Source organism: Asterias rubens, chromosome 3 (genome assembly GCF_902459465.1).
Source record: "Asterias rubens chromosome 3, eAstRub1.3, whole genome shotgun sequence".
NCBI classification, from domain to species: domain Eukaryota; kingdom Metazoa; phylum Echinodermata; class Asteroidea; order Forcipulatida; family Asteriidae; genus Asterias; species Asterias rubens.
In genome coordinates this window covers 14462852-14534940 of record NC_047064.1, presented here as the reverse complement: position 1 = coordinate 14534940, position 72089 = coordinate 14462852, and the positions used below count along the sequence as shown (strand labels likewise).

General features: G+C 39.3%; 3 protein-coding genes across 5 annotated transcripts; 2 read left to right on the top strand and 1 right to left on the bottom strand.

Annotated features, from left to right (window-relative positions):
- Positions 1-10715: 10715 nt before the first annotated feature.
- Positions 10716-11398, bottom strand: LOC117288095 (echinoidin-like). The gene has a single exon (XM_033768795.1). The coding sequence runs from the start codon at positions 11220-11222 to the stop codon at positions 10716-10718; it is 507 nt and encodes a 168-aa protein (XP_033624686.1). The 5' UTR covers positions 11223-11398.
- A 463-nt stretch (positions 11399-11861) lies between these two features.
- LOC117288533 (echinoidin-like) lies at positions 11862-13164 on the top strand. Its single transcript, XM_033769429.1, has one exon. The coding sequence runs from the start codon at positions 11991-11993 to the stop codon at positions 12459-12461; it is 471 nt and encodes a 156-aa protein (XP_033625320.1). The 5' UTR covers positions 11862-11990; the 3' UTR covers positions 12462-13164.
- A 7283-nt stretch (positions 13165-20447) lies between these two features.
- On the top strand, positions 20448-56211 carry LOC117288292 (aspartyl aminopeptidase-like). 3 transcript variants are annotated; one of them, XM_033769086.1, is made up of 16 exons: positions 20448-20540; positions 29627-30298; positions 32475-32559; positions 33554-33642; positions 34711-34824; positions 35799-35924; positions 37205-37329; positions 38371-38440; positions 40556-40666; positions 41691-41768; positions 45281-45364; positions 46940-47097; positions 49283-49322; positions 52526-52627; positions 53315-53482; positions 55845-56211. In XM_033769086.1, exons 1-16 carry the CDS (start codon positions 20529-20531, stop codon positions 55893-55895), a joined length of 2085 nt encoding a protein of 694 aa, XP_033624977.1. In that variant the 5' UTR covers positions 20448-20528; the 3' UTR covers positions 55896-56211. The 3 variants fall into 3 exon arrangements, with proteins under 3 accessions (XP_033624977.1, XP_033624978.1, XP_033624979.1); XM_033769087.1 differs by lacking the exon at positions 29627-30298 and adding an exon at positions 24640-25221; XM_033769088.1 differs by lacking the exon at positions 29627-30298.
- Positions 56212-72089: the final 15878 nt, after the last annotated feature.

Below are 72089 nucleotides of genomic sequence, written 5' to 3'. Positions count from 1 at the left end.
CAACTAAACATCACATTATTATGGTACAACGTGTAGGTTCAGTATACAAATCATCGATGCAGCCCAAAAACAGTTGGTTCAAAGCGCAGACACTTGCAAACCTCTCACAACTAAATACTAAAAGCTAAAAGCTGAAAACTGAAAACTGAAAACAAAAAAGCTAAAGCAAAAATACTAAACTCAAAGCTTAAAAACTATCAAACTAACAAAGAAATTTAAGCTACAAATTCAAACTGATGCAAACAAACCTGGAAAAATACTGAACTCAAAACTTAAAAACTATAAAACTAAACAACTAAAAACTAACTACAAACTACAAACTGTACACTATCATCAATAAACTAACATAAAAAACCGCAAAGCTGCAAACTACAGAAGAAAAAAACTAATGAAAAAAAAACGGAAAAAAAAAAAAACACTCAAGTCTTAAAAACTATAGCACTTAAAGCTGTAAAAACAAACTTCAAACAACAAAAAATACGTAAAGTAAAACTAAATTCAAAATTTTGAAACTGCAATCCACAAGCTGCAAACTATAAACCAAAAGAAAAAAACCCCAAAACAAAAAAACATAAAAAGTCTAAAAACTTAAGCCTACAAACTATTCCAGAAAAACAAAACATTACCAAAAACTGCAAACTACAAAAAAAAAAAAAAAAAAAAAAAAACTAAAGGGAAAACGAAAACTAAACTCAAATCTTAAAACAACCTGACAAAACTTGAAAGACAAACTACAAACTAAAAAACTAAAAGAAAAACATAATGAACTCGAAACTAAAAAAAAAAACCAAAAAAAACAAGCAATTTAACCAGCTAAAAGCTTAAAGACTTCAAACTGCAACCTACAACTATCGTAAAACTTTGTTTAAAAGTTTACTATTACAAATTTCAAGCTACAAAATAAAACTTAAAGGATAAACGAATACTAGACCTAACTCGAAACTTGAAAACTTAATAAACCATTAATAATAACATATATGCAAGTAATTGTTATCGTAATACATTAATAATAATAATAAAAAACTTAAAGAAAACAGTACTAAATTCCAAACCTGCAAACTTCAAAGCCCACTTAAAAAACAAAACAAACAAACTAATACTGCATAATATTTTAGAACATAAGATGACACTTACTAAACTGTAACTAAGCTCTAACTAAACTCTAACTGAGCAAAATGTACAACACTGTAAAGACCACAAACATCCAGATCACAAACTACACACGATAAAACAATTACACCCTCACACACCGTACATACTTACGAAAAAGTGTGTTTACCGTCTATACCATCTTTTCAGTTAAACAAAAACCCAGTTTTGTTTAAGCATGTACGTTTTCCTCTTCTTTTGTTTTCTTTGGATACTATGTTTGGTAAAACAAAATCAACACATGTTCAATGTTTTCTATGATTTGCATCGGTTCAAATTCTTAATTTGTTTTTTCATCGACTTTGTTAAATCATTAAATGGTCCACTTTTCTTACAGCTCGTCCGGAGTTTTTGAACATATTATTTTCGGACGATTTGCCCAGCATATAAAGACATAATGATATCAAACCATTATGTACAAAATAAATGAATTCACAGTATTAATAAGAAGTAACTGTAACTATGTAAACTTTCGAGTACAACCAGAATAGAGCCGATGTGGTCTTGATGTTCTGAACAGTAAATTGTGCTCGTCTTCATCGCCCAATTTTCGCCCAAAGATAACGAGTGTTAGTATTATTTTGAATGAGAAGCAAGTCCACGAGTGAAAAATCTGAGTGATCAGGTCACGAAGTGTCGATCATGCAGTGATGGACAAGTGGTATTGTAGTGGTATTGTAGTGTTCAAGATACAACGATCATCTTGAAAGAGCCACGCAGTGATGATTAGTCTTCCTCATGGTAGTGTGAATGAGGCAAACTGTTATTGTTTGACTCATTTGGGAGGTGCGCACTCATTTGGGAGGTGCGGGAGTGATTGCAAATCACGGAGCGCCGAAAGAATGTCCACGCAGCATAAACGAGACATTGACGACTCGTTTGTATTTTCACGAGGTGAAAATGATCGAGCCAGTCGATTCCACAACGTCTGACAAAACGTCGAGGAAGGGGGGGGGGGGGTTAGTTGAGTTCTATTCGATGCCGTGGTCTTTATTTTCCACGTACTCTCAGTGTAGGTATGATCCGTATGCGATCTTTAGAGGACAAGACGAGACTTGTTAACAGTGACCTGCGACGTCAAGGACAAGTCAGGACGAGATATGTTACGTAAACGTCAGTCACATGCGTGACGTTAGGGCAGGTCCGGACGGGTAGTTACGTAAAGTGTGAAGGAGAGTTATGTAAGAGTTAGAATAGTTCCTGATCGGTTGGTTAAACATAGATGGCTGAAAAGGACTTATAAAAAGTGATCGTTTTCAATCTCTAACACTCATTCCGCAATTTTTTTTAAGACTACGACGCTAAGACAGAATGAAACCTCTGCTAAACGGTATCTGTCGCATTTAACCATGGCTGAAGTAGTCATACCTAGACTGTGACGGTGTGTTGACGGGAACACCTAACTCCCCGACGTCTGTGTTCAGGCCATTTGACTGTGTGAAAACACTTACACACGAGCAAGTCAAAGCAGGATGGCGTGAATCTTTCAGCGCAAAGGAGGGAAGGTCTTACTTTTACAACGTCATTACCAGAGAGAGTGTGTGGATCATTCCTACAATCACCAAGCCTGTCCAGCGCGAGCAGAGAAGAATGGTCGATTCAACTCCGTCTGATATCCTTGCTGCAGCTGTGGACGAGTTGGTTGCCTCTCCGATCGAGAGCTATGGCACGAAGAAGGACTCCCCATCATTCAGAATGGTGATCAAAATAATCCTGACTAAAATCGTCGCCAACGAGATACTCCTTTTCACGTACTACGAGCAAACCCAACGTGCATGTGAAGGATGCGAGGAGAACTGGGCGAGTCAAGCTGAACATGAATGTTTATTTTTTGGAGTGCCTCCGGAGTGCCGACTCTACGATTATGTAGATGAACATTACGAAAAAGTGAAGGATTCTGTTCAAGTAGATACTGTTTTAGACATTCTTTGTGTTATGATCTCTTTCCTAAGAATAACTGAATCGAGTGAGGAGGATCCAAACTCAATGATTCAAGACATCCTTAACGGATGGAAAGAGGATCCAGAGGACGTTGCTCGTCTATTTCATTCAGCGGTTTTTGATGACTTATCCAAACTGATTGACTCCACGATCAAACAACTGAATGAATACAATCGCAGTTTGTGTTAGAAGTAATATTACATAACTGTTCCTCCTTATACTATTTCATTATACTTACGTGCATGGTTTTAAATAAAGGTAAAGAAATAAAAAATATGTATTGATTTGTTATCCAATGATTCTGTGTTTATTATCCGTTTGTTGTTTAAATTTAACTTCAAATATAATTATTTAAGTGAATAAAGAGACATAAATAAAAAGACGAAGCGGGTGCCTAAAGTAGGGGGCTCTTTATCACGGCACCGTGGGGGAAAAGGTCCCGCCTAACCATGGTACCAAGTCAACGTTACGTCTACGAACGTGACAATTTCTCGTCATAGTCTTGATAAGGACTTCCCAACAATCAAAATGGAAACAATATCACACCAACGAGCGGAAATACCAATTAAATAGTGTGGAATTGACTAGGCAAGAACCTTTTGAAGTAGAGAACCTTGCTTATCGTGTCCCAGCGTTTGTGTTGACCAGTATTCGCTTTTTCAGTAACGATGGCGCAGGGGCAACATAATTAATCTTTATTTTAATTCAAATTTGTCCATTCTTTCAAAAACCTCCCAAAATGTCATGTTTCTGACGATTGTTTTCCCCTCAGGCACAGCAATGTGTGGGGTCACATTGATTTTCAAACTGTCATATTGAGAATTGGTAGTAGGGTTGTTGCACTTGGCTAAAAAAAGATCCCGCCCATCTGTCAGATGATCCTTGGCATCGAATGTATTGTATGGAGTAATTTAACTCTGAACAGTAAAGTAACTATGCGGAGTGCGGACGAGATCTTTAGGTGTAGGGTCAGTGTACAGTGTGTCTAAAAGACTTTCAAACACAAAAATGTGTAAAGTTTCCAAGAATGTCTGACGGATCATGAATATCCAAATTATCTTTGAATTTCACCGTCTAGTTAGTTCCTTTCATGTTGAATTTCTGCACTTTAACTTCATTCACCTTCGTGACGTAATATATATAAGTTTCTGACATCACCGCCAAATATATTTTGGTTCTTAGGGTGTATTTGGTGTCAGGTTGAAGTCATGTGGCCAATTTGAGGCACATGCTGACTTTGCATATGTCTGCAAAAGCTTAATGTCGATTTGAGCTAACATTTTTACCGCATTCACCACTGTTGTGGTTTGATAACAACATGGCGGGCTAGATGGCGGTTACGATTTTTACACCTCGAAAATAATTCATGACATTCGTCACAGGAAATAATCTTAAAATTACTTGTAAATAACAAAAGTACCGCACAATAACTTCCAAGTTCAAAATCATTAGCTAAGAAAATTAAACACATACAAACTCTGGATGTATACAACAGTAATCTGTTGTTTAGATATGAAAAAAGACACCGAAAGCAGAGATGTGACGCAATAATTACCACAATATGCTAGGTTTTGTTGTATTACGTCATTTATACTAACAAAGTTGATAACATTTGAAACACATCGCACGTACTTTTGTTTACTATTATTTGTTTGGTTTGATCGAAAAACTCATTTTAAACAAAGTTGACAACATTTTAAACACATCACACGTAATTTATTTAGTTGAATATTTGTTTGTTTTGATCGAAAAACTCATTTTATTCATATATTTTTATATTTATTTAGTTGATTATTGATTTATTCATACACAATTTATTGATTTATTGATTGATTGATTAGTATCGTTATTTATTTGTTTATTTGTTTCCATATTTATGTATTTTTACATCTTTAAAAAGTGACTTTTGGAATTTTAAAACCCAAGCTTGTCTACTATTATAACTTAATTGTAAAGTATGTGTAAGTTGCAAACGTGAAAGTTTACTTGTGGAAGTATGTTATGATTTGTAATTGTTTTTGTTGTTGTTGTTTTGTTTTGTGTTTTAAGCGTGAAGTTTTTTGTTTTTAGAATTTTATTTAAAAACAATTACTTTTTAGTTTTAAAGCGTTCATTTTTTTATATATATTTTTTTGTATTATTTTTTTTTTTTTAATATATATATATATATGTTTTTTTTTTTATTATTATTATTATTTTTTTTATATAAAGCTTTTCGTTTTCAAGTTTTTTACTTCTAGGTTAATTTGATTTAGATTTTTTTCTTCTTCTAGTTGTATTGTTGTAATTAAATTAGTTTCAATTACGATTCAATTAGTTTGTGTAATGTATTAATAAAGGACTTGCTTAAGTCTATTTTGTTGTTGTGGGTGACGTCACGGAGCCCGCCCTGGGGCCGCCATATTTGGATCGAGCATGACATGACATGCATGGTACAGCAGTTCACAGCTCAGAAAAAAAGCAGGATTGACGTCCATTAAGTTTCCTTTATGGCGTGCTTACCTTACTAGTACTTATAATATTACCAATAGTGGCTTCTTATAATAGCGCACAAATCTGTCACCCAGTGACGCTCAAAACGTCAAGTTTTTTAATTAATATTTCATATTAAGCTCGTTTTCTTTGTTTGTTCTTGTTTATCGTTCACATAATGTTTAAAAAATAGGTTGTCAGTCGTTTATTTTATGTTTAAATTTGTTTTTTACTTTTTGTTTAATGACTATTTTTGTGAGAGGTTTCCAAGTGTCTGCACTTGTGATTGCAACGATGTAGGCCCATAAATATACAGAAACTATGGCGCGGGACAATAAATGTGATTCTTCATTTCGTCATTGATAAGTATTGATTTGCTGTGTTTGTGCATTTTCCCCCCGTTTTCTCTCTAGTTTCTCGTTTTATTTTAATATGTTTGTAAAAACAAAAAAGTTAGTGACCAGACGTTTCGACCTTAGCTCGAAGGCCTAATGAAAATACAACACGCACACGTAATCAGGTATAGGACAGAAGCAGTCACGTGGAAAGATATGAAAGCACACAGAAAAAGCAAAGGATAAACAAAGAAGGTTGTGACAAGGCTTAGAGTGAAGGGGCTGGTTTCACCACAGGAGGATGGGAGCACAAAAGACAAACTCAAAATTGATGAGAAGATGGAGAACAAACAAGTAATTATTTGGTGAATGAGGCAGAATAAAGGGCGGTATATCTGCGGGGAAAAGGACTCAAGGACAAGACATAGTCATTTCCTTATTGGATATTGAGGCCATGGGGGTTAAAATGGACTGAAGGCGCTTTATCCACAGTTTCTCCCTACTCGGACGAACAATCTCTCTTTATTGTTTGTAAATTGTTCTTGATATGTGTTTTGATATTCGTTATTTGTTCCAGTCATTTGGTTTGTTTTATTACCCAGACTTGTTATCTCAATACGAAGGCGAAGTCAATTTTGTCTGAGAAAGTAGTGGGGCCTACTGCATTTAGTGAAAACAAGGTGTTTTCGTATTAATTTTAACAGCCGGTTCCATCAAACATTGGCAACTCTTGTCTTGTTTGTGTACAAAATAGTATATGTCTTGTTAAAAGGACAAACGGGGACTCTTGATGAGTGACGCAATGGTTAATTTGTTTTACGGTTCCCTTGTTGCGGGTAAAGGTTTGTGACAACTCGGTCGTTTGTGTGCGTGTATAAATCATTGTTTAATGCTCGAATGTATTTTTACTTCGAAAACAAGCATTATTAGTGCAACTTGTTTACGCTGGAATTAAAAATTCGTATACATTATAAAACATATTACTTCGTTGACACGCCAATATCATCTTTTCAATCGTGGCTTCTTCATAGTTACGTTGATACCAATGTAATAAAGCACCAAAACACATAGACCAAGGATTATACATATGGTTTATTTTATGTTTATATATGTCAGCATTTGAAGAACCAAGTGCTAAAACAAGTTTTTCCCATGACTTTTCAAAGATTTCTGGGTCGTCGAATTCTTCAAACAGCTTCGAGGTTAACTGTTCCAACTGTTTTTCATTTAGTCGTGTAGATAAATGAACTAGTCGCGGATAAGTAACGTCCTCCGTTTGGTTTTGTTGACGCAGATAACGCAACCCATCACACAGTGGCTCAACCCTTGAAAATGCATCCGAACGATGTTTTTCTGCAGACATGATGACCGCTCAACTGACCAAAGTTATAATGTTTTGATCATTTAATTATCATAATATTTATAAACCATTGGGATATTTATTATGTACACTTATATTTTCTGTATATCTCTCAAAACTGCAACGTCATTTTCACACGCCCTCTTTGTCGGAGGATTTACTTCCTTTAACCATTCAGTAATACTGCAACGTCATTCCCACATGCGACCTTTGTTAGGGAATTATCCCCACCACCACTGACCAGTCATACTGCAACGTTATTCCCACACGCGACTCTTTGTTAGGGGATTATCCCCAACCACCACTGACCAGCCATACTGCAACGTCATCTTCAACGGATCAATAGGATTTATTTCCTTCAACCATTCAGTAAAACTGCAACGTCATTCCCACACGCGACTCCTTGGTCGGGGATTCCCCTGTCAACTGCTATACCAATACATACATACACACTATTGCACCACAACGAGACATTTTAACTGTTTTTAACCCATTTCGGGCACAGTTTAACCTCTCTGAAGGAAGGTCAACTTAAAGTGTTCCATATTTCTACCCTATTTTGGGTACAGTTTAACCTCTCACTGTTCTCTAGGGCAAAGGGCAAAGTGTTCCATATTTCTACCCATTTTGGGCACAGTTTGACCTCTCCTTGTCCTCTAGGGCAAAGGGCAAAGTGTTCCATATTTCTACCCTATTTTGGGAACAGTTTGACCTCTCCTTGTCTTCTAGGGCAAAGGTCAAAGTGTTCCAGAGAGACTATATTAACTACTAACAACGTTCCCTCGATTGTATCCCTTTGAATCGGAAAGAATAGGTTTGGAAGCTTTTAAAGGTTTAAAGTTCGACCCAGTCGTATCCGTAAACAACACTGAAGGAAATCAATGATTTGTAAAACCATTTATTTTCGAAAGTTGACTGTAAAGCATGACTGTCATTTCAAAAAGGTCTCAGGCTTGAGTTCAATTTCGATGCATATTATTTGTGTGGATCTGTGAACCCCGTCAATTGTGATTGGTTTGGAATTTGCTACCCAAGGGTAAAAATCGAGGTACAAAAAAAACATTAGAAGCCACGAAGAAGTTGGAAAATGTCTTCATGGATGCGTGGGTGGTCTCCTCTTCCAGTTGCAAGGCCGGGTTTGCCACGAAGGATGCAACACACTGACATATACTCAAAGAAACATTTTCACCCAGCTTAAGTTCATATTTCATATATATTTTCGGTAAATCAGCCGTTCCGAAATGTGAAAAAAAACACCGAAAATGTATTTTCATTTGTTCTCGGTTGACCTATAAGTAAACTCCTTGATGCGACTAGAAGCGTGATTTCCATTTTCCGTTTATCGACCCATCGGTCTTTTTGGATTGAACCCCTCCCACATTCAATCCCCCAACTCCCTCGAATCCCCATTTCTATCTCGGGCCCTCCCCCTTCCCGACTTCCCCCCCTCCCCTTCTATGTGTCCCACTTCCTCCCCTCTCAGTTTCCCGTTCCTTTTCAGACCCTTCTAGACCCCTCCCCTTCTTTCCCCCCTTCTCGACCACTCCCCAGGGTCCCCCTCCCTTCTCGCCCCTCCTCGTCGCCCCCCCCCCCATTCCGTAGGTCCCCTTCCCTTCACGCCATTCACGCCCCTCCTTAACCGCCCCTCCTTTGCTCCTCCTCGACTAGGTCCCCGTCCCTTCTCGCCCCTCCTCGGCCCCTCCCTTTCTATGTCCCAGTCCCTTTCTCAACCCCTCCCCTTTCTAAACCCCTCCTCCACCCCAGCCCCCTTTCTAGTTCCCCGTCCCTTCTCGGACCTTCCCCTTTCTTTGGCACTTCCCTTTAGCGACTTTTCCCCTCTAAGTCTCCGTTGCTTCTCAGCCCCTCCCCTTTTCGACCCCTCCTTGGCCCCTCCCCTTCTAGGTCCCCTTCCCTTCTCAGCCCCTCCCCTTTTCGACCCCTCCTTGGCCCCTCCCCGTCTAGGACCCCACCCCTTCTCAGCCCCTCCCCTTTTCGAGCCCTTCTTGGCCCCTCCCCGTCTAGGTCCCCACCCCTTCTCAGCCCCTCCCCTTTTCGACCCCTCCTTGGCCCCTCCCCTTTTTGGCCCCGTCACTTCTCACCCCCTCCTTTTCTCAACCCCTTCCCTTTCTCGACCACTCCCTGCTATCGCTTAAACACTACAATATATTAAGAAATGTTCATGTATGCTAAGTTTTTATGCTAAATATTTTATTCTAATAATTTATTTTGTAGAATGTGGTTCACAACATTTACTGAAAACGAAAATGATGATTTTAGGCAAAATAATAGATTGTGTAAGTCTGGCGCGTTTTTTATTTCTGAGACTTTGTTAATATTATCATTGATAGTTAGTAAATTGAAACTAAATAAACGAGGATGCTTTCTACTTTTAAAGACCCCATTTGCGAATCATGCCTATTTGTGCCGCATTGATTTAAACATTAATGGCAGTTGATCGGCAAAATTCATAATAAAGTTTTCTTCGTTGCTTTTTGTTAAATTAAGACTCATATTAATTTCAGATGAATTTTACTTTCTCAACAATATAAAACCATAAACTATGTTAAACTAAAGTGTTTGTAGAAGCAGAAATGCGTACACGTATAGTGCAAAAATATGGCGGGTACAGACTTGGTCCCGGATATTTGAATAATCGCGAGACTTTCACAGAATAACAACTTCTTTGTCCATTTTTGAATTATTGCTTGGCTGATACAAAATCTAAACATTTCAGATATCTAGTTGTTGTTCACTAACAATTTAAACGTCGTGGTTGTTTTTCAAATCTCACTATTGTCAAATATTTGTAAATGCCTGTGTTCCTATCTCTTGTTTCCTTTCTTGCGAATGAGCAAAATTTTTGTTTTGAAAAAGTTCTATCTGACTCCTTCCGCAGTTTATTTTGTTCCAATCCAAACTTAGTGGATAAACCCTGGAACAAATGAGGTTCGAATCAAAGTTTGGGGTAACATTTTAAAATTCAAGAAATAGTGTTCTTATGTAAAAGAGTCAATCGGTGTCACTCTTTTAGAGTGAAGTTGGAACGAGCTTCACTTTAAGTCGAGTCGAAAGTACCCATCTTTCACTCTCAAAAGAGTTGTCCGCCATTCGCTTTTTGCAAGAGTGGTATTGTGGACAGAACGAGTGGGTTTCACTTTTTTACATTGAGAAAGTGGTATACACAGGCACTTATAAATAACAACAAATTGAATATTAAGTTGGTTCTGCAAAATGATGATGGAACACTGCTAAGTTTAGCTGATGATCCGGTCGTCCTCTTTAGGGAAACAGTCGTCCGATTAAGATCATAAGGGTTCGGAGACAATTATTTCTATAATGTTAATGTTGATTATTCAGTTTTGTGTATTAAAAGTAACTACTTTGAAGAGAGTTCCGATCACTGATGGCCCTCACTTCGGGGAAAGTGGACATGCAACAAGAACTCAATCTGAACAAAGTTATTTTGGGCGTGAAGGTCGAGGTCTCTCACAGATGAATGGCTGTTTTTGATACTGGCATCTGTCGTCATTCCAGAAACCAGATTTTGTTGTGACTTCAACGCAGTCTGAATCTCCTGTGTTATCTGGCTGGTTTGGGTACCAGTTGTTGTACGTCATGGGTCGGTTGATACCAATCCATTTGTAATCACCCTCCTTCGTGACATCCTGCAGACCTATCCAGTAGTGCGGGTACGATCCTCCACTTTTCTCGTTGAAGAAATGGTGCACGAACTTAGCCTCCCCTTCTGTACCGAGAGACACGAGGTTTGCCATGTGGTCCAGGCCGTTGCAGTGGTTCTGGGCGTCGTGCCAGGTCATGGACTTCCCGATGTAGCGGTAGCAACGGTTACCTCGGAGGGTCCAGAACATCGGGCAGCAGGGTTGGACGACGGCACCCGCTTCGATTGCTGGCGACAGACCCATGGCCAAGTAGGTGATAAAAACCATTTGCAGGATGCCGTTCATGGTGGATGAGCCCTCTCTTTTCACAACTTGATTCGGGGAAGTATAACTTGTAGAGTGGATGAATTCTTGACCGAAGCAAGATCGCAAGTTAAAACATATCTCGTTTCAGTAGATATGGCTCCCCAGGAGTATTGTCATATTGTAATATAGTGTGTGAAACCAGACAGCCCCACTAGAGTCAAAATCAAATCAGTGACGTATTATACTAACAGTCTCTTTTCATGACAAAACTTAAATAAATAAACCATCTTCTTATCTGAAGTTGCGTGTTTAAAAAGTAACCAGACCTAACAAACGATTTGGATCGAGTGCCCATCGCACTTGACTGTTACCACCTTTCAAACTACGCGGGCTTATACAAATCTATGCGCCCACGTAAATTAATACAATTGTGTTAGCTATACTCCCCAAAAGGTACAAAAATTACATCAATTTGATGTTTGCAAACATAACAACAAACACGCCTTAAAAGTGTGAAGTGTTTGCAAAAGAAAGGCTGGGTTTAGAAGAATGTGTAGTGCCCATCAGCTCACCTAGAAATGGTCGTCTCTTCAGTTACATTTGAGTACCTTTAAATGTCAAGAATAAGTCAATATAAGGAGTGCCGGCTATGTATGTGATCACCTGGCACACCTTTATATACAGCCAGCGCAAATCAACAAAGTTAATCAAGACCAAAAATCCTTCATCAGTCTGAGAATTTCAGCCGATAAAGAACTTACTCTGATCTTAACTGCTCATTGATCGCGGTGTCTGCTCTTTTTCAATATGAAAGCCACGCCAATTATTGCAGCTGTTCTGCTGTGCTTCGTCGGGATCAGCCAGTCCTGCTGCCCACCATTCTGGTCTCAATTCAAGGGCCAAAGATGTTATCGCTACGTCGGTATCCCGTCCACATGGTTCGAAGCCCGGGAGTACTGCTACCATCTCAGCCCGGGTAAGTCTCACCTCTTGACGCTGAACTCAGACAGCGAGGCCAATCACATCCACAAAATCTTCGAGGAAAACGGAGCTGAGAAGCACAACTCGTACTGGATTGGTCTGCATGACTTCAATAAGAACCAAAAAGTTTTCGAGTGGGACGACGGCAGTGTAACTCCGTACACTTTCTGGAACACCCGCGAACCCAACAACAACGGATTGGAGGATTGCGTCGAGGTATATAAGCTCAACCGACGCTGGAACGACCACCCCTGTACATCCCTCAAACGTCCATTCTTCTGCGAGATGGAAAAATAATCAGTGAGGACAACCTTCAAGGCTGTACATCCCTTTGTATCTGATGAACATGTGATTTACACTAATACTGGTTCGTCATAACAATGATGGACTTCGGCTTTACAGACATAATGAACTTTTAAACGACAGTTTCCATGATGCAGTCTTTTTCTCATCAAGAACGATTGGGTGTTATACCAGAGTCAAACGTGGTACCGGACATTGAGAACACAATTCACATTTTTCAATCTTAAGATTAAACCTTTTTTTATTTTCCACACCAATCAGAGCTAATCATTGGAAGTTTGATTCAATAACTGTTGAACAAGGAACACGTAATATCCAAAGAAGAAAAACAACTGCAACATTTTTAATCGAAAATAATTTTAACTGGTTAGATGAATTTTTGAAAATGTTATGTAGCACTACTGTAATAGAGAGAAATCCAACTGCATTTTACAAGTCTTTCGTACGACCCTAGAAACCATAGGTTTGGGATAAATCAACTAATTATTATTAGCTATAATAAATAGCTACAACTAGAAAATTATTAAGTACGTCAGAACTTTAAAAGAGTATAATCCAATGACGTATTGCGCAAGTTCCGCATGCATTAATGCTTCGCATGTACACGTTTCCTATGTACACATAATCCCAGAATAATTGATGTGCAACCATGCCAAATAATTAGCACATTTTACGCAATTAATAGAGAAACTATTTTTGGGGGGCTTTATTAAAATAATTTTAAAACATCATGACTTGGTTTGATTTATAATTCTTAGTGTTGTTATTATCAATTTTTCTTCTCTTTTATCTACAATGCATATTGAAATAGGGCCCTATAATAAGCATAGCAGCTGAGCGTCACTCATTGAAGATAGTCGAGTCGGCCCCGTTACAATAAGCCATTTTAAGGTATGGGATGGACACAGCCGTCGATTTCACAAAACTCTTCCTAATTTAAGACTAATCTTAGGACTTAGGACGAGTCCAAACCCTGCACTGTAGCATGCAGACCTTAAGATTAATCCTAAGTTAGGACGAGTTACTCGTCCTAAATTAGCTAAGACGAGGCCTAACTCTTTGAGAAATCGACGGCAGGACACTATAGACCTTTTAATGCTGCCTCCATCTTGGTCGTGTTCCTCGTATCAATTAACAACAATGAATGTTAATAATTATTTTGGAATTAGGACCCAGCCTCGGTTTGGTTACATTGATATAAATGAGATAAATTCAAGATGGCTGCACCGTGATAAAGGTCTATTAGGTTTGGGTAAATTTGTTCGTAGACACCCAAACCAAACAGTGCACTCATGGTGTCAACAATACCTCAAAAAGGTTAAACAGCCAATTAAATGATGATCTCAAATATATAGATATTACAGTTTTCTAATAGCTGGAGTCCATAGGAAACATACAAAAATATAACGAGTCTCTTACCTCACGTTAATACATGGTAAAAATGTTTTTTCTACAGAACGCTTCTTGCCAAATTTCTAACAAACCCGCGTGACAAAAGAATCGTGACGTCAGTGGCGGCTATTTGGTGTGGAAAATAGCGCCCTCAGTTTGCCAAAGCTAGAGAACTGTGGGTGCGTTCGTTTAGCTCCCCTGGGTCTACCCCGGTGTGTGGCGGGTTTTTTTCAAGGACGAACGTGGGTAATTATCTGCACACGTTCGTCCTGTAAAAAAACTTCCACACACCGGGGTCGACCCAGGGAAGCTAAACGAACGCACCCTGTGTTCACACCCAATTTGGGGAATATCGTCACTGGCGTCAAGAGGTCATTATAATAGATAAGCCGTTTTTTACTCTCGGCTGAAAAAGCCGCGCGGCCGGGTGCATTTTTGACTCGAGTTATTCGTTACTAAATGCAAATTTTGAGAGTAAAATGGTTATTAACCGGTATCTACGATGTCTATTTGGCCATAAAAAGGTAATAGTTGAAATATTGAGATCATCCTTTATTGGCTCTTTAATGTCAAACCCTGGCTTTCACGACCATCTGTAATACACTGGGGCTACAATCCCGGCATGACGTAATGCTACCGTATTTGGTCATTCGGAAAACTGAACACGGTGGAAAGTTGAAACCGCCACATCTGTCAAAATGCTTGTGCCACCCATTCCCAAAATAATCTAAACCATGTCCACTTTCCCCTGACAAGAAACATCCCCGCCCGTCCCGCGTCCCCCCGCTCAATGTTGACTGTAACGCAGAAGACTGGCAATGAGAGCCAACATTGAAAGGGGGCACGGGGCCCAAAGAGGTCATAACGGCCGGGAATGTAGCTGCATGGGTCTGGTTTAAACGGTTGGTTGACTCAAAAGATATAGTTTGCTGAACAATTTCTATTTGTTCTCCTTTGTTATAGGGTGCGGGACAAACCTCCCAACGGGGTTTTGTTTGTAAAATATCTGCAAAGCATATTTTTGAGCATTGATGATTGGGAATTGTTATTTCTTATACAAAATGGGAGTGATTCAATCAGATGAAAAATTCAGTGCAATTTGGTTCAAGTTGTGCCACCCACGCACCCTGAGTTTTCTTTTGAGCGGCTGGAGAGAAAGGGTTTTCCCGAGCAATGCGCCCATTCCCACGCACCAATGGCTTGAAACGAACAACTAAGTAAAAGTATTTTGACCCAAAACACAAAAACAACCTGGTTTTCTCGACCATGTTGCACAAAAGGAGTCAGCGATGTTTGAGTCTGGTTTTAACAGACTTACAATGTAGTTTGATGAATGCAATATAAAACCCTTTTTCTTTCCTTTAGTGGGGGTGGTGACAGACCTCCGTTTTAAATCCTGCCATGGAACACTTTGAGCCTTGTTGGTGGGCCATTAAACTAATCAGGTGAAAAGTTCACAGCATACTTCGTTTTTGAAAGGGCAAGGGCGACAAGGTATTTTCTTGTTGGTAAAAGGCACCTTACGAGGAAGTTGTAGGTTTCTACATGGAGCATTTCAAGGGCACCAAGCGGGGTGCACGGAGGCAATTGCCTTCGTTGCCTCCATGATGTATCAGGCCTGGTGCAGCATTGTGGGTCAAAGTTTGCACCATGATTGTTCTTTTGGGCGGATGGAGAGATATGAGCTTAAAAGTCATCAACGAGCAACAAGAAGTATTACCAGCAATATTATACCTTGTGTTGTGTAACGCATGTAAAAGAACCCGGTGCACTTATCGCAAAGAGAAGGGGTTCGCCCCGGTGTTCCTGGTTGTGGCTGCTAAATGCGCCGTAGCACCTTGTAAACCCTTTTAAGGTGCTAAATAATTGGGTCTCAAAATCCATCACTGGCAATAACCTATCTTTCTGAAAGTTTGTATAATTTATATACTCAGCGCCTTGAGTACCCTGTTTGTGCATACGTGCGCTATAGATAAGACCTCGATATTATTATTATTATAAGATGCTTGCTTGCGAGCAAAGGGTCTGGCCGTTCATGGCTAATTAATATAACCGCAGTCCGGGTGGCCCCCATTTTTCTCCCCCTTTGCCGCTCCCTTTTCGACCCCTTCCCCTCAGACTGTCCTCAACACAATATTTCATAGAGCTGCTCGGCACAAGAGGTAAGCACAAATAAATGCTAAGCAGATCAGAACAAGTTTAACAGCCAAATAACCATGTCATTATGCATCATGTTTGGCTGCCGAAAAAAATATTGCTTAGCAAAATTGTTTGCGTAAAGCAGCTCAATGGTTACTCTAATTTGGTGGAAAGTTAATACACCATTCGTTGGTTTTTGGCTGCTAAATTTTTCCCCAAAGCTTAGGCTATATCGCAATGAAATTTTACGCACAACAAATCACCCATTCCATCGTTTCAAATGCACTACTTTCGGCCTGCATTGACATTCAGGTTCCAATTTCATAAAGTCTGAAGCACAAAAACTTGCTAAGCAGCAATAGCAGAAACAGATTGACATTAAGGTTGCATTTTTTTGTGGCTGGTGCCCGACTAAATTTCTGCTAAGCAAAGAAATTTGTAAAGCTGTATTTTCTGCTTGGGCCATGCGATTATACAATCATTTTTAGAAAGTCCAACTTTCGTCCACGTTCGTCCTGTAAAAAAAAACAATCGCCACACACCGGGTCGACCCAGGGAAGCTAAACGAACGCACCCAAAGTCACCATTAGCCTGAACGTCTGACGTCATTCTTCGAGGCTCGTTGCGGATAAAGACAGGGGCTCAGTCTATGTCACCATGAAGAAGGTTGATTCCAAAGGGGGCGCTATCAGAAAGAGTACTCAGTTCACATTGCTCACCGACAGGTAATAAATATCGGGTGGAAGTGGGGGAGTATGGGGGCAATTTTTCCCGTACCACACGCTGGTCATGGGGTCAACAGTGAAGGGATCCTGGAAGGCTCCAAGTACCTTATGCGTGTCTGCAACGGTCAGCGTGTGGTACGAACAAAAGAATTGCTGGGGGAGGAGGGGGGGGGGGGGGCAGAAAGTCCTGTCGTACCAATGTACGAGGTGTGGTTTAGCTATAGGCGTGCATTTATGGTAAAATGTACGTGAAGTGGTTTAGCTATAGGCGTGCATTTAGTGTTAGAACAAAAGCCGAGATTAAAATGCAGTTGTCTCTAATAAGAGTGACAAGAAGAGGGTCATCCGAAGCCGGTGTCAGACGCAATTGTGTCCGCCATGCAATACTGTCCGCTCCGGACACTTTTGCTTATGCAATCATGTCCGGGGCTATGCAAAGACCGTCCGGCGGGATGTGCGCGCGGAAGCGAGCGTGCGTGCAATTGAACCTACGTACGTATGCAGCATGAATATCCACGTAATTTTATGATTGCAGCTCGAACCACCAACGGCCGAACATTTCCCAAGTCATTCATGACATGCACTTATACTTGTAAAAAAAATGGCGAACGTGTTCCGTCGACCAAGGGCGTTTAATTTACTGCAAGGACGGTTTTGCACGGGGCGGATGTAACCCGGAAAATGGGTACACTTAGAAAATGAATGAATAAAGCTAAATAAAAATGCTAACTATGGGGGCACTCGCTTGAACAAATGAGAAAAACCAAGATCGGTAGGGCTAAGACGCGAGGAGATGAAAAAAAATAGGAACAGTGACTCAAAGTGTAGGTTTCTCAACAAAATAATAAAAAAATAACTTTATTGACTATAAATCAATCAACAAAAGCAGTATTAAACAATAAAAACCAGTCAAACCTAAACCAAGATATCTAACTGAAACTCAAAAACCAAAACTAAACCAGAGTTAAACCTAAACCTGAAACACAGTGTCAAAGAAAAGTTACAAATTAAAATCAAAATGGCTTTAGGATACCGAGTCCAAAACAGCAGAAAATACTTGAAGATGGCAAATTAATCGTAGAAGTTAAAACTTGTGATGAGGCACACATAAGTGTGCAGTGTTCCTCTTTCGCTGCCAGGCTGCTATCTGATTATAATTATATACAATGCACTGGATGGGTGACTACACTACCAAAGGATTAAGAAACTGTTTACCAACATGTAACAAAAGACTTCTAAGAAATAACAACCTACATGTACAGGGGTGCAATAAAACAGCTGAAGGGACAATGTAAACAGGAAAGGCAATTAACTAGAACCTGGAATTAACTAACTTGAATAATAATACAATGAATTTTCTACCCCTACTACACTCGCCACTACTTAAATCCATTGTTGTCCTCAACAATGTTAAATTTACACAAATAGAAACTGAAATTAATTAACAGCAAAAATGAATTTAATACAAAGAAAACAATGATACAAAATCAAGGCCAAAAATAAGTTAGACGAGCCATACGTATTAATTCCCGGAAACCCTTAATGTTGAATAAAGCCTGTATACTATGTAAAATCGGCCACATCATCGTCTTGGGCAAAACCTCCAACACCGGCTCCTCCTTGCCTTGCCGATAGCACAAGGTATCTCCCTTGATTTCAAGTTTGTCCCAAGAGCGTAAAAGCCTCTTCACTGCTCCTGGTTCTTGCTCCATCTGATGGTGGCTTGGCTTCCCACCGGAGGACTTTAATTCTCTGACTCTTGCGACGATTGGGTCTACCTGTTGTGCAGAGCTCACGTTGAGGGGAGGAGTAGTAGGCTGGATTGCTGCTACTGGAGTAGAATCTTCCTTCTTTTGGAGTGGTGACGGACTATATAGTAAACTGTTGTGGGTTTGGACACTTGGCCATAAAACTCACGCCATTGCCCCTGGCAACTCGTGGTTTCCCTTCTGCTCCAAGCAGAAGATCCTCTGTGGCTTTGGTCCATTTGCCTTAGCAATCTCCGCAACAGTTCCCCTTGTTGTTGCTGCTGAGCAACGATGTCTCCAAGGAGATCCTTCACCGTCTCTAACAAGCTCCTCTCCTTAGCAGGCTCCTCCATCGACGGAACTGAGGGTCTCTCTGCTGGTTCTGATGATGATGATGGTGGGTCGAACCCACACATCTGAAGGGTGGTCAACACTGGCACGACCACTGGTTGGAGAATTTCGGTGAAACAACCAAATCCAGGGGGTGGTTGAAGGATACTATCCCATCCAAATCCTGGGGGTGGGGATATACATGGCGTATCATCTGGCAAAATGACTGGACTCAGCCCTTCAACCATAGTGAAATAAAATGCTTCTTAACTTTGACACTGTGTTGTAACCCTAAAACTAATAACTGTCCCTACTTTTTAACAAAACCTGGCTAAGTTCTTAAGGAACATAAACCCTACCCGGATTCTCCACCAAAAAAATGTAACCCGGAAAATGGGTACACTTAGAAAATGAATGAATAAAGCTAAATAAAAATGCTAACTATGGGGGCACTCGCTTGAACAAATGAGAAAAACCAAGATCGGTAGGGCTAAGACGCGAGGAGATGAAAAAAAATAGGAACATTGACTCAAAGTGTAGGTTTCTCAACAAAATAATAAAAAAATAACTTTATTGACTATAAATCAATCAACAAAAGCAGTATTAAACAATAAAAACCAGTCAAACCTAAACCAAGATATCTAACTGAAACTCAAATACCAAAACTAAACCAGAGTTAAACCTAAACCTGAAACACAGTGTCAAAGAAAAGTTACAAATTAAAATCAAAATGGCTTTAGGATACCGAGTCCTAAACAGCAGAAAATACTTGAAGATGGCAAATTAATCGTAGAAGTTAAAACTTGTGATGAGGCACACATAAGTGTGCAGTGTTCCTCTTTCGCTGCCAGGCTGCTATCTGATTATAATTATATACAATGCACTGGATGGGTGACTACACTACCAAAGGATTAAGAAACTGTTTACCAACATGTAACAAAAGACTTCTAAGAAATAACAACCTACATGTACAGGGGTGCAATAAAACAGCTGAAGGGACAATGTAAACAGGAAAGGCAATTAACTAGAACCTGGAATTAACTAACTTGAATAATAATACAATGAATTTTCTACCCCTACTACACGGACACAACTGCATAATATGTCCGGGCGGACACAATTGCATTATGCAGCAGCGTCCGGGCGGACATGATTGCATATGCAAAACCGTCCAGCGGACGTATTATTGCACATGCAATAGAGGACATCATGCTACACCGGTGTCCCAGAGAAGTATGTCTGCCGCAGAGTCTCAAAGGCAAAGATGCAACGTTAAATTAGTTTACAGGCCCAAATTGATACGATAGTACCCGGACCCGTCTTCGAATAAAAATAATGTGTTTTACTGCATGCTCACAAAGTTGTGTAAGAAGGGTGAAAATGTGTGTCAAACCTAGCAAAATGTCCCCACCGAAGTTCCGACGTCGCGGTGGACGCTCATATGCCTGGGGGACACATTCTCCGTTGGGGGACAAAATGTGTTTCTACGACAACTTTTTCATGCATGATCTGTGAACGCCCCTGGAAATGTCTACTAGAATCACAGACATAAAGAACCTAGGTTCTTTATGTCTCCCAGAAAATCCGTTCGTGAAAGGGCGCCCACTGTTGGCGACCTCTTTGTTTTCTTTTCTAAGATAGTTCGTCGGGGGTGTCTGGATCTGGCGAGTGTTTTCGTGTTTTATCCTTTGATTTCCTCACCTGCTTGCCTCACAGCATTTTAAATTATGGCGTCAACGGTAAGGTTTTATTAATATAAGTATAATAATGTAGACATACAGTTTACTCTTATTACACGAATGATTGTACAAGTCAGGATCATACCACCACCAGACAGTAGTACTACTGTCTGGTGGTGGTATGATCCTGACTTGTACAATCATTCGTGTAATAAGAGTAAACTGTATGTCTACATTATTATACTTATAATTATCGTACTACCCCCCTAGGTCCTGTTTTCAAGGTGTCCCTAACTTACCTTTAAAAAACGGTCCTACTACTTGCCGTCAACTCGCCGACTTGCCGTCGTCAACTCGCCGTCAACTCGCCGACTTGCCGTCAACTCATTAAATTTACATGAAAAATTTATAAATGGGACACGGAAGTGTTAAGTCTGGGCTAAACTACATATTCATTCATTCACAAAACGACTTTGTGTTGATAAAAAAAGGACCAATCATTGACATCTTGGGCCAAGACTAATCAATGTGAAAAAGCAAGATGGCGGGCGACGGTTTTGCTGTTTCGAGATAATTTGTTCACGAGAAAAAAACTCAATTTTTTTTCCGAAATATGACCTAAAACTTTTGCGAATTCTCTTTGAGCTGATACTTTACAGTTGTATGCTTCATTGTTGATTTTAAATGTATATTGGAGGAGTTGACGGCGCAAGTGAGTTGACGGCGAGTTGACGGCTAGTAGTAGGACCCTAAACAAATCGTGGCAAATCTTGTACCTCTCTGTGCGCGATGTAAACAGTCCCTAGATACAAAATTTTCGATTTTATTTGCCGAGCAGCCTCTCCCTTTGACCAAAATTTAGAAACACGTAAGGCTCCACTGGTTATTTGCACTTGTAAATGCAAAAGGTTTGGTACTTCAGCATTTCTACAAGGTACAAAAATATGTCATACTCATAATGACGTTGAGGCCATATAAAAAATGTTGCCCACCGAAAAGGTTTCATCAAACACTATTTCAGTTCAACGTTCACAATTCACGATGATCAAATCATATGACTGAACATTCGGGAGAAAAAATACAGAGGCTAAAAGAAGCCATGTGCCTTATATTATTTTATAATATTTGTTTACATTTTTTTAAAACAAAAATCAGATTTAAAAGCCAACAACTATTCACACTTTTTTTTGTTTTTTTGTGTGCAAGGTAATTTTCAAAATGTCATAAAAAATATTGTGAATAAAATAAAGACGACTGCTGGCTATAGACTCATACACAGAGTCTCACAGAACACTTGCAGATATTTCTTTCAGGAATGGCTTCACTTCACCGGGAAACCATTCTTTCTCGTTTGCCTTGTAAACAGGAAAAACTCAAAACAAATGGACCAGTTGAAGTCATTGAAGATCGGTGTGTTGTGGGAAAATTTCAATGTCCATCAGTGCTAACACACATCGGTGTATGGGTAAAAACCAAAATTAATATTCTTTATCCCCGATGCAAATTTAACATCTATTAGACCTTTATTTAATTCATGACAGAGATTGTAAAACCTGTGGAGGTACATGTGTATGGTTTGAGCTAACCTTAGTCTGAGCATGGAGGAAGGAAGAGAAGGAGCTTGAAAAACCTGCAAAACCGCAGAGTAACAAAAGAATACTCTGACAATGCCCCTGTCTGGCCAGTGGAAAAAGATAGGGGACCTCCAGCTGGACGGCTGATTAACGAGCGGAATTCAATCTCTTTGTACAGAACGTGTGGTAACGCCAGTCTGCGCTCTTGCCTGCTTGTAAAGTTGAATCATTGGAGACAAGAATTGTGAATATACACGTTTTCATTTACCGTTTGTGGTGTTTCTCACGTAAATATCATAGCATATTTTAAATTTTGTTGTTGTGACTTTCCAATTCCAGTCAGTAGCGGTGGTTGAAAATTTGGGTATTAGCACACGAGGGTGGTAGGTATTCAATTGTGTTTTTCGATTTGGTGGGCACAAGTGTACACAATTTTTATCAGGTCTCAAAAAAGTTGTTTTTTCTGTATTTTATATCCATACGACATACGACACCATAGTTGAGTGAAGAACCAAGTGCGTACATGCAAACTTGCATACGCCAGGTCGCCCATTGTCTGTATACGGTATGTGGGTGATTACGAGGTGTCGTTAAACGACCGCGGTACCACGGGTTCGACTTTTGAAGTCCCTTCGTTCGAGCTCCTTCCCTTCCTTCCTCCATGGTCTGAGCATCGAAGTAGAAATGTCTGACGCTGAGTAGGCGAGCACTATAGTGCTAGTTAATGGTCATCGTGTAGAAGTTCGTCAGTCGTGTCAGCACAAAGTGCATTTATTATCATCAGCATGCAGTGACTGACGAACGTGCTTGCCCCCTGGCCCTGCCCTCCTGGACATCATGACCATGGGCATGGCCTGCCGAGTATGCTAGGGCTAATAAGTGAAGTGTAGTGTAGTACTGAAGCCGTCTGCGACACTTTCTCAGCCCCTCAGACTCAGTCTTAGACTGTGTTCAATTCTAGTCTTGGGGCCCAGCTAGCCCAATAGTGTTACTCTAGACCCACTCGACCCTTCTTCGACCTATACCCAAGAAGTAGCTTCACGGTGCTTAAGAGTGTTTCGAATAGGAACCAACAATATTATGCCTAGATTTGTTTCTAAAGTTGTCACTTAGCTCAGTACATTGCATGCACAATATCACACAAAATGTGCGTCCTCCTTTAGGTCTAATATACAAAGTAAATCAGAGGCAGAATGTATCAGAATTTGTATCGACCCGCATCCATGGTATTAGCTGTTGCGCATGCGCACTGACATAACAGACAACGCTGTGACCTTTGATGGGCGTATCGGTGGCACTCACACAGCTGACATGACTGCATGACAGAACCACGACCTCACTACTCAGCAGTACAAATTCAAATTTGTGCTGTCCTACTCATGGCCTTTAACTAGAACGCAAACTTTCCGTTACATTCACTCTCACTCTTCAGTCTGACGGCACAAAACGCAGTGCAGTGGTCATCACCTGTCCGCGTCAACAATCTCGATTCAGCTGCTGATCTTGCTGCAGATGCAATTCCCTGGCCAGTCCACTACTTTCATAAATGTTGTTCACCGAGGATGTTGTTTGTTAGACGACCTCTCCTTCTTTTTCCCTCGACTGCCCCATGAATATTTTTTTCATATGGAATCCTCCGCGACACATATGGCAAACATAAAAATGCATCTTCCGCACAGCCAACTCAGCATTAACTCACTCCCTAATGTGTCCAATAGACCTAATGCATTGACGTCATCCATCTTAGAGGTAGAATGGTGACGAAACAAGCGAAAGGCACAGATTTGTACGCGCAGCACACATAATTGGTCAATGAACAACCTCCTTTTGACCTCTGGGTGAGGGTGCCCTACTGAAATGGCGTCATTAGGTCTATAGGCCTACCCAGTGGCTTGTCCTTCTTTCCATCCATGACATTCACACATTTTTAAAAACCTGTTTTGTCTTTGGACCACTGAAAAGGCTGACAGACTGTTGAATGACAAACTCTAGTCCTTCTGGCCAGTTGATGAAGAATAAGTCTAACCCTGAGTGATTTTAAAAATGTTTTAGGTGCTGTGCTCTGTACCTTTCAGATGATTGTTATAACACTGTAGTGTAGCCTGGTGTCGGTACTAAATAATAGTAATAATAATAATGATAATAATATCAAAGTCTTATATAGCGCACGTATCTACCAACAAGGTACTCAAGGTGCTGGCTAAATATACAAACTTTCAGAAAGATCTATAGGTTATTGAAGTGATGAATTCTGCTACGGCGCATTTAGCAGCCAGAGCCAGAAACACCGGGGCGAACCCCTTCTCTTTTCGAGAAGTGCACTGGGTTCTTTTACATGTGTTACACAACACATGGGACAATGGCTTTACGTCCCATCCGAAGGACGAAGCAATGGTTGAGTGTCTTGCTTAAGGACACAAGTGTCACGGCTGGGGAAATACAGGTACGGCTCCTTCACAATGGCAGACTGAGATGAGGACATAGTGCACAAGCGATGGACTAGTAGTGTGTGTTGTCTAATACAGGGAAAAACGTCTCGAATCCAGACTGATTTTTGTACCCTGTGTTTCCCTTCTTCTCTTCAGAGCATCAGGGAGCATTGCGAGCCAATTCAGCGCCAGCAGGAAATGATGCCGCTCGTTAAGACGGAACTGCCACAGAGTCTTGCCTCACATGAACCATACACCACCCAAGATGACTCTCCTCATTTCACACTACAACAACAAGAAGAGGAAGATGCAAATGAAGACTTCTCATTCACAGCCCTTTCAGGTGAGGAGAACGTAGCCATCCCGACCGGACTAGTCAAGGTCAGCAGTACTCACCACAAGATAAACCGAGAGACTCGAAACTTCCAAGTGCACTGGCTGCAGGAATTCAAATGGCTACGGTTCGACTCGACGCGGCATGTCATGTACTGCGTCTTCTGTCAACTGTCGGGAGGGTCAATGTTCACAAGGAGTCAGTTCGGTGAAGGGACTACAAGGTTTAAGAAAGAGACCATCAGTCTTCATGGTTTGAGTAAGAAACATTTGCTGGCGAGGAGACTAGTTCTTGGTGATGGACAGGATAAGGAGGTCCCAGTGTCACCAGCCGCCACAAGCAAAAAGCAAAGATGTCTACACTCGAAAAGTAACCCATTCATACACTGGAGGAGCGCACAATGCGTGAGTCAACTCTGAATCCCCCACCCCTACCTTCTAGGTTTTAGACCTCATGCATGTTATGTCATCAGTGGCACATGAACAGGACCTTTACTGAGGCCTGAGGGAGCCCTCATTGGCCAAGTTGTGCTTAGTGTTGGCTGTTTGACATCAACGATGACAGACAATGAAAGGCCTCCATTTGAATTTTAAGTTGATTTGATGCTTTAACTCATTTTTTTTCTTTCTTTTCCCACAGCTGTGAAACATTTTTACAAAGTGCTTGACACGCACAGAGTACATGACCGTACATGTACAATACATTACCTATTAATAGACCTGTCATTTGTGTTCCACCATCCCAACCCTGGGGAAAAAAAACATGTTTGTAGAGTAGACTGGTGTCTGCCTTGTTTGTACGTGTACTTTGTTAAATCAGTTCGTAGAATCAAACTTCAGTTAATACAATATAATATTAATTTTTGTTTTGAACCCATACTAGTCTAATTGGTTTAATTCAAAATGACGATGAAAGTGCTTATCGTGCGCAGATTACTTCTGTTGTTAAATGGTGCGAGGAAAACAATCTTATATAAAAATGTAGACAAAACAAAAGAGTTGATTGTGGACTTCCGTAGGAAACATAAGAACATTAAAGAGCCTGTTTATATCCATGACAACGTTGTAGAACAAGTAGTAGGTCTAAACTACTCAGTACGTACCTTGCCAATGACCTCACTTGAATCATTAATTGCCATGAAATTCTGAAAAAGGCCCGTCAACGTTTATTCTTTTTACGTAAACTGAACTCATTTGGTGTTCGTAAGTGTATTTTAGTAAATTTTTACCGGGCTATAATTGAAAGCATCCTTTGTTCATCCATCATTGTTTGGTTTGGTCGTGTTTCTGCCAGTGATCTTCGCAAGCTGAATTCTGTTGTATGATCAGCAGAGAGGATTATCGGTGCTAGCCTGCCATCACTTGAATCAATCTATAGTGACAGAATGTGTACACGCACTAGGTCTATAATGCAGGATGAATTTCACCCAGCAGCTGATTATTTCCAATCCCTCCCTTCTAACCGTCGTCTTAAGCATTTTAAAGGTAGTAAGCGGTTCATAGATAGTTTTTATCCTCATGCTGTTTGTGCTTTTAATGATAACTAGTTTGTTTTCTGCTTTTTGTAGCTTATATATTTGTACATATTTTTATTTTAGTATTTTCTTCGCAATGTTTTTAAATGTATTTTGTGATTGTTAATCTAGAGAGCTCGAGGTACACTACAATTTCCGATGTTTTAGGCTTTTAACTTTTTAACGTTGGCTGAATAGATCATTCTAATCTAATCTTTAATCATACACCGATGTGTATTAGCACAGTGTACTCAGTACTAGACTAAATTGCCCGTAAGCTAGAGGCAGTTCGAATCCTATGTTTTGGCAGCATGTACCGCATCGCTATTAAAGTTATAATGTATAAGACTCGTACTCTATGGAGCTTGGGGCATGGTATTTTTGGTCATGGTGTCGTCAGTCAGTGTCGTAATAAGACTGAATGTCATCTGGAAAAGCAGCTCCATCAGCTTTCTATGAAGGTTAAGTTGAAAAAACCTATAGTGGTTTCTATTTTCCTGACTGGATGTCAGAGCTTGACGCTAACAAACTACTCAGAACCCATAAGAGCACAAGTGCTACAGAAAGAACCTTCGCATCTCACACAGAGAGCACAGGACACAAGACAAGTGACTATCGCACCAGGGTTGTCATCCAAGCTCGGAGACTATCTGGCATCAAGTCGACACCTACATGTATGCAGGCGTCAGGAACCACTCACTCCTTGAAAAGTGAAACGCTGCAAGCTCGCCTGGTACAGTCACTTGTCAAGACAAGTGACTATCGCAGCAGGGCTGTCATCCAAGCTCGGAGACAATCTGGCACCCCGTCAAAACCTACATGTACACAGGCATTCAGGAACCACTCACTCCATGAAAAGTGAAATGCTGCAAGCTCATCTGGTACAGTCACTTGTCTCGTCACGGCTCACTGTCCATAAAGGAACAGTTGAGGTCAAGCAACAGAGAAGCAAGCAAAGGTCACCTTCTAACAAAGAGTAGTTCTCAAACAATAATCTGCATTCGGATTTACAACAACCCACCTTGAACCAAATAAATGTCTTTCACGAGACATGAGACCTAGCGATTCTTTGAGAATCTCCACATGCAACTGATGATTGCCAAGAAGGCATGAAAACATGTTGTTGCTACAAAGAGAGGATCTGACAAAATATCCATGCAGTCTCTCCTGAAAATCCATTTACTGACACATTTGTCAATCGGTTCTTCTGGTCTTCTATATGTTCGTCAACTACACCCGTCGACCTGGCAAAACTACGGACATAACAACCCAGACGCAGACAAGTAAAGAAAAGGAGGTCATAATCTGACAACATTGGAGACTCGACAGGCGGAAATATTGCTGACTCATAACAGGGAGCTGTGGTGTTCCCTGCCATGGTATGCATCCATCATGGCACCCAAACATCCAGTACAACTGTCACAAGATAAATGAAGATTCAACCATCTAACCACTTCAGGGCTCAAATTATTAAACAATCTTAAATAAATCACAGTCTTACTGTTTTAAGATTTGCTGAACTTTTGTGTAGAGATTTAGACTTGAAAATCTCTCAAATAGGGGAAAAAACCAGTGCTTTGAACCCCTTGGTAAATACATGTTTGTACAGTGATGCAAAATGTCAGCCTTGGGATACTAAAAACCAATTGTGCATACTGCTCTGTAGTGACCTTCCAGTCATCCAAAAGTCTCTCCCCGGCCATGGCTGAGCGGTTAAGAGCACCGGATTCAAGCTCTGCTGTTTGATCAGCAGAGTGTGGGTTCGAATCCCGGTCGTGACACTTGCTACATAAAATTTGGGAGGTCGTGCTTTCTGCTCTATCGGCCAGGCTTCGGGTTGATGATACCCAAGCCTACATCCGTATGGACTGTAAAGGGACACAAATAATTGTAGCCCACACCTTGAATGGGCCTTCAGGCATTGTGTGTCTGGCGATTTGCATTAAAAAAAAATATTAAAAAAAGTTCATCTAAGGGGAAATTGGTGTGTTAACACGCTTAGTATCTGGTTAAAGGCATTGAACATGTTCAGTTGAGAGGTTACCAGCTCAATGTTTATTAGGCCAGTGGACCAGTGGATAGTTTCAGCCTTGCATGTAAAGAGTACCAGTGACTAAAAGCCTGGTTCGTACTTCCTGCGAATGAGAATGCCATACAAATTTGATGTCACAGCTCCAATTTTGGTGCGAATGTTTTGCAGTAGTTAAACACAGTTGAACTGATGCAAACTGTTAGTTGTGAATTTGTGACGTCAAAATTTGTATCTCATTCGCATTCGCAAAAACTATGAACCTGGCTTTAGTCGTCATTACCGTTTTTACCAGTGAACCTAGCTCGGCTAAAATTTCCTGGGACTCTGCTGAACGCAACACACTACATTAAACTGCAGTATACATGCACTACGTTGAATACAGCATAATCAACCATTTTCTAGTGCAAACCTTTTTAAGAACCTCTTTTACGGTAAAAAGATCCGTAAACCTTCAGGACAAGCCAGGGCCCAATTTCATAGAGCTGCTAAGCACAAAAACTTGCTTAGCATGAAATTGTTGCCTTGATAAAGACAGGATTTTACCAATCAAATTTCCACGTGATTTTCAGTAATAAGCGATATGCAAGAAATGGAAATTTGGTTGGTAGACCTGTTTTTTTCAAGGAAGAAATTTCGTGCTAAGCAAATTTTCGTGCTTAGCAACTCTATGAAATTGGCCCCTGTTCAAGAGTGCAAAACAGTGAAAATTGCTTATGAAAGTTACACAGAAACAATTTAAGAAAATTACACTGTAAAAGTATAAGCAAAATTGAAATCAAAGCCTGAAAAGGTATTTGAAAGGGTATTTTAACAAGCTCCGTCTTTAATGATTGCACTACATGTATGTTGGGATTGGCCATGCGCGGTGTTCTAAATGTAGGTTTTGGAACTACATGTACAAACTTGAAGACAAAAGGTTGGCTTTTTTTGGTGAATGTAGTATATTTTCTTTTCTCATCTGTAGTACTTTGAAAGGGAACAACAGTTCAGTGTATGGTTTGAAATAGAATGATACATGTACTGGATAGTGTTTGTATGGAAAATCACCCCTTCTTCTGTGTTGTTTCTGCCTTCGCTTTATTTATTTTTTGACGGAAGCATGTGATCATTGATTTTTGAAGACTTGCATGTGATTTGCTGAGATACTGGAAATGTTGATTGTCACATTGGAGTCCAGACCCTCTCCCACAGCTAAACTGCATCTACCAACCACCAGTTTCAGAGAACTCAAAAAACCTGTTTCTGTTTTCCCAAACCTCTCCAGAGCGATGTGGTCAAGCTGGAGGAGTTTCCTTTGGAGTACGACGAGTCGGGAGCAGCTCAAGCAGCGTCGACCGTTCCCGCGTATCATCAAGACCTCGAGTATGATTACAGTATGTCATCAGATATCCTTCAAGAACCCATGGCAATCCTCGAACAGGAAGAGCAGCAAAGACAGCTTCGTGGAACAGGGTCGAGGTCGTCCCAGCTCAGAGATTATCCGGTCCCGATAAGACTCGTCAAAAGGAAAGAAGCCAGGAGGTACTTCAAGAAACGGTGGACGATACAGTTCAAGTGGCTGCGTTACGACGATGACAAACAAGTTATGTACTGTGAGTATTGCCGGCGGGCAGGGGCTGCCAAGGCGGGAAAGACCGGCTTCATACAAGGGATTTCACGCTTCAAGAAAGAGGCTGTTGTGTCGCATGATAACAGCAAGAAGCACAATTACTGTGGACGGCTACTCATGAATGCTTGCCTGGACACACCCCCACCTGTGGCTGATAAACGCGTTGAGTATCAACCAGAACATCATCAGCTTCAAGAAGCTCCCACAAACCAAACATCAGGAAGTAATGTTGCTACTTTTATGCCGCCTAATGTATGCTTAGCACACTATGCTCCACCAATTGATTTACGACGTGCATTGTCTACCAATACCTTGCCTTCTATGAGTGTAAGAAGCTATTTATTTTCTCTTATGCTTTGCTCGATTGCTTCCAATGACTTCTTATAACCTACAGTGTAAAAGTTAGGGGAATTCTCCAGATTTCGCTGTCCTCTTCTTCCAATCAGTAATGCCATGTCAGAATTGGCGGCTACAGGTAGGGCTATAGCTAGATTTCTGCTTCATCATGCTTTGAGGTATAAGACGTCTTTAGAATCACCCTTTAGCAGTAGCCAACTGTAGACGCCAATTTGGATACGGCCTAAGAGACTGTGGCAATCATTCATGGACGTCTGAGAGAATGTCGACAGCGCATCCTTTTGCCATCTTGGGTGAAGTCTGGTAACCAGAGGCATAAAGATGCTGTACCTTCATTAGTCAGGTTGCCCAATTCACCAGTTGCTGCAGATTTGTTTTCCTTAAAAGCTGATTATTATAGTTCAATCAAATATACCCCAGACAGTTTTTGGCTATTCCTATTGATGGAGAGCATGTCACGTAGGGCTTTTTAAATGTGTGATATAACCATAGATTGAACCATAGCGCATAAACTTTACGCTTCAACTTCTGCGTAATGCGATCAATACACCGGTCAGTAATCAATACTTGACTAAAAGTGCGCGTGCATTCTGACGCTTCGCAAAACAGCAAGAGATTGTTACAACTGAAATTTTATGAAAATATTTTGGGTACATTTTCCTACATTTTTTTTTTTTTTTTTTTTTTACAAATAGGGCAATTACGAATGGGAATGAAAGCCACTTTTTGGCTGACTGTAATATTTGAATGACCTGACTTCATGTACAATGGTACATGTACATAGTATACGTAATAACATTTGACTGATGTTTTCCTGACTATGTAATATTTGGCTGACTCTGTAAATTCTGCTCATAAAAAGTATTTTGCAGGTACATGTTTGTAATATTTGGCTGACTACATAATGTTTTGCCAATACCTGTATGCCTACTTAATGTTTGGGCGAACATTTTATGTTTGGCTGTTGAGTACCATTTGGGGGCGGGTTTTCTGATTTAAAGGGATTTACTGTGTTCATTATTATAACTCAGAATAATTTTTAATGTTAGCATACAAAGTTATTGGTAACGAGAGCTGTTGTTATTATACAACACTGTGAGAAAAAGCTCCCTCTGAAGTAACGTAGTTTTTAAGAATGAGGTCATTTCTCACACGAATAATGAAATACCTCAGGCCTGGAGCACCTAAAGTGTTCTCTTGCAACTTTGATGACAAATTGAGTAAAATTTGTCATAGATGTGTTATTTTATGCTAATGTTGGGATATACCAAGTGAGAACACTGGTCTTTGACTAATTACCAAACGTGTCCAGTGTCCTTAAATAACAAGGCCACTATGATTCTTTAAAGCCATTGGACCCTTTCGGTAAACAGTATTGTCCAAGGCCCACACTTCGTGTATCACAACTTCTATATCAAATAACAAACCTGTGAAAATTTGGGCTTAATTGGTCCTCGGAGTCGGGAGAAAATAACGGGAAAACCCACCCTTGTGTCCGCGCGTTTCGCCGTGTCATGACATGTGTTTAAAATAAATCCGTAATTCTCATAAACGATAATTGATAATGTTTTACTGTTTTCTCAAAAAGTAAAGCATTTCATGGAATAATATTTCAAGAGAAGTCTTTCACCACTACCTTCTGTAAACCCTGTAAGTTATTTGTAAATCTGTGAACTTATGTTTTTTTTCTGTACCGAAAGGGTCCAATGGCTTCAAAGGCAGTGGACACTATTGGTAATTACTCAAAATAATTATTAGCATAAACCTTACTTGGTAACGAGTAATAGGGAGAGGTTGATAGTATAAAACATTGTGAGAAACGGCTCCCTCTGAAGTGATGTAGTTTTCGAGAAAGAAGGAATTTTCCACGAATTTGCTTTGAGACCTCAGAATTAGATTTTGAGGTCTCAAAATCAAATATCTGAAAGCACACAATTTCGTGTGACAAGGTTGTTTTTTCTTTCATTATTATCTCGCAACTATGACGACAAATTGAGCTAAATTTTTCACAGGCTTGTTATTTTATGCAATATATGTTGAGATACCACAAGTAAAAAGACTGGTCTTTGACAGTCACCAATAGTGTCCAGTGTTTTTAAAGCATTCATAACTATATAAAATAGCTGTTTTTGTTATTTCCCGATAGGTTACAAGCATTGCATCCCTTCCTGTGAAAACCTTGGCGGAGGAGCTGATTACCTTCATCAATAGAGCGCCGTCGCCATTTCACGGTAATATACACATATTGGCTCGAGGGGGAATAGACGTACACTAGTTACCGAATTATGCCAGTCAATATGTGTTTTATAACACAGTTCGGTCTTAAATGTGAAATAAGAACAGAAATGTAGTCAAGAAAGGAAGTTTCAGCGTAGGCTGAACACCTGACGTCACACGTCACACTTCGAGGTTTGTGAATATCGCCAGATACCAGCCTGTTCGCTCTAGAAAGTGTCCTCATAGTATAGGGTTATGTATGGTCAATTGGAGCTCCATTGTTATTATTTTTGTGTATTTCGCCATTTGTACCAAAAGACAAGATACAGACAGTTAAAATGAGATGATCTGCAATTGCGGTGCAAGAAAGTTAGCTGTTGAAAGCGACATAGTCATTTGAAGTACCGATTCTAAGCTATTATATTTGGTATAAACTTTAGGTCATGGTGATGAGTCAAGTCGCCAGATCAAATATCATGGTCATAATGTTCAGGACTAGTAGGAGGAGGAGTATGGTTTTGCGACATCTTTATGTTAATATAAAGTGATTGCACAACATCAGTAAACAGTATTGTCCAAAGGCCCACACTTTGTGTATCACAACTTATATATAAAATAACAAACCTGTGAAAATTTAGGCCCAATAGGTCATCGGAGTCGGGAGAAAATAAGGGGACAATCCCCCCCTTGTTTCTGCACGTTTCGCCGTGTCATGACATGTGTTTAAATAAATCTGTTATTCTTGATATCGAGAATTGGTAATTGTTTTAATGTTTTCTCAAAAAGTAGAGCATTTCATGGAATAATATTTCTCGGGAAGTCTTTCACCATTACCTTCTGTCAACCCTGTAAGTTATTTGTAAATCTGTGAACTTTAATTTTTTGTTCTGTTCAGAAAGTGTTTGATGGTTTTAAGCTGGAATGTATTTAGGCTGAGGGGCTTCAGCAACATCGCTGATATTTTCTAACTTGTACGCCTCCTTGTTCCTTCCATCTTGGTGTTTTCAGTTGTTGATGAGACTCGTAAGAGACTTCTTGACGCTGGTTTCAGTGAACTGAAGGAGAAAGAGCCATGGAATGTCAAACCACTACAAAAGGTAACTCTACTTTACTCAATTTCATTTCATTTATTGTGGTTGTGAAGAGTGAAGTCAAGGACACCCAGAAAAGCCAAATGAATCAGTGGGTGCGTTCGTTTAGCTTCCCTGGGTCGACCCCGGTGTGTGACGTTTTTTTTTCCCAGGACGAACGTGTGCAGATAATTACCCACTTTCGTCCTGGAAGAAAAAACCGCCACACACCGGGGTCGACCCAGGGAAGCTAAACGAACGCACCCACTATACTAGCCAAGAGCCCAGCCAATGGAGAGTAGACAAGGAAGGAAGTTTTAGTAGGATTTGAAACTTTGCATGGTGGTAATACATGTACGTCTTCTCAAAGCAATCGGAGCATACTGATCAAAACGTTGTGTTGAAGCCAACAGTTCTTTTCAGAACCACCCCAACTCATTAAGAGATATCCACAGAGGATTGTTCCAGGGCAAACCCACTCAGTCAGGTAGGGACTGAAAACCTAATACCACTTCGTGCCCCCGGCGGGGTTCGAACCGGGACCCTAGAGGTGGAAAGTGAGGAAACATACCACTACACCAACCGCACCACTCATCAATGCTGTGTTCTGTTCATATTTTTGCCACTGTATTTTGTACCGTGTATCTATTTGTGTGATCTCTGGGAAGGTCCAAGGGTATGTAGACTAAAGGCCTTGTCACACGAGGCAACTTTTACAGGCAACGTGGAGGCAACCAAACTACACTGGTAGCACATAAGTCATTCTGCGAGTAATGTCTTACGATCCACAAGACAAATATATGAAAATTCAAACGTAATTGGATTCTCTTCTTCTACTGACCTTAAAAACATAGGTTTCATGCCTGAAGTCTTCTCATATTTAAATGAGAAGTTGCCTCTTTCTCCAAAAAAAAAAGTTTTACTTAAGAGGGAGCAGTTTCTCTCAATGTTGTATACACTATCAACAGCTATCCATTGCTTGTTACCAATTTAATTGTTATGTTAGGTTTAATTATTTTGAGTGACTACCAATAGTGTCCAGTGCCTTTAATATTTTACAGCCATTCCTAATGATTTACACTTTTTATTTGTTAGTGTTTTGTGACACGGAATCAGTCAACAATCATCGCCTTTGCTGTTGGTGGCAAATTTAAGCCTGGTAATGGCTTCAGCATGATAGGTGCACATACTGACAGTCCATGCCTACGAGTGAGTAACATTCTACGTTTCTTAAGACCCTTTTTTTTTTTGTACTCACCATGGCTGAATTGTATCATGTCGTATAAATAGTTGAGTTTGGCGTTTCCACTCTTTACAACATTCTGGTCATCCACTCAGACAACGACTACCAACTACATTGTGACTACCTCAAAACGACTAGAGACGGCGTCGCGCGGCATGTAAATGTCAAGGGACTGATAGTTGCAGGGAATAATGACGAAATATAAACAGAATCACAAAGATTTATTTTGCAGCCACAACATTTTTAACATGCTGAAAATTTGCCAGCGGATGCGACTGATAGTTGCGGTCCCTAGCAGATTTGTCAGCGACAATAGACCGATCCATTAGGCTCCGCCCACGACGCATGTGTGAACAAGAACACGTGAGCCTCTCCAATGCCTTTCTGCACAATCTGCCGCGTGCGCCAAGCATACGCGCTCGCATGTCGGACCTTATTTGTCGGACTTTCGTTGCGTTGTGATTGGTCAATAACGCAATGGGGCAGAGCTTAATGGATCGGTCTATTGACGGCAACACACGATGATGGTGGCAAATTCGCAGCTTGACGTACCTCCCTATTCGTCATAGTGTGAGCCGGCCTTAAATGTATGCTTTACTTAACTTTTGAGTGTCATTTGTTTGTTTGAAAAACATCACCAGTCCTGGTCAACTTCTTTTTGACTCGCCCTGTAGAACAGGGTTTGATGTGAAAACCCCAGCCAGCCGTAAAACAACTCTTGTATAATAAAGCCCCGTTCTTACTTCCTGCGAATGCGATATGAATTTTGATGTCAAAATTCGCTTTGCATTTGCAGGAAGTATGAACTGGGCTGCAGTTTTGAAGATACCTTTGGTTTTTCTGTTTTTCTTTTTTTCCTGTGTAACAACACAGACACTAAAACATAGTCATTTTTTTGTCCAACTCCATGACAATGTAATTTTGTACATTACCTTCAAAGGTCAAACCGAGCTCCAAGAAGGGAAAGTGTGGTTACCTAAATGTGGGCGTGGAATGCTATGGAGGAGGCCTCTGGAACACATGGTTTGATCGGGATTTGACAGTGGCTGGTCGCATAGTGGTTCAGGTAGGTAATCAATTCTATTCACAACTCACTTTTATTTCTCCTGAAGACGAGCAGAGTATACTGTTTGAAACGTCGACACCCAACCGGCTGTTTTCAGAGCCAACACTCCTTCAAAAGAGTTTTTACCCATGGTTGTACCCGCAAGTTTACTATTCATATTTATGTTTAGAGTTACTCTTATTCTCCACACCATGCAAAGCTTCAAACGCCATTCAAATTTATTTCCTTACCAGATGCAGTACAATAAATACTTTGGTTTTGGATAAAGACAAGTTTACTTGATCATTGACTTCCAGGTTTACGTACCGGGGCTCTACAGACTAAGCTATTCAGCCCCCATGTTGCCGGTCTTCGGCCTCGGGGAAATAGGTCCCTATTCTGGTCACTCAAAGTCCCTCGGGGGAATAGATGTACACGAGTTACCGAATTTGCCAGTCAATATGTGTTTTATATCACAGCTCGGTCTTAAATGTCAAATAAGAACAGAAATTTGGAAAAGAAAGGAAGTTTTGTAGTTGCAGTTCTCGGATAAGTCAAGAGAGGGCGCTGTAAATGGGCACTATTTTTTAAAGACTAGTGCCCGCTCGGGTACTACAGTTCCCGCGAACACTAGACTATATTAGTTCATCCCACGTGACCGTGTTTCAGCCAACCAGAATACAGAACAAGCAAGAGGTGTGTTATGATGCTTGATATTTAATATTAAAAAGTCGCATCCCCTTAAGGCGATCCCTCTACTGCCGCTTCCCAGGTTGTACCGTAAACTTGGGTGTCATCCCTGGCCACACGACTTCTGACTGGCACCCCTGAGCAAAGATTTTGATTGACGGACGAGAACAAGAACAAGGTTACATAGACAGACAGTTTGGATGAAGACAGAACCAAAACTTTAAAAAACAGTCTCAAAGCATAACACTCATAAACAGTCATTATTAAATGTGAAAATAGGAGGAGGAGGACTTTTCTTGAAGTCAATGCTTCTGGTGAGATGCCTGATGGACATAGAACATGGAACAGAAACAAGAACAAGGATACATAGACAGACAGTTTGGGTCAAGACTAAACCAAAACTTAAAAACAGTCTCAAAGCATTGCACTCTAAAACACTCATTATTAAATGTGATTTTTTGTTAAACCAAAACATGAAACTTTCATAGATAAACTAGATCGTGTGAGATAGTGGGAGATGGGAGCTCTTTTATTGGTACTTTGGTTATTTTGTAAAAAACAAGAATAATTGAATTAATTTTCCTTGATTGTTACATTATTTCTTTTGTTAGGATGAGTCCAGTGTAAACCATCGTCTTGTCTTCATCCGGAGACCAATCTTAAGAGTGCCAAATCTCTGTATCCATCTCAATCGATCTGCGAATGAAAGCTTTGGACCCAACAAAGAAACTGAAATGTGAGTCGAAAATAATTCAGTCTCCTGACGATGATTAGAGCAAGCTAGTCGAAATATTGAGACCAATTCAAGAACTGACTCCACGGTAGTACAGTTAATCACGATCCTATCAGCTAAAGTAGTAGTCCCAGCCAATTTTCTATACCTTCCGCCCGGGTAGTAGTTAAAAAGCAGGACAGTTCTTTTCAGAACTGAGAAGTCTCCCGAACATCCAATAAATCTACTCCGCGGTAGTAGACTAAAAAAAGACAGTTCTCTAAGAACAAACTCTACCTGGCAAGTAGATACACACATGGTGTTACCGCAAACCAAATATATCTTGAAAATAATCCACTTCTTCTAAAAAAAATTAGTTGTACTTGTCTTGCTTTTTATTCTGCTGCTGCAGAGAAGATTTTTGTTAATGGAATTCTTGAGACCTCTCAGTTCTAGAAAGAACTGTTCTACTTATGAATTACTACCTGGGTTGAAGTTGTGAAATCGGCCGGGACTACTACTTTCGCTTAGTGGATCGATAGAACTTTTCGTTAGTAACTTTAGTTTAGAACTCACTCCGCATCAGGGATAAAGCTCAATCAGACACCCCTGTCTTATATGCCTGTGATTTTTTGTAATCAGGACTCTTGGAAAGTACTGAGTATACAGTGCAAACACACATTGGTGAATAGGGGTAAAACCAAAATGAATATTCTATCCCGATGAAAATTTAACAGCTATTAAATTGTTGCAGGACCCACTGCTAAAAGTTAGTATTCGAACTGCCTCTAGCTACCGGGCAATCTTGGTGGTCTAGTTGGTAAGACACTGCTCTAGAATTGCAAGGGTCGTGGGTTCGAATCCCACCCGAGTAATATGCCTGTGATTTTTGTCCACAGGACTCGGGGAAAGTACTGAGAATACAGTGCTAACCCACATCGGTGTATAAGGGTAAAACCAAAGTGAACATCGTTCTTGGATTTAGCGGATACAAATTTTGCAATGGTCAAAAATACGTGTTTGAATAAGTATGTAAGTTTGTTTTTCACCAATTTTATCTTGCAGAGTTCCGGTTTTGGCAACTTCCATCCAGCAACAGATAGAGGCACCAATAACCGAAGAAGGAGATTGTGAGGTCTGTAGTTGGAAATCTTAAAAACAACTCTAAAATGTACCAAGTGTAAAATAGCCAACGCCCGGTTCATATGTTCAATGTGAATTTAATGTGAATTTGATGCACAACTCTGTTTTCACTGCAATATTTGCAAGAGAGTTGCGAACAACTTAAAGGCAGTGGACACTATTGGTTATTACTCAAAATAATTGTTAGCATAAAACCTTACTTGGTAACGAGTAATGGGGAGCTGTTGATAGTATAAAACATTGTGAGAAACGGCTCCCTCTGAAATAACGTAGTTTTCGAGAAAGAAGTAAATTTACACGAATTTGATTTCGAGGCCTCAGGTTTAGAATTTGAGGTCTCGAAATCAAGCATCTGAAAGCACACAACTTCGTGTGACAAGGGTGTTTTTTCTTTCATTATTATCTCGCTTTCACAGGTTTGTTATTTTATGCATACATGTATGTTGAGATACACCAGGTGAGAAGACTGGTCTTTGACAATTACCATGAGTGTCCAGTGTTATTAACTCCTGCGAATTATTCGTTGCAAATTTGTGAAGTCAACAACAGCATTCACATTCACATGAAGTATGAAATGTGCTTTATTAAGTGCCCTGGTAATTGTCAAAGACCAGTACTCTCACTTGGTATATCCCGACATAATGCATAAATTAACAAATGTGTGAAAATTTATAATCAAAGTTGCACAAATCTGTGTGCTTTCAGATGCCTAAAAAGGGCTTCATGCCTGAAGATTAATATTTGAGTGAGAAATTACCTCTTTCTCAAAAACTATTTTACTTCAGAGGGAGTCTGCTCTCCAATGCTCTTTACCAAGTAATTTTGTATGCCAACAGCTATTTTGAGTAAGTACCAAATGTGTCCAGTGCCTTTCAAACATGATGACCCAAAACATGATGACCCAGTCCATAGAGAAGTAGCGATGGATTGATGTTTGTGTATTGGAACTCTTCCAATCTGCAACAAATTGAAAAGAAAGGTACTCGAATCCCGGTCGTGACACTTGGTCCTTGAGCAAGACTCTTAACCATAAGCTTCTCTCCACCCAGGGGTAAATGGGTACCTGCGAGGGCAGAGATGGTTCGTGTTATTGAGTAGCTTAGTGGGCTACATATTTGGCGGCACAGGCTGTATACTCCCCAGGGAGCTGAGATGGTTTAAGGAATGATTTAAGGCCCATTGCACTGGGTTAATAATGTTGAAGCGCCATGAGCGTCACTGCAGGACGGACCTGAGCGCTATGCAAGAAGCCACTATTATTATTATTACTTGGTAGTTATCTATCAGAAACTTCCGCAGTGGAACTTGACAAGGAGGTCAGGAGAGCGTCTTCTAGTTTTTTTTATTAATTTTTGTTGTTTAAATTGTGACTCTAACTACTTTTGAAGATTTGATTGGATTTGGAATCTATAAGGGATTGTTGTCGTTGCCCTTTCTTGCCCTCTGGCACAGTGGACTCAAACTCTGGTGTTTTTGGTCAGCAGAGTGTGGGTTCAAGTCCCGGTCTCAACACTTTTTTTCTTAAAGGCGGTGGACACTATTGGTAATTACTCAAAATAATTATTAGCATAAGACCTTTCATGGTGACGAATAATGGGGAGAGGTTGATGGTATAAAACATTGTGAGAAACGGCTCCCTCTGAAGTGCCATAGTTTTTTAGAAAGAAGTAATTTTCCGCAAATTTGATTTCAAGACCTCAGATTTAGAACATGGCAACTTCGTGTGACAAGGGTGTTTTTTTCTTTCATTATTATGTCGCAACTTTGATGACCAATTGAGCTCAAATTTTCACAGGTTAGTTATTTTATGCATATGTTGAGATACACCAACTGTGAAGGCTAGTCTTTGACAATTACCAATAGTGTCCACTGCCTTTAAGCAAGACATTTAACCATTATTGATTCGTTCTTTGGATGGGACATAAAGCTGTTGGTCCCGTGTGTTGTGTAATGCACATTATGTTCATGTACTCTTTTTGAGGGAAGGGAAGATGGGTAATAAAAATGAATTCACTGTATCTTTGCTTAAATGCTGAAAATGTTCTGTACGGCAAAACTTTTCCAACATACTCTCCGTTATTTTATGTATGATAAATTTGTTTTACAGGCCACTGCTAAGCATCATCCTATTCTAATCAACTTACTGTGTCAAGAGCTTGACATTCAACCAGCCCAGATACTGGACTTTGAGCTTTGCTTAGCAGATACCCAGCCAGCTGTAAGTATAATACTCAAACTGTGGTAGGAAGGGAAACAAAGTATGGTTCCCTTTTTGTGTAAACACTGCAAGTCTCAGGGATGAGGTTTTTCCATAGAGTTATATTAGGAACTAGTGGGCGCACTGGCCTATATACGCGCCCGGTATGCGCGCAGGCAGCCATTTTCTAAGTTGAACAAACAGGCATTGCTTAGCGTGTGTTTGTGCGGCCATTTTGTAAGTTGACAAAACAGCACCGCATCAGCGTTCAATAAACACAAACTCCAACGTGTTCTTCATATTCAACGCGCCTGCAGAATGACGCGCGTGTCTCCTTGCGGTCCCGTCGCGTTTGTGCAAGAAGCATCACCAGTGCGCCCGCTAGTTCTTATATACAACTTTTTCAGTCTTTATCTGAATTGAGACTTTATGTCGGCCGAGTGTAGAAAATCAGGCGGTATTTTTTTTCACAAATAAAGAAACCCTGCTGTTTGGTCTACTTCTGTAGTGCTGCAGACACTGTTCACAAAAGCTCCTTTGAATCTATAACTCCTTACTTGGTTTACCAAAAGGTGGAAGTTGCATCATTTCAAACAAACCTTATAATTTTTGCCACAGTTTCAGACTTGTTTGACTCTCATCCCTGGGTCTCTGGTGTAAAATTAATTCAGATAACCCATTTAAATTGTGTGGGTGCAGCTGATCTGTGCATAATAATAACTCAACAACAGAATTGAATGTTTTGTGTTTTTACTTGCATGACTGAGTGATTTATTGGTTGAATTTATCCAGATAAAAACATATTGAAAAGAGAAAAGACAATGAAATATAAGATACGGCACAAAAATATCCAAGGATGGCCCAAAAAAGCCAATATCTTAGGCTTATTTCCATCAGGGTCCTTAAAACAAAACGGCAAAAACATCAAAAAGACAAAAACAGACAAACCTAGACAAGAGCAACATAAAGAATCATGGAAAACAAAGTAAGAAAACACAAAATAAATAAATCAATAAATTATTGACATGGTTGATTTCTCTTGCAGACGATTGGAGGTGCCCTGAATGAGTTTATCTTTGCCCCTCGATTGGACAATCAACTGAACTGTTTTACATCTCTCAAGGTATTTGAAAAAAAAGTGCATTTTACTTGTAAAGTTGTTGTTATCTACCATTGACTTTTTTCTAATAGAGCTGTCTTTACAGTGCAAGTCAAGTTAAAGGCACTGTACACGTTTAGTAATTGTCAAAGACCAGTGTTCTCACTTGGTGTATCCCATCATAACCATAAAATAACAAGGCTGTGAAAATCTGGGCTCAATCAGTCATCGAAGTTGCCAGAAATGATGAAAGAAAAAACACCCTTGTTGAACGAGTTTGTGTGCTTTCAGATAGAAGTCTTTTATTATTTTATTGAGAAATCACCTCTTTTTCAAAACCTACGTTACTTCAGAGGGAGTCGTTTCCCACAACTTTTTAGACTGTCAACAGCTCTCCAATGCTCGTTACCAAGTCAGTTTTTAAGTTAATATTTGTTTTGAGTAATTTCCAAACGTGTACCATCCCTTTAATCGTAATCATGTGTAAATTTTACCCACACCGATGTGTGTTAGCACTGCATACTCGGTACTTTCCCCAAGTGCTGTGGGAAAAAAATCACAGGCCTATATTACTCGGGTGGGATTTGATCTCAGGACATTTGCAATTTAAGAGCAGTGTCTCTATACCAACTAGATTACCGAGATTGCCCGGTGGCTAGAGGCAGTCGAAATCCTATAATTGAATCCTAGGTTAGTGTTTCTAGTGTTTTGCCATGGATGGCTTCCGAAGCATGCGCACACACAAAAACACAGGCATCTTTGATGGCATTTGAACCCACAACCCGTTCTAGACTGGGGGCCCGATTTCACTGAGCACTTGGATTCATCTTAGAAGATGAGTTGTCAGCATTGCCATAGTGATTTGTATTTTGACATCAAATTTGGCTTAGCATTCAAGATTGATACACAGTTAAAGATACTGGACACTATTGGTAATTGTCAAAGACCAGTCTTCTCACTTGGTGTATCTCAACATATGCATAAAATAACAAACCTGTGAACATTTAAGCTCAATCGGTCGTCAAAGCTGCAAGATAATAGTGAAAAGTAAAATCACCCTTGTCTCACGAAGATGTGTGCTTTCAGATGCTTGATTCGATACCTCAAAATCTAAATCAAATTCGTGGAAGATAACTTCTTTCTCGAAAACTACGTTACGTCAGAGGGAGCCGTTTCTCAGAATGTTTTAACAGCGCCCCATTACTTGTTACCAAGTAAGGTTTGATGCTAATAATTATTTTGAGTAATAACCAATAGTGTCCACTGCCATTAAGATTATAGGCATATAAGAAGTTTGCGGTGACACCATGCAAGTAGATCTCTTTTGAGTGATTGTGGTTCTGACAAGAATTGATGGACTCACTGGTTTCTTACAGTAGGCTCTTGACGTCATCAGGAGACTGTTAAGATCAATCTTAGATCTTTGTGAAATCAGCCCCTTATGTCTTAGAGCAAGTTTCAGTGTGCACAATGGTTAACTAAATGATGACCATTTGCACTCGAACCCACCCAGGTCAAAATTCCAGTTGAACCTAGTTAAACTGGGTTTAACTGGAACTAGTTGAAACCAGTTGATAAACTAGTTAAACACAGTTAAAACCAGTTGGTTTAATATGGAAAATGGACAGAAACCAACTGGTTTATAATTTCAACCTAGTTGAACACAGTTAAACCTAGTCCAAACCAGTTGGTTAATATGGAAAATGGACGAGTTTGATCACTATCCAGTTGAACCAGTTGATCCCAGTTAACTAGGTTCAACTGGATTTTTGACCTGGGCAGGCTGGTCGACCATTGGTTGACTACTGTGGTCAACCATTTGGAACCAGCCTCGAGCCCATTGTTTCTTCACTGGCCCCAACAGCATGTTCCATTCTATGATGTGTAAAGCGCAGAGGGGAACCAGTGAAAGTATAGCGAAAAGGCGGAAGGTTGACTAGACTCGCTGCCGTGAGTCTGCACTGCGCATATATGTTGCTAGTCTTTGGTCGACCATGGGTTTACTAAATGTGTGCACTCGAACTTGCTCTTACTTAGCCTCTAGACTGCTTGACTTGACCAAGGTCGTGAGCTATTTCCCATCCTATTACTAGTAACGGATACCACAAACAACTCAAAGTGAAGAACTATGGAACCTAAAATTGCTGTAGACTGGCTCCAGAATGAGAAAGTTTGTGTGTTTGAATCCTTTCCAAGGTGCATCATTGAACAAATTAAACTTGTTGGGCAGACCTTATGCATATGACATAACTGGAGTAGGGTTGGTCCCTGACAGGCACTAGTCTTACAAATCAGATGGTTTCATTTGGTAGACATGTTTAAGCATACAATAATAATAATTCAGTTTAAAGGGTGGCTGCAGTGTTTTTTGTTTTTTATTTAAACGATTAAAGCCATTGGACCCTTTCGGTAAACAGTGTTGTCCATGGCCCACACTTTGTGTACCACAACTTCTATATCAAATAACAAACCTGTGAAAATTTAGGCTCAATCGGTCATCGGAGTCGGGAGAAAACAACGGAAAACCCCACCCTTGTTTCTGCGCGTTTCGCCGTGTTATGACATGTGTTTAAAATAAATCCGTAATTCTCGTTAACGTGAATTTATATCGTTTTGCTGTTTTCTCAAAAAGTAAAGCATTTCATGGAATAATATTTCAAGAGAAGTGTTTCACCATTGCCTTCTGTAAACCCTGTAAATTATTTGTAAGTCTGTGAACTTTTTTTTTTTTCTGAACCGAAAGGGTCCAATGGCTTTAAACATGACTTTTTAAACCTGAAATATTTTTTTACATTTTTTATTTAATGCGCAAGTATTTTAAAAGTGGTTTTCAAGAGATTAGGGGAACCCACCCCGCCCCTAAACGGGAGCCTTCATGTGACGTCATGTCGGGAACCCGAGCCGTCGGGTCCCCTGGCTGTGTGCATATAGAGACGTGTGCATTGTGTGGCCTGGTACCTAGGCGCGTGTAGTAAGGAACCAGACTCTTTTTGCCGACGATATGTTTGAATTCCCGACGTGACGTCGATGGTAAGGGGGCGGTAACAATCCACAAAAGGGGGGGCATGACTTATTCGCTAATTACGCAAGTGAGATATGTCGGGGAAAAAAAAATCACATTTTATTGATGTTCAATACATATATCAGAAATAAATGACAGCAAAATTAACTGTTTTATTTTAATTCACTGCAGCATCCCTTTAAAACAAGCGCTTTATACATGTCTCAAAGCACTTCCAATATTATAACCCTTGATCACTGGACCATTTTATTCCGTAAACCATCTCAGCTCCCTGGGGAGTATAACAGCCTGTGCCGCCAAATATGTAGCGCACTAAAGCTAAACAAACTACAAGAACCCTCTCTTCCCGCACCGGATACAAGAAGACATTAAAAGACCCATTGATGAAAGAAAAGAGTCAATCTTTGTACCTTTAATACTCCAATTACACCTAAACAGTGCGGTGCAATTATTTGTTTGTACTTTTGTGTTTTTGTTTTGCTAATAATACCTTGTTATTCTCATTCATGTTTAGGGCTTGATTGGTTCCTGTGAGTCTGAGGAGGGCCTAGAGAATGATCCCAACATCCGGATGATGTTGCTTTATGACCACGAGGAGGTGAGTCCACTCAACCCTGATCCAATACTTATAAACCTGCTTAGCAGAAACAAATGCTGCAATGTTGCTTTAAAGGCAGTGGATACTGTGGGAGACTTTGGGACGATAGGTGGCAGCAGACTTACCAGGTAAATGTCCATTGTTTACGTAGTTATGAGCGTGTGCACATGACCGAGAACAATGGATTTACCTGGTAAGTCTGCTGCCACCAAGCGTCCCAAAAGTCTCCCATTGGTAATTACTCAAAATAGTTGTAAGCAAACATACTAACTTGGAAGTGTCGTGGCTGAGCAGTTAAGAGCACCGAGTTCAAACTTTAGCCTTGCACGTTTCATCAAAGAAGGTGGTCAATGACGCCATGTGCAATCCATCTTTAAGTAAAACAATCACAACTTTGTGGAAGTGTCGTGGCTGAGCGGTTAAGAGCACCGAATTCAAACTTTAGCCTTGCACGTTTCATCAAAGAAGGTGGTCAATGACGCCATGTGCAATCCATCTTTAAGTAAAACAATCACAACTTTGTGGAAGTGTCGTGGCTGAGCGGTTAAGAGCACCGAATTCAAACTTTAGCCTTGCACGTTTCATCAAAGAAGGTGGTCAATGACGCCATGTGCAATCCATCTTTAAGTAAAACAATCACAACTTTGTGGAAGTGTCGTGGCTGAGCGGTTAAGAGCACCGAATTCAAACTTTAGCCTTGCACGTTTCATCAAAGAAGGTGGTCAATGACGCCATGTGCAATCCATCTTTAAGTAAAACAATCACAACTTTGTGGAAGTGTCGTGGCTGAGCGGTTAAGAGCACCGAATTCAAACTTTAGCCTTGCACGTTTCATCAAAGAAGGTGGTCAATGACGCCATGTGCAATCCATCTTTAAGTAAAACAATCACAACTTTGTGGAAGTGTCGTGGCTGAGCGGTTAAGAGCACCGAATTCAAACTTTAGCCTTGCACATTCCATCAAAGAAGGTGGTCAATGACGCCATGTGCAATCCATCTTTAAGTAAAACAATCACAACTTTGTGGAAGTATCGTGGCTGAGCGGTTAAGAGCACTGAATTCAAGTGTGGGTTCGAATCCCCAGCTGTGACACGGTGTCCTTGAGCAAGACACTTGACTATTGCTTCGTCCATCGGATGGGACGTAAAGCCGTTGGTCCCATGTGTTGTGTAACGCATGTAAATGAACCCAGTGCATTTATCGAAAAGAGAAGGGGTTCGCTCCGGTGTACCTGGCTTTGCCTGCTGAATGCACTGTATCACCTTGTAAACCCTTATAAGGTGATAACTAATTGGGTCTCAGAATTCATCACTGCATCACCTATCTTTTTTGGCCGCTTTGGTCTGTGAAGTGTGGAATGTGAGGGAGCCCTTTCTCATATTGTTTTATACTACCATTAGCTCTCCATTGCTCGTTACCAAGTAAGAAAGTTTTGATGTTAAGAATTATTTTGAGTAATTACCAATAGTGTCCAGTGCCTTTTGAAACCGTTTGATTATTACGAGAATGAAACTACAATTTATTATTGACCTTATAGCTCTGAGCTGACGAATTGTACTAAATTGTTTATTTCTAGGTGGGATCGTCAAGTGCTCATGGAGCCAACTCTTCATTGACTGAATGGATCATGAGGAGACTCTCTGCTGGTGGAAGTCAAACAGCCTTTGAAGAATCAATCCCTAAATCCTTCATGATTAGCGCTGACCAGGCACATGCTGTCCATCCTAACTACTCGTAAGAACAATATTTCATCATCATTTTTGTAAATAAAGTAGAACATAACGATCCACACGAGTATGCCTCAAAATTGCATGGTTTTCCTTATACGTCGTGAACTAACATGGCATACCATTTTGTGGAGTCAAGTTTTTTACTCCATAAAATGGCCGACAGTGTTATTTTGTTAAGTAAAAGGAAAACCACACAATTGCAAGGCATGTTTATGTTTTGTGTAGATCATTATGTTCTACTTTTAAAACATCTTTGTAACCATATATGCATTTTTATAACAAACGGTTTCAAACACTTTTCATGGACCAACTCGACCGATCCAAGGCAACGTGTCCCTTTAATAATTGTATTTGGTCTTTATATAATGCTTTATACACCGTTTCTCAAAGCGCTTCCAACATTATTACCCCTGATCACTGGGCCTTTTCTTCTTTTAACCATCTCAGCTCCCTGGGGAGTAACAGCCTTTGCTGCCAAATATGTAGCACACGAAGCTAAATCAAAACAAGAACCATCTCTGCCCTAACAGGTACCCATTTACCCCTGGTTGGAGAGAAGCAATTATAGTAATGTGTCTTGCTCAGGGACACAGGTGTCACGACCGGGATTCGAACCCACACTCTGCTGAACAGAAGCACCAGAGCTTGAGATTGGTGCTCTTATCCGCTCGGCCACGACACCCCAAATGGCAACTTGCCCCTGGTGGCAAGCCCAAATCTGTTAATTTTCGCCCTCAAATTAAAGAGGACGTCCAGCCTTTTGAAGTTAGTTTTTATCTCCCATAAAAAATTAAAAATTGATAAAAAATCTGAGAATTTTTTTTATGAAGTCTTTTCCCTTTTTTTGATAAAAATTTGTTATGGGGTCAAATTTATTCCTGATGGAGGACATCTGCCAAAATTATTTTTTTTCCAAACATAATTTTTACAGGAAGTGTATCAGACAGATATAATTTGGATGGATATATTTGCAGGATGTGAATTTTCAGCTTATTTACATCGTTCATATCAAATCTTAACCATAGCAAAATGTACATTATATTAATAATAATAATAATAATAATAATAATAATAATAAGACTTGTAATGCACACATATCCACCCTGCTGGGTGTTCAAGGTGCAGTAAAACCAAAAACAAAACAAAAAACAAAACACAACACAAAGAAAAACAGAAACAACAAAATTAGTCATTGAAAACCTGTGACATAAGATAAGTTTTGAGAAGAGACTTGAATTTTGCGGTACAAACACAAGATCGAAGATTAAGTGGTAGAGAGTTCCAGATGCGTGGCGCGGCTGAAGAAAAAGACCTGTCACCCCATGAGTGTCGATACTTGGGTTCAATGAGGAGAAGCATGGAACTTGATCGAAGATTCCTTGATGGAGTGTAAACTTGAAGCAGTTCAGAAATATAGTGGGGAGCCTTGCCATTAAGAGCTTTGTGGACAATGAGCATCAGCTTGAAGATGATTCGTTGAGAGATAGAGAGCCAGTGTAGTTGTTTCAGAATGGGGGTGATAGCACAGGATTTTCTAGACAGTGTCACAATGCGGGCAGCAGTGTTTTGGAGCCGTTGAAGTCGGGAAATCTGGTTGTTAGGAAGACTGTAGAGAAGAGCATTGCCGTTGTCAAGACGAGAAGTAACAAATGCGTGAATGACCTTTTCAGTGGCACTTTTGTCCAAGTACTTGCGAATCTTACCTATATTCCTGATGTGATATGATGATAAACGAACAATGTTGTTGATGTGTGGCTGAAGTGTCATCGATGAATTACCAATTGATAGTGTTTACTGCCTTTAAGAATAATACTGTGTCATACCTACAACCCAAAATAATACGTTTAAAGGCAGTGGACACTTGGTAATTACTCAAAATAATTATTAGCATAAAAACTTAACAAGCAATGGAGAGCTGTTGATAGTTTTAGTGAGCATTTTATTCAATTTTGTTTTGGCATTGATGCAATGCAAAATTTGATATCGGTTTTTCACGATTCTCTCGTTACCCAGATGGTCGATCGATCCCAAACTTCTACAGGTTTGTAAGTGTATGTATATGGTGGACTACATGAAGTGCTTACACTGCCAGCAACTGTTTTGCTAGCAAAACCAGTTCTGTAATGTTCCTTTAATGTTGCCTGAAATTTAAAATTATTAAGTGTTTTCATTTTGTTCTTTCTTGATAGAGAAAAACATGAGGAGAACCACAAGGTTGCTTTGCATAAGGTAAGCTAAAAGCGACGAGTTCTTAAACGACCGTTTAAAACCAGCAGGGTCGTGGCTGTGTGATATCGCATGGCCACAACCCTGAAAAGTTTTATTAGGACCTTTAATACGAGTCACTACTCTTTTATTCCCATTCATAAATGCCCTTTTGTTAAAAGCCAAACAGTTTCACAATTTTAGACAATCTGCCACTTGTTTTCTTTGCACCTTGGCGAAGTTTGCAAATTTTCAAAATATTTGGCGAAAATGTTTTGTGTGCCTGGGGTAGTGCGAATCGCGCATGTACACACACATTACGCAATGTTACCAATAGCTATGAATTGCGTTATGCGTAAGTTAAGTTGGCATACATGAGCTTGCGTGCCCAACATGCGATGCCAGCCGGTTATAAACAGCTCCACCTGGTCATTATCAACCGTTAAAACACCCCCACGTGACGCGTTCTCAACCAATAGGATTAGCAAAACTGTTTGGAGTATTTATGAATGTTAGATTATATACAGCCCTATTTATACATTTTGTTTGTTTGTATGGCACACTTTGTGTGGGATGCAGTGGAAACTATTTTGTTCCATTAAACTGTGAAAATGTAAAAAATTAGATGCTTGTAGTTAAAGGGAAAGTACACGTTTGGTAATTACTCAAAACAAATATTGACTTAAAAACTGACTTGGTAACGAGCATTAGAGAGATGTTAGTAGTATAAAACATTGTGGGAAACGACGCTCTCTGATGTAAAGTAGTTTTTGAGAAAGAGGTAATTTCTAGCTAGAAGTCTTTTATTCCTATCTGAAAGCACACAAATTCGGCCAACAAGAGTGTTTTTCTTTCATCATTTCCTCGCAACTTCGATGACCGATTGAGCCCCATTTTCATTGGCTTGTTTTTGTATGCTTATGTTGGGATACAGCAAGTGAGAAGACTGGTCTTTGACAATTACCAAACATGTAATCTGCCTAAGGAACGTTACAGAACTTAATAAAAAAGAAAAATTCTGAAGATCCCAGATTTACATAAAACTTACACGGTCTCATGATTATGATAGTAGAAATCATCCCTTGAAATTTTTCTGTCTGAAATGTCATATTTGATGGAAAATAAGTAAAACTAATTTCCCGTTTGGAGTTTATTGCTCAGTGAGCATTTAATTACTTTTCTTGGCATCGATGTCCTTTACAATGTGTAATCGGTATTTCACTATTTTCTCGTGACCCAGATGGCGGATCAATTTCAAACTTCTACAGGTTTGTCAGTTTATGGTGGATTCTATAGAGTGCTTACACAGCCAGCAACTGTAACGTTCCTTAAATAATAATAATAATTTTATTAAAAAAAAAATCTTTAGACAGTTTTGCTGCTTCTCAATTTTTCACAATACAAACAAAATTGCTAGCTCCTTTCAAGTTGTTACATAAATAAATTTGCCTTGGAAAACGCGAGGCAAACTTGAGGCCATGCTCGGCCAGTTGGTCTTTAATCAAAACGTGGAGCCGCTGGAGTGTGACACACATGGATTTAATCAAACTCTCATTTGCATTTCCAATAATAGAAGACTGATTCATGTTGCTGATGTTTAGTCTGTGATCACTCTAGTGTGTCGTAGCACCCAGAAACATTGAAACAACGAAATTGACTTTCGTACAAGATTGCTTTCCCCTCTCAAAATAGATCAGTAGGATAGTCGCAAGGAACACTTGAACACCAAGTCAACTTTGGGTTTTTAGAATAGTAGTTTTAAAGTAAACGGTGTTAGTGAAAAATGGCTAATGTCAAAAATTTGTTTAATAGAAGTATACAGCACAGGTTTACATGCACAAAATAACAAACCAGTGAAAATTTGAACTCAATTGGTCGTCAAAATTGCCAGATAAAAATGGAAGAAAAAACACCCTTGCCGCCACACAAAGTTGTCTCCTTTCAGATGCTTGAGTTCAAGACCTCAATTTCAAATTCTGAGGTCTCGAAATCAAATTCAAATATTTTAGTGAGAAATAACTTCTTTCTCGAAAACGAGAAGGAGCCGTTTCTCACAATATTTTATACTTTCAATATCTCTCCATTGATAGCTAACAAGTCAGTTTTTATGCTCACAATTATTTTGAGCATTTAACACTAGTATCCAGTGTCTTTAAACTTCTCAAGAAATGTTATACTAAAAATGCATTGCTCATGTTTAGTTTATATCAATTTTTACAAGCAAATGAATTCAGAAAGGTTACACAATTGTATCCATGATGAATATGAAATACGTAAGTTTCTGATGTTGGTAACTGTAGATAATTTCAAATTTGTACAGATTTATTATTCCACCAAAACTGAACAAACCCCCATTCCCTGAAGGAAAACAAGAGTCTGCATTAACTATTTCTCAGATTGTGTTTTCCAATGGGAGACTTTCCAATGCTTGGTGGCAGACTTACCGGGTGAATTTACATCGTTTACGTAGTCCTGAACATTCGCATAATTCTGAGAACAGTGGCTTCACCCGGTAAGTCTGCTGCCACCTATCTTCCCAGAAAGTCTCCTATTACGGTTAATCTTCCTGGGTGGACATAACTGCTCATTATTTTTGGCAATATTTTAAAAACACTACCACCTTTTTAAATGAAATTTTCACTGGACAGTATTGGTAATTGTCAAAGACCAGTCTTCTCACTTGGTGTATCACAACATATGCATAAAATAAGCAAACCTGTGAAAATTTTAGCTCAATTGGCCGCAAAGTTGCGAGATAATATTGAAAGAAAAAAAAACCTTGTCACACAAAGTTGTGTGCTTTTAGATGCTTGATTTCGAGACCTCAAATTCTAAATCAGAGGTCTTGAAATCGAATTCGCGGAAAATTACTTCTTACTCGAAAACTACATCACTTCAGAGGGAGTCGATTCTCACAATGTTTTATTCCATCAACCTCTCCCTATTACTCGTTACCAAGTTGAGTTTCATGCTAATAATTATTTTGAGTAATTACTAATAGTTTCCACTGCCTTTAAGGAGAGAAATGTCAAGTAACCACCAAATGATTACTTCTTCTCTTGTGTAAGACTGTCAAGCCAGCATCTGTAGTTGCCATGTTCGTTATGCTTAGCAAGAGCTTGTTTCATAAAGGGATTGATTGGAAGAATTATGAGCTATTTGAGGTCAAATTGATTACTTTTTAAAAATAATTTATAATAATTTTAATGTTTTGTTGACTTCAATAGGGACCGGTGATAAAGTACAACAGTAACCAACGCTACGCCACAAATTCCATAACTGCTTCTATTGTCAAGCTCATAGCCAAGGAAGTCAGCGTGAATTTACAGGTATTTAATATGTTTATTTAAAAAACTACTCTTAGATAAAATTATGAAGAAATGAAGAAAAAAATGCATAGAGCATTGCTTTAAACACTGAATTAAATTTTGTCCTTGCCTGTTAATAAATTGCAATAAATTTTTCAAGAGATTTCTTCATGCTGCAAGGGAAGGACCCACAAATCAGTTCTTTTCAGAACTGAGAAGTCTCCCGAAATTTTTTTTTTAATTAAATCTACTCCGCAGTACTAGAATATATAGCAAGACAGTTCTCTAAGAACAAACTCTACCTGGCAAGTAGATACACACATGGTGTTACCGCAGAGCAAATATATATTGGTACCTCATCATTCACTACCTCAAATCATTTGAATCAGTTTTCAACGCTTATTTTTTTTTTAGAGATAGCAGGGCGATGTCTGTGGTATAATTTGTTGTAAAGAAGGTTATTCGGTCAATGTAAAGATTTTTCATATTTGCATACTTGCATTCATGTTGAGAACGATATAAGTAGGTGAGAAATTGTCCTGTTGAAAATCATGTAAGCTCCGTTGTGTGTGATGCAAGGGTCCCCCCCCCCCTCCTCTCCACCTTGACTGACAAGCTTGACACGAATCAAGGACACAACTTCTCAACAACTCCTTTAGCCAACTCTCATGAATAATTTTTGCCGGCTATCTCCGTCTCCGTTTTCAGGACGTGGTGGTGAGAAACGACAGTGCCTGCGGGTCCACCATCGGCCCGATGCTGTCAGCTAAGTTGGGATTGAGGACTTTGGACATTGGCTCTCCCCAGCTCAGTATGCATTCCATCAGGGAGATGTCCTGTACCTCTGGGGTCAAGCAGAGCTGTCTACTCTACCAGGTTTGTTTGTCACATACCTCAAGGAATATTCATTTTGGTTTTACCCTTACACATATGTGTGCAAGCACTGTTCACTCCGTACTTTCTCGAAGCTCTGCGAATTCGAACCCAGGACCTTTGCAATTCTAGAGCACTGACGTAACTAGAACACTAATCTTTCCCAGTAGCTAGAGGCAGGTTTGTTTGTCAAATATCTCCAGGAATATTCATTGTGGTTTTACCCATATACATGTACACTGATGTGTGTTAGCACTGTTCACTTCGTACCTTCCCGAAGCTCTGCGAAAAAAAAAAAATCACAGACATATTACTCAGGTGAAATTCGAACCCACGACCTTTGCAATTCTGGAGCAGATGTTAAATTTGCATCGGGGATAAAGAATATTCATTTTGCTTTTACCATTACATCAATGTGTGTTAGCACTTTTTTACTCTCTGTACTTTCGCAAGCTCTCTGAAAAAAAATCAGAGGCTTATTACTCGGGTGGGATTCGAACCCACAACCCTTGCAATTCTAGAGCAGTGTCTTACCAACTAGACCACCGAGATTGCCCAGTAGCTAGAGGTAGTTCAAATCCTATATTTTAGCAGCGGGCACTGCAACAATTTAATAGATGTTAAATTTGCATCGGGATGAAGAATATTCATTTTAGTTTTAGCCATATACACGATGTGTGTTAGCAAATACATGAATACTCAGTACTTACCCCTAGCTCTGTGAAAAAAAAAGGCATATTACTCGGGATTTAAACCCACGACCGTTGCAATTCTAGAGCAGTGTCTTACCAACTAAACCCCTGACCTAGACCACCAAGATTGCCCGGTAGTTAGAGGCAGTTTGAATCCTATATTGAAAGGCACTGGACACTATTGGTAACTGTCAAAGACAAGTCTTCTTACTTGCTGTATCTCAACATATGCATAAAATAATAAATCTGTAAATATTTGAGCTCAATCGGCCATCGAAGTTGCAAGGTAATAATGAAAGAAAAAACACCATTGTCACACGAAGTTGTGTGCTTTCAGATGCTTGATTTCGAGACCTCAAATTCTAAATGTGAGGTCTCCAAATAAAATTCGTGGAAATTTACTTCTTTCTTGAAAACTCCGTCACTTCAGAGGGAGCCATTTCTCACAATGTTTCATACAATCAACCTCTCCCCATTACTCGTTACCAAGTAAGGTTTTATGCTAATAACTATTTTGAGTAATTACCAATAGTGTCCACTATAAGCATGTAGATCTTCATAGAAAGGTTTGGTACCTTGTATACCATGGTGATTAAATCTTGCAGTTTTTCTTTAGATCCATTATCTACTGGGGGGTGGGGGGGGGTTGATATGAATGGTCTACAGTGATTTGGAACCTCTCCACAATCATAAGCCTACTTTCTCGTTCGCTCACCCCAAACTTAGTTCATCTTTGTACAGTTCAGTGGATATACCTACAATACTTTCCACATTTGGGAAGTTAACAAATTGCAGTGATGGGCACCATCTGTGCCGATAGCATCTTTGACTGGGCAACAGCTTTCCCTGGTTTCCCGACTACTTGTACTCTCATTAATAACATATCTAGTACCCAAGGAAGTTGATGCTGTACAGTGTATTAGTGTGTACGGCACATTTCTCCTGCCCCCTTGTAGAAGGCGTGGACCATCTTGGGAGGAAGTCAAAGTCAGGCCTTGACAGGAAATGATGTCAAACACTGGAGCAGTTTGGAACTCGGGAGTCAATTAACAACCTTTATGTCATTTACAAAGAACACTTCACTCCTCCTCACCCCTTCCATGGCAAAACTCACTGCCAAACTTGGATTTTCTTTTATTTTATACAAAATCATTTATTGGTAAACTGAGGGCATTGTTATTCAAGTTTTAAAGGCATGCTATGTATGGATGAAAATATAACATATTTTAGCCTCTTTTTTTTGCTGTTGACCCCTTGCACATGCGTCACAAGCGGCGACTGTGCCACGCTCACCATTTTGGTGGTCAATAGGTTTACGTGTAATCGCCGCTTCGCCTTAAATACGCATTTCACTGAATAACACTCATTGACATTGACCACCAAAATGGCGCATCCAAGACTATTCTGATGATGACGTCAGGTGAATTGGATCAATTGGGCCTGGGTTTTTATGGCCATGCAGCTTGTCTCTGAACTCTTAAAAACTTCTTTTATAGTTCACAGAAGTCTGGCACCAAAATGGCCTTTGAGGTATTTAATGACAATTCATTAGTTTATCCTTTGAAGGTTTTTATGATAGTGATGACAAAATTATCATTTGGTCTTTTGATTATTGCCAATTATTGTTTGCTGTTCTCCTAACAACATTTTGTCATGTGTATTTTTTGTTGCAGGGATTCTATGAGAATTTCCCAGCTGTAGATGCCATTGTGACTGTAGACTAGGAATTCACGCAAGTCATGAGCCACAAAAGATTATGCAACGTGATCAACACTTCTTAAAACTGCTTAGCATCAAATGTTTCTAAGCACAAAATGACGATGAACAACTATCATGTTATTGTACATTGTTTTACATCAGTTCCCTGGGTGTTTTTTGCTTATCCAATAACTTTAAGCAGTATTATCTCATGGGTAGCTCAGAGAACTTAGTCTTGGCCCAAAAGTCATACATTTATATATGTACTCTTAAAAAGCTAATCTTAGGTTGATTTCAAGTATCAGATGATTAGAATTGGGAATTGGTCGTCAATTAACTATGTTGTAACCTACATGTTGTAACCTACATGTATCACCCCCCCCCCACACACACACACAAGCTTGTATATGCCTCTAACTGTGGACCTCCTATAGACCTTATGCACATGACACATGTCAGTAGGCACCCTCACCTAGAGGTCAAAACGAGGTTGTCCACTGGCCAATTCTGTCCACCGCGCGTACAAATATGTGCGTCTCGATTGTTTCGTCGCTGTTTTTTCTCCAAGATAGCGGCTGGAAGACGTCAATGCATAAGGTCTCTTGTCCCTCTTTTGTTTATATTTTGCAACAGCTCCCATTGGTTTTGTGCGAAATTTCCAACTGTGGATCTTTCCCGATCCGCGGACTCTATTGTCTGCTATTGTTATAGTTCCTCAGTTTGAATATGAATACCAAACCCACACACACCTACATGCACACCAACTCAATCCACCCCAGGAAGATAATGAACTGGTCCAAGAACCTAGAATCGGAATCCAGCATTTTCCTTCACCATGCCTAACTGTAGACCAGTTTGCCCCGGACTTCTGTCTTGATAACATACAATTTTGATTAATGTCACTCATGCAAATCAACGCCGAGTATGTCCACCTACATAGTGCATGAACTCCATGAATTATTAATCAGTCGCAACCTTTGTACGAAAGAAAGAAAAAAAGCAATTGTAATGATCTTGACCTTTTTATACCCAACACTTCTCAGTCTCAAATAATGATAAGACTGGGAAGGGAGAGAAGTGGGGAGTGTTGGTTGAAGCCTCACAGGGATCAATCAAGTCTTAATGAGACACTTGCTTCCTAGTCCTATCATCAGGCACTATGCTATGCATTAACCATGCAGTCTGCATGCAGTCTGCTCTATGAATCATTAATAAGATGCATACTTGTGAAGTTGCAGTCAATCCACTACTCCTGTATTTCTTGAGTTGCTCCTGTGAAACTCTGTCTGTTCTGGCAAGGAGATGCGTCTAATGTTTCAAGTCTTGTAGGAAGTAACTGTCTTTAAAGGGAGGGGTATAGACGATGTGACCTGTGACATCTCATGTTTACAAAAGAGCCACAGAGCCTGGCCTTCATGCAGGCATGATTTGTACACAGCCTAATTGAAGAAATCATAAAATCTTATATTCCACTTCTTATCAACTTTTGATATGGTGAAAGGGTGCACATCTCAAAACTTGTCAAGCTTTTTCTTTCATAATTCTTGGATTTATGTGGACACAAAATGTCAACTTTCCCATATGACCTGTGCAGTATTGTACCTGCCAGAATACTCAAAGACTGTACAAGGTCACAATTATTGTAAACAAAGTTCACATGGTCTATACCTTTGGTAGTTACTCCACACAAATAAGGACCATGAACACTTCTTGGTAAAGGGCTCTGAAGAACTGTAGTGTTGATAGTATAAAAACAAAGGTGTTTTCTTCTTTCATAATTTGTTCGCAACTTCGATGACCAGTTGATTCCAAATTTTCGCAGGTTGGTTATTTAAAATGAATATGTTGGGATAAACAAACTGAGGGCACTGCTGTCGATTTCACAAAACTCTTTGTAATTTTCGTAATTTAAGACTAATCTTAGGACTTAAAGGACGAGTCCAAACCCTGCACTGTAGCATGCAGACTTTAAGATTAATCCTAAGTTAGGACGAGTTCCTCGAGATTTCTATTGTGTGATTCTAAAATGTTTCAGTGTAATCTCCTTTTTATATTGTATAATTATATTTTTATCGTTGGCAGGGGTCTGGTTTTACACATCTTTCGATGACAGTTTTATACTTTTGTTTTAACCTTGACAGCCCCTGTACAACTTGTAACTATTGTGTATGTCTAAAGATTTAAAATAAAATAAATAAATACAAATAAATAAGACGAGTCCTAACTCTTTGTGAAATCGACGGCTGGTCTTTGAAAATAACCCAAGTCATACCCTGCAGTTTCATGTTTAATACCTAAATGTAGTTTATGGCTATCAAAATCATATCATATTGTTAGGAAGGTTAAATGTAGACATGAAATATTTAAGAAGTACATTATACTAAACAAATCAACAAAGAAAATTTGAGAATAAGACTTGGCCTCCGTTTCGGGTTACTTATATAAACAATTCAGAAAGATGTTCAGAACTGATGTTCATTTTATCAATATACCTGTGTAATTGGTCCCACACATTTGGGCGAGATTGGCAAATGGGGTTTCTAAAATAATCATGTTACATGTTCAATGTTAGCAGTGGACACTATTGGTAATACTCAAAACAAACAATTATTAGCATAAAACCTTACTTGGTAAACGAGTAATGGTGAGAGGTTGATAGTATAAAACATTATGCATATGTTGAGATACACCGAGTAAGAAGACTGGTCTTTGACATAGTGTCCAGTGTCTTTATCAAATCATTTTCATTACATGTAAATTGAAAGTGTATTTACAGCAAATTACTAAGAAGTAGTTTTGTTTTCTAGAGTTTTACAATTTAGAAAGAAAGCTTGATTTCGTAAAAAAAACTATATTTATTTGGGCTTTCTCATTGATATCTGTGAGACTTGCACAGTAATTTACCATGTAATTATGTTGTACTAAGAACATTATTCATATAGATCCTCAGTCTGTAATTATCACATCAAACAACAAACCATTGATTATTCAATCCAATTTGGTGATAACGATTTGTTTTTTGTTTTTAAGTTTGAGGGGTTATGCTTTACCTTGGCATCTGTGGATGTTCCTAAATAATATTTTTTAAATCTACTTAAAACAAACCGGCTCTTCTCAGAGCCAACACTCACTCATAAGAGATTTAGACATGGTTGTACTTACAAGTTTACTGTTTATTTGTAGTTCTTTCTTATTTCTCCACACCATGCAAAGCTTCAAACAATCTACTTGCTTCAGTAAATGTCAGTCCATGAACATACGCCTTTTGGCGGCATACGCCTTTTGGCGACAGTTATTTGTTTAACTTTTATGCTCTCCTGGTCACCCCACTGTTGTTTTACTTTGTTTTCTTAAATATTTTTAATGTATGTACATGTGCTTGTAAATGTGATTGCCTGAATAAATATTATTATTATTATTATAAGATTTTAAAATTCTTGAATCTTTGAAGTATTTTTTCTCTATTGATAAATTAATAGATGTTATGATAATTCATCTATTTTGAAAAAAGTTGTTTTTAGTACAAACAATATCATTTGTCAACCTTTGATGGTTTTCTTTTGTAATGTATATCTGAGTGTATATAACAAACTTATAACACGATTAAGAAACTGCATAAGCAACCTGTTCAAGTGTGTTCTTTCATTTTTGAATGTTGGTTTAAAAGCAGCGGTACGTTTTTGATAAACAGTTGTTTTGTCAACGATATATGCCAAGAAAAACAACGTGTGGAATTAGAGTGGATTTCCACATTGTTAGAAATAGTACCTAGTGTTATTCACGGCTACACCAAATGGACATTAGACGGAAAATGTCTCGTGGCACTTGGTAGGCCTATTATGGTGGCACCGTACATTTATAAGCTTTGATATTTTAATCGTTAAAATGTACATTTTCGTGATCTATGAGTCCTCAAACTTTATCATGCTGTGAAAGGATAACATGCGCGATCTGATATGTTTTATGGAACCACTTAACAACGCGACCTCGCCACGGCCGGCTTCCCGCCAAAAAAGTATCCGACAATTGACTCATCTTTTAGGGAGAAGCAGTGGTGGCGTGTACTACATATCAACACTTTTTCGATCGGTAAAGCCGGTGAGTATATACATTCTACGAGACCGAATCGAATTGTCTACATTTTAGCTATCTGGTGCGCCTGACTATACACCCAGCTGCCGCATACCTGCTATTCGTGTGAACCAGTTCCAGACAAAATGAAGAAGGTTTTTTTCTTCTTCTTGCGACCTACTTTCTTAAGTTGGAATGTCGGCGACGTTTATTTAGTTTTCTCTGCCGTACTCTAAATATAGACCGAATAAAAAGGGCAAACAGTTATCCAGAGAAGTAATGGCGCTCCAATGAACAATAAGAACGACTGAAGTTTCAACGGATCGCACTCTACCCAAGATAAGATTTCAAGTCAGCGTGGACATACTAATAGGCGATGGCGTCGTGTGAAATCCTAGAGTAGTACACATAGCACTTGTAGCCTTCATCTTTCTCCATTGAAGTAGGGCTTGAAGGGACGCTAAATGCTGTTGACCACTGGATCAAGTTTCACCTCTTGGTATGAACGGCAGTATCTACACCCCCTCGTCTTTGCGACCGTTAAGGGTAGAGGTTAATGTCCGACCACGGTGTTTTTGAAGCACCGTGGAAAGTGGGACAGCCCCTTGCCGTTCGTTCCCTCCAGACGACCCCGATTCATCAGACCCGCTCATCAGACGTAACTTTGTGTTTGCGCCAAACTTGACTGACTCGAAAACGCTCTTGAGGTTTGGGAGAGGGTTGGCCTGTTGGATGATCTACTACACACCAATAATTGTGCTGGATTTGTGTCAAAGTAGATATAGAAATAACAGAGAAAGAGTGTTCATTTCACTAAGGAATACATCCTGTAAAATTTCAGAATGGGGAAGTTGGGTCACATTGGTCTAAATTGCGTTATCAAGCTGATGAAATGTGTTTTATGGACCTCTCTCTCTCCCACGCCGAAACGGTGCGTCCAATCGGACTCGGGCTATTGTGCTTTGTATTTCACAGACTTTTTTTGTTTCTGTGGAGCAAGTATTACAAAAATTTAATCAAACATGTGCAAATAAAAATGTTAATAACATACCTTGAAGTCGGATTAAGTTTACATGCAGAAACGTTTCATAACATTCCTCTGTACTTGGTGGCCTATCTTACTATTATTTAGCCAGCAATGTCTAAAAGTACAATTATTTATCAATAGACCTATCAAATAAAACCCTAAAATATACAACTAAACTTGGATTTTCTACCTCTACGGACTGAATGGGTAAAATAAAATACGAGCCTGGTTAGCTTAGAAAGGGTGGCTGTTTTTGTATCAACAACCGCCCATAGTATAAAAGAAAGAAAGAATAAAAGAGAGGGGAAAAAATGAAAATAAGTATTTGCAAAGGCTGGAGAGCGCCCTCAACGCTTTCTTGTTTGACCTGACCTAGATAGGTGATCACGAGTGTGGATGCATTGCAAAAAAATAATAATGATACCTAGGTTGTCCAGTTTGTTTTAATTGTATTACCAATTAATGTGTTACCATATGCGGGGGGGGGGGGGGGGGGGCAGGTGACGATTGCATGAGAAAGCTGCTGCCTAAAATTGCTCAGCTACTTGCAAATGTTCCATTATTTTATAAGTGGGTGATTTCATCAAAAACATTTAAACTTTATCGCGGGAGTCTGTGTTACCATGTTTAGTACCCGATAATTTCTACCTCTATGGATGTCTGTTGGCCCGGAATGGGTTGACATTAAATGAAGGGGGCAACAACAGCAAATAGCTCTATGAAAAGTCTCGGGCGGATGAAATACATGATAGGCCTAGAAATAAAAGATAACAAAAAAGTTAAAACGGTGGTTGTCTGCTAAATTTTTATGAACTTTTGTGAAGTCTTACCCCCCCCCCCCCCCCCCACAAAAAAGGGCTTTCTTTTGCGACAGAACCCCCAATTCATACTAGAGGCTATTTGAAATAATGATCTTTTTGCTTAATATGGTATACAAATAATCATAACACTGTTCGAGTGTGGATCGTATAGCATTGCATTGCAAAGTGAACTACTTCTTCGCTGTCAAATTTGATAACATCCCTTACGGTATAATGGTATTGCCCAAACAACAAGCATAGCTAGCTATAGCATGCATGCTGCACAGAGCGCAGCGCACACACACAAACGTTTGCAGCGTATTTTCCACCAAACCGGCTGCCTCGAGAAAACACTGATAATCCACTTTTTTCTAGAGTTCTTCTGTCTGTTGACTCTTCCGAGAGCTCTTCCTATCAAGTAACTGTTATTCCGTAAGTAATACCTCTGTATTTTGGTGTACATTTTTGCTTTTTCTCGTCACAAGAACGAACCACAACTTGCATGTTCTAAAATGTTGATTGACCGAGTGAACGGCGAGTTTTTGACATCCCCGACAAAATAACATGTTTGGCCCCCGTGTCGTCCGGCCCATCCATCAGAACGTCTGCTCAAATTCTAGATTCTAGTTTGCACACATCTAGTTCGCGGGGTCAAATCACTAATTCTGTATTGTTAAATGGGGCCGTTGAGGAAATGGTCTCGAAAAATTTGTCACAGATTGTTTTCCAACATCGAAACGGCACACACGCTTTCACTTCGTTTTAAATTTTAAACATTTCTTGAAGTAGTCGTTGCACATTTTTTGAGGAACGAAATGCACCAAAATTAGAATGACGTGACTGTGTGCGTGTGTGTGGAAAGTCGTCTGTGTCAACAAACTGATCAAGGGCAACGGGGCAGCCTTGACATTGGCAATGGTGTGGTTTTAATTCACTAACACCATGGAGGTAGAAATAGACACACACATTGTCCATAATAATGAAAAAAACTTTGAAATCTGACCCAATTCCTGTTATCAGTAAATAGTTTTACCTTATTTATTTATCAGAAAGGTTTTTGTCATTTCAAGTTGCACAAACGACCTGAGAGTTGAGGTGGAAAAAGGCAACTTCTTGGAAAATTTATCTTGTTTGTTTAAAACGTATGGATGAAGGACTGACCAATTGATGTTTATGTATAAACATTTATGAGTTATTATCCATCATATCTCTCTGCATCTTCTTGGTCTGTAAAATAATAAGAATGGTGAATTCCCAGGGCTGTTTCGCACGCATGTGACTTTTGATAAATAACAACAATTTGACTGGATTCCCTGCCTGTATTTTGATTAATAAATAAGATATTATTAGTCTTGATGGGCAAATAATTATGCTGCACGGAATAAGATTGACCTGCACACAAGCACAACCAAATCAAAACGGTTAAAAATATGTTTTTAAAGTATGAATTTAGAAACTCATTCATTTCAAACACCTTCGATTTTACAATTTGGTCAAAGACTTCTGGAAAGTTTCACTGTAGTGCATGATGGTATTTAATTGGGCTTCCTTGGCGAGGCAAGACAGAGCATAGAGTAAGGACAGAGACTCTATGGACAGAGTAAAGAGACAATTTTAGGGTCTATTTTACATATTAAAATATTCAAGTGTGTGCAAAAAACAGCTCAAAACATTTTTTCCGTTTAATGAAAATGGTTTATAATTTAAATAGAAAAAGAAAATTCCTCAATAATTATTTTGAGATTGTATCCAGGGGCAAAGAAGCAAATAAGATTCAATAGAAGTTTCAGCAATTATTGACTCAGTTTAAAAATCAGCATAGTTATGATTGTTTAAAAAATGCATGGCATACCTATTTAAAGCTAGTTCAATCTTTACCCCTGAGTGTTTTTGTTTACACAAAATTACTACAATGTGAAAATGAGAGTGTACCAGTAATTTGATATTGTAGAATTTGAACATTGTAGTGAAGTCGTTTATGTGAAGATGCCCCCTTAAAAAAAAAATCAGCAGAAAACAAAAAAATCAGAAACTTCCTGCTTCCATGAAAATGAATGTTTCTTTTGAATTTATTTTGTAAAATTTGTTGTTTATTTTGAGTTCAAACTAAAAAATTAAATATTGCCCCCTAGTGTGAAGGATCTAGCAGAGGATGGAAAATCTTTAAAACCTGTAATTCAAATCTTTTGTAAAAGCTTGAAACTTTACTTCAATACAAGAAGTGCTGTCCCTATACATTTTTAGGTGCCAGGGTTTGAATGTCAACTGTTACTTTTTGTTAATTTATCCAGAAAACATACTAATTAATAGTTTATTCTGCAAAAAAACACACCTCATGTCACTCAGTTCAAGTCTTAGTATGCATGTTCAATAACACACTGAGTAGTATGCAATTTAAATTGTAATGCTTAATCCGGCCAGGAGTTTGATCCTTTTAAGGGCAAGGCCATTTTCATTTTGCAAAAGGCACTTCCATTGGAAAATATTATAGCCAGTGGGAAAGCTTTGAAGGGGCACCAAGGCCAATAACAGGGCAACAAAGGTCATTGCCTTCATGGCCTGCATGTAGTTTAAAAGCCTTCTCAAATTCCATTTTCAGAAAAGCTTAATATTTATTCCTTCCTTAATTATTTTTGTTTACAATCGCTTAGTGGCAAATTAGTATGTGGGGCAATTGCATGTATTTTTTAATTAACTGAATTTTGTGTTTTATTTCCTGTTGAGTGTACAATCACATAGTGGCATACTGCCTGCCAATGCCATGCAAGTTTTGACGTCCCAAAATCAAATGAACAATATCGGGAGAGTTAAGGTGTGACGTAAAGTATAAACTGGTACTTAGTGGAAATTGTTACTCCTGAGCCCAAAATTGTATTCATCAATTAAAATGGACGAGATGAAATCCACAGCTTTTAACTGATTAGGTAAAGGTAAGAGCGAAGGTGTAGAATAAATGGTACAATATTTCTGCTCTGAAAATTATGCTAAATATCCCAGAAAATCCTGTTAAATGCAATCTTTATTTGAAAGTGTAAATAAAAATGTTGAAAAAAATAAAAAACACCAGACAAAAGACATGACAAGATAATTCTAATGTCTGGGTCTTTATAATAAATGTTTCGGTAGAAATAACAGAGTTCTTCAAGAGGTTTTCTTGTAACAGTCATCTCCCTTTTTACAATCAATACGTCCTTCCTTTGATATTACTGTCGCTTCAGACATTACAGAGTAGAAAGTGCACATTCATATGAAATCAAGGTCAGATTCCAAGAAGTGAATCAGACGCTGTCTTTAAATTAAAAAAAAGCTCTCTAAAGGCAGTGGACACTATTGGTAATTTACTCAGAATAATTATTGGCGAATAATCTAACTTGGTAACGAGTAATGGGGAGCTGTTGATAGTAAAATACATTGTGAGAAATGGCTCCATCTGAAGGGACGTAGTTTTTGAGAAAGAAGTAATTTTCCACAAATTTGATTTAGAGACCTCAGATTTAGAATTTGAGGTCTCAAAATCAAGCATCTGAAAGCACACAACTCCATGTGACAAGGGTGTTTTTTTCATATCTCGCAACTTCGACCACCAATTGAGCTCAAATTTTCACAGGTTTGTTATTTTATGCATATTTTGAGATACACAGAGTGAGAATACTGGTCTTTATCAATTACCAATAGTGTCCAGTGTCTTTAATAAAAAAAATTAACATCAGCTTGGTGAAGTGCTCGTTCATCATCAGAGGAAGTGGGGTCAATAGCCTGCTAATACCTGCTACTAATACCTGCCCATGGAGACTGTGTACTTAAAAAAGTCATTCTTACATCAGGTAATTAAAGTTCTGGTTGTAAGGACACATGAAAACAACAGTTTTATGAAATCGAGACTTTTAAGAAAACCGCATGATTTGTTTGATTAGTATTCACTGTCATTGAGGATGTCAATATGAATTCAATGTCTAATCAAATTGAATTCAATTGATTTTGATATTATATATATTTTTTAAATGCATATTAACTACATTTTCAAACACCTTTTCCAACCTAAACTGGGCTCGTGTTGGCCTGACTTAGAAATACTAAGGAACTTGGTTTGTTGTGTGTGTGTGGGGGGGGGGGGCATATTAAGCAGAGTAAACCATTTGTACAGTTTTTAAATTCTGCATTGAAATGATACATTGGAGATATTGTATGCTTAAAGGCAGTGGACACTATTGGTAATTACTCAAAATAATTATTAGCATAAAACCTTACTTCTAAATGAGTAATGGGTAGAGGTTGATGGTATAAAACATTGTGAGAAACGGCTCGCTCTGAAGTGCCATAGTTTTTGAGAAAGAAGTAATTTTCCACGAATTTGATTTCAAGGCCTCGGATTTAGAACTTGAGGTCTCGAAATCAACCATCTGAACGCACACAACTTTGTGTGAGAAGGCAGTTTTTTCTTTCATTATTATCTCGCAAGTTCGATGACCGATTGAGCTCAAATTTTCACAGGTTTGTTATTGTATGCTGATGTTGAAGTACACCAAGTGTGGATGCTAGCCTTCGACAATTACCAATAGTGTCCACTGCCTTTAATTCTACTTAAATATTTGTGTTGTTTTATAATTGATTTGACCTGATTGATTGGAGACAGCCTGAGAAAGTTGCAGTTTGTACCAATGGTAAAAGAAGCAAGCTTGTACATGTAGACCTAAACCTTTTCTCTCTCTTCCTTCGGCTGCTTTGACTGTATTTCTTTTCTTAGACTGTCATTTTTTTTCTTTGACTGCTTTGAGAGCTCACAACAATAAGTGAACCAGATACATTGAAAAGAAATATTTTGTAAAATCTGTATTCACCTCGAAAGATTGCAGGCTTGGTAGTTGATATGAGCCTATCCTTGTCAAGTTGTAGACAGACTCGATGGCGGGTATTAAGTTACCTTTTGCACATCATGAATGTAGGACAGTAGAGTCAAAGCACTAATATAGTACAGCGTTACCAGACCACAAACACAAAATGGTGGCTATGTGACACACGTCGGCATTTTTTTTCTTTCTTCTAATGGAAACTGTCTGATCTTGTGTTTGTCAGATGCTTGCTATTAGGAAAACGGAGGCCTTGTATGATCAGTGCTTTCTCCTCATGCACCGCTGCATTAGCTGCGCCAGTTCCCCCTGCATCTCAAATGAGGGAATCAAGTGATGCATGGCGATACGTAAGAGTGTCAAAATAGGCCCCGTTTTCAGAGTCTGACGGTGGTTCTTTCCTGCAAAGTGAGCAAGAGTGTTTGCCTTGGTGCTGGCGTGGAGAGACCGGAAATTTTGGGGAGCTGCGTTCGTGTCGATGAATGTGTTGTGAACCCTGTAAATCAATTTATCATGCAGTTCAAGTATTTGTTCAGTCTTTCAGCTGAGCTTCTAAACTAGGTTATCTGTGGTCCATTAACACCTCGCTGAAGAACCCTCTGAACAACTACTTCGTATTACTTAACCAAGTGAGTGTTGTTTGGCCACCGAAAGCACTTTTTATGTTGTTGTTCAGTAACTTGTGTCCCGTGTAAAACCTCTGGCTCTTCAGTGAGTTATTTACACTGTGCCAAATGGGTATTTGTAATACTCCGGAATAATTCTTAGTGCCACAAAGATGTCAACAAGATTACAAGATGAAAAAGGACACACTTGATGAATTTAAAACAAAGACAAAAACCTGTATGTTCACCCAAATCTACCATTTCCAAATGCTGCCTTGAAAGTGCAAACTATTTGATCTTCTTAAAGTTTTGTCAAAACTTATATTTTCAAATTTTCAGTAGACCATCTTGGCTGTCATATTTTGAGGGGAACTTAAAAGTATTGACAAAGTGCCAACTATTTCATCTTTTTTAGTTTTGTCAACATACACCTTTTCAAATTTTCTTAAGATCATCTTGGCTGTCATATTTTGAGGGGAACATAAAAGTATTGGCACAGTGCCAACTATTTCATCTTCTTCTTCTTTTAGTTTTGTCAACATATACCTTTTCAAATTTTCTTAAGATCATCTTGGCTGTCATTGTTTGAGGGGAACATGAAAGTACACGTGATGCTTTTTGTCAGCCCAATGCTGCACCCTCATTTGTATGCTGAACGCACTCTTGAATAAATGGTTCAGAAGCCGCAGGAAGCTGACTGGCGGATGTTGGGATGTTATGCAAAGTGCTCTGTCGTATTGACTAGTCCAGGCCCTGTGTCTTATTGAACATATTCAAGTATCCCATCCAAGAAGCTGACGCAGTGAATACAGGGGCAGAGCGTGCATACCCCAAGAGACGGAAGTGTCCCTTGGGTGTCTAGAATCTATGCCAGACGACAAGGGATAGAATTGGTAATTCAGTGTCGACCAGATCAACAGCGCTTTCCATTTTGTATTCGGTTAGATTACAGGTTTTTTCTTGGTCTGCTAAAGGAAGAAAGTGGGCAAGGTGAGTTGTTGAAGTCATGTTACAGTATTTACATGAGTTTGAAAAGATCGACCATTGGTGTTCACTGCTGGTGTTGGCTTACCCAAATCTGATGTATGTTTGGCAAGTTGCACCTGTTTGACCAGAAACAGTTTTCATTTGGAGAAAGTTTATGCAAGCAAGACTCAAACTTGAACAATACTTGGAACATTTGTTTTTGTAATGTACATGTTTTTCTCAATGTATTCTTAGGAAGTTACTTTTAAATTAAAAACTAGACAATTTAAAAATTTTCACTTCAAAACCTGCAATTCCAGAACCTGTTATCTGATTCGGGAAATGCTAGGATTAATCCTATCTTGAGTTAGGACGAGTAACTTAGGATGGGTTCAATTCGTCCTAACGTCTTAAGATATGGAACTGAACTCGTCCCAAGATTAATCCTAAGTTAGGAAGAGTTTGGTGAAATTGACAGCTGATTACATGAAACATTCCTTTAACATTTTAATAAGTACACCTAATTGACACCAATTGAAAGTGACAATACAGGTTGGAATTTTTCTAATGAATGAACTTAGCTAATTTATCAAGCCCAGTGAAGCTTTCATTACTTAGAGCACGGATGGTTCAACAGTCATATCTCGTGGTGCATTAAAACATGATTGAAGTCATTTACAGTCATGTATTCAGCCTGGCTTAGGAGTTGAAAGTGTGAACAAAATCCTCTCCTTTATCATCCATTTCAATCATCAGTGTGTTGATTCTCAAATTCTGATATGGGTTAAATTTCACATTGATGATTTCACATAAAAAAAAAAATCAATATTTCTTTGAAATGTCCTTTTAGCAATCCACCTCCAAATGTATTCTTTGAAGAATTTGTAAATCAATGTCAAATATATACAGCGACAAAAATCCCATGGATGCTCTATTTTAATATTCTCATTCCCTTTAGCCTGGGTTAAGCCATTGACTAATTCGTGGCATGTTTGACACAACCCTTTGCATGTATTTACCAATTATTGGTCCTGTTCAAGCATGGTTCAAGCATCCACTGACTAGCAATTTAATAATGCCTTATCAGTGTGGGCGCATTTTAATATCTTGGTCACTGCCTTATCCTGAAAAACAGTTATAATTTCATCCACAATCGCCTCGATTGAGGACTAGATCCCGAGGGAGTTGAGACAGCTACGGCCAAACTCGGCATCGGTATAAGGTTGCTCAATGGGCGGAAAAAAGGAAAAATCTTTAAGCCTCCGTCCATGATGGTCCATGGCAGTGAATGAGGTCATGAGACAAGATGGCGGCAAGCAGTCCCAACCACAGAATATGTTGTATTGATCCTGCATTCTTGATGAAAGGCCATCTGCCTAGCTGGCTGTGGGGCTGTAACCCTACACCGGTCCGTGCCAGTAGAATGGGCTACAGCATGAGCTTATTTTTCCTCCCTAGTTGATGACCTCAATTTGCTGGTCCATGGTTAATTGAGCGTGACACTGATTTAGATTTGTTTTCAATATCAACTGTTTTTTTTTTGAAAATGCTATCTCCAAATGTAGAGTGCGTTATTTCACTTTTGATGTACCATACAACTTACATGTTCCAAAATTGATCGAAAATGGTTGCATGAGTGTTGAATGCTCTTGAGTACTTTGCCTTTGTGATTATGATTTTATTACACTGTTTTTATGACCGCATGGTTATCGCTCACTGGTGTTCAAATGTAAAACCAAAATAATTTATTTTTTATTTTTGGGGAATTATCATTTTTATTGGATTGTTTGTGGCTGTTTACATGATTTGAAATATTGTCTTCTCAGCGGGTACGCTGTAAGGCTCTACTCTAGTGGTTAACACATCAGCTTTCAAATATTTATTGGAAACCACGCCAAGTTGCCTGTGGAATGTGTTTTTTTCTGCAGGATTTGGAAAACACTGATTATACCGTTATCGGTGTAAGTGTACATCCAAAACCATCCTCCGCTTTACCCGATGCAATTTTGTAGTACATCAATAAAGCTCGACTTAAAGGCAGTGGACACTATTGGTACTTACTCAAAATAATTATTGGCAAAAAACCTCACTTGGTAACGAGTAATGGAGGGAGGTTGACAGTATAAAACATTGTAAGAAACGGCTCCCTCTGAAGTGACGTAGTTTTCGAGGAAGAAGCAATTTTCCACGAGTTTGATTTCGAGACCTCAAGTTTAGAATTTGAGGTCTCGAAATCAAGCTTATGAAAGCACACAACTTCGTGTGGCAAGGGTGTTTTTTTCTTTCATAGTTATGTCGCAACTCCAATGACCAATCAAGCTCGAATTTTCACAGATTGGTTATTTTATGCATATGTTCAGATACACCAAGTAAGAAGACTGGTCTTTGACAATTACCAGTAGTGTCCATTGTCTTTAATTTGATTTCTATTCAACTGGGGCATAACCATCTTTATAACAAGAAGTAAGCTTTGAATACTTAGAAATTCCACAATTTTTAGTCAGGTTCATTTCCAAAGTATGGGTACCTTTCATAAGCGTTTGAGCATCGTGTGCATTTTGACGGAGCATGCGATAGTAACAAGAACTGAAAATCTATACAAATTTCTGATAGATCTACCATGTTTTTATGGTTTTTAGGAAAAATGGCATTTATAAATGGGAATAAAAGAGTGGTGACTCGGTATTGAACATTCGTTTAAAAACCTTGTTCCACTCTTTTATTTCCTTGATTCCAGTCACATATTTTGTTCTGTGCCATTGCACTGAATAAAATTTGAGAACAAGGTTGAGGTCACACCGGTACAGTATGGTACGTGTGCATAGTTTACATTGGTCGATATCGGCTCATGTATAGAGAGGTGAATTCATTACAGGGACATTCTCTATGCTCCCTCAAGCAGTCAGTCGAAACTGTCCTCATAACCCAGTTGTGGACGCCTTGATGTACACTACTGCTGCCTTGTCAGGAAAATTTGTTTGGCTCCTCTTTTTTTTTTTTAGCAAAGGACTACAGGAAGTGTTTTGGGGATAGTTTAAGCTTTGTAAAATGTGTGCAGTTTGCCCCACAGCATTTACGATATGGAAATAATTTGGTGAATTGATGAAAACGCCTTGTTAGGGAATTCTTAGTTTGACAGTGAACTGGATTTTTTTTTTTAGGGAAACAATGTTTGTGGTTTTAAAGGATAGTTTGCAGTTGTTTTGGGGCTGTTGGCCAGTTCGGGCTATTGGCTAGATATAGTGTATTTGCGAGTGTTTTTGTCAGGAAATCATGAATGAGAAGAGAAATGGGATTAATTGCTTGTTAAAATATGTAACTTATTTATTTTAGACACAAATTTTTTTACACAGTAAAAACCAAAATGAATGTTCTTTGTCCCGGATGCAAATTTAACATCTTTTAATTAGAAAATATGATAAGAACAAGTTAATTTGTTGGTCTACATTAAATCGTATGGTCAATTGTGGTCATTTGTGACCGCTATAGGTCATTTTGGTTCAGGTAGCTTGTGACAGCAACAATCTATAAAGGGTTACATACAGTACACTGTACATAATGAATTGTTTATCTGATTTTGTTTATAAACACAAAGTTTCAAAGTTAGCGTTGCTAGGTTTCATGAGCGCTAACTGCAGGTACATGTGTGTGGCTGTTTTAATGTAAGGTCCTCACCAAAGTTGACCAGTGCACCTAGAGTTCTTCTTCATTGGATTCAGTTAGTCGGCATTTATCTTATTTGTCACATGACAATTACAAATGACTGTGGTGATAATGAAAACCAGTCTAGGATTAAGTAGGCCCTTAGCTCTTACCGGCTCTGGACACTGGACAGTGCTTGTCTCTTAAAAATCAACCCTCCTTTTAAAAGAAATAAAGTGGGACTGACTTGTGGCTTTAGGAC

Coding starts and splice junctions, on each gene's coding strand:
- LOC117288095 (XM_033768795.1), bottom strand. CDS start 11,222: ATGAACGGCATCCTGCAAATGGTTTTTATCACCTACTTGGCCATGGGT.
- LOC117288533 (XM_033769429.1), top strand. CDS start 11,991: ATGAAAGCCACGCCAATTATTGCAGCTGTTCTGCTGTGCTTCGTCGGG.
- LOC117288292 (XM_033769086.1), top strand. Junction 33,643..34,710: donor ATGTCAAACCACTACAAAAG/GTAACTCTACTT, acceptor TTTATTTGTTAG/TGTTTTGTGACACGGAATCA. Junction 52,628..53,314: donor AAGTCAGCGTGAATTTACAG/GTATTTAATATG, acceptor CTCCGTTTTCAG/GACGTGGTGGTGAGAAACGA.